General features: G+C 43.7%; 2 protein-coding genes across 4 annotated transcripts in view; both read left to right on the plus strand.

Annotated features, from left to right (window-relative positions):
- Nucleotides 1–5,585: 5,585 nt before the first annotated feature.
- On the plus strand, nucleotides 5,586–44,799 carry LOC135498871 (ralA-binding protein 1-like). Its single transcript, XM_064789370.1, has 14 exons — nucleotides 5,586–5,674; nucleotides 11,667–11,788; nucleotides 15,037–15,184; nucleotides 22,716–22,930; nucleotides 23,739–24,065; nucleotides 24,657–24,775; nucleotides 25,141–25,271; nucleotides 26,961–27,162; nucleotides 27,829–28,158; nucleotides 37,629–37,994; nucleotides 38,511–38,850; nucleotides 39,882–39,983; nucleotides 41,729–41,931; nucleotides 44,231–44,799. Exons 2-14 carry the CDS (start codon nucleotides 11,695–11,697, stop codon nucleotides 44,357–44,359), a joined length of 2,706 nt encoding a protein of 901 aa, XP_064645440.1. The 5' UTR covers nucleotides 5,586–5,674; nucleotides 11,667–11,694; the 3' UTR covers nucleotides 44,360–44,799.
- Nucleotides 44,800–69,394: 24,595 nt separating this feature from the next.
- Nucleotides 69,395–72,089, plus strand: part of LOC135498776 (uncharacterized) — a 30,232-nt gene continuing 27,537 nt past the window's right edge. Inside the window, exon 1 of one of the 3 annotated variants that reach the window (XM_064789220.1) lies at nucleotides 69,395–69,460. The gene's annotated coding sequence lies outside the window, so the exon portion shown is untranslated. Of the gene's footprint in view, nucleotides 69,461–70,519; nucleotides 70,617–70,760; nucleotides 70,781–72,089 lie in introns of those variants that run through there. The other 2 variants (XM_064789219.1, XM_064789221.1) reach the window with 2 other exon arrangements.

Below are 72,089 nucleotides of genomic sequence, written 5' to 3' on the forward strand. Positions count from 1 at the left end.
TTGACAGGTGGAGACGGACTGGTTGTTCATTTCACTATTGTCTGCCTTTTATGAAATCTGAGTATATCAATTTCTTCTATTATGTCCAGGTGTCATTAATGATTTAGACTCATCTTCTGTGCGACATGCGACTTATTTTGCCGTGGTGCGTCACATATTCTTTCCACCAAATACAGTCGTTACATCATTGTAAAGAAGATTTCATACTAAATACAGACATAACAGTAAGCATGTGAACCTTCTTTAGTTATAAATGGCCGTGGAGCGCACTGCTCGCCTGCTGCATACAATACGATTGCCTCGATGAGGTGACACTGAGCAAACGATGCAGTAGGCCGTTGGTTTATGTTTCTCTTTGGCGACCTTGTTCGCCAATTTGTGAGACTGTTATTTGTGTACCGTTATCATAGTATATTGGTCCTTGGAGCATCATGTGCGCACTCTCGTATCTCTTCAACATGGTTTTCATGAAGCAAAGTTGCGTCAAACCATCGTCCTATTGAGATTTCACTTGATAATGATACTTAACCAATGATGTGCAGCTGTTATACTACAATCAAGATGTACAGACCGGGGGAGCTGGCGGTACGTACCCATAAGTCTTTGCGGTAGTCTCGCGCGTACTGGATATAACCTATCAAGCTTTTCTCCTTCAGAGAAATAGTACTGCGTTGCGCTCAACTGCCAGTTATGCATTAGTCTGGTGGACACGAGGTTGGCCTTAAACTTGCTTGAAATCGAAAATTTGGACAACACACGTGTACTACAGCGCAAACGGCAACATTCTGACATATAGAAACATGTGGTCTGATTCTATTTTTACTTGTCATTTAGTGATCACGCGTCCAACCTCGTATGCAGGGTAATGTGGCTTTCTCATTGGTCGATCGTTAATTTTGTTCACAGCCTTATAAGGCACTTGAGCGCAACGCAGTATTTCTCTGAAGGAGAAAAGCTTGATGGGTTATATCCGGTACGCGCGAGACTACCGCAAAGACTTATGGGTACGTACCGCCAGCTCCCCCGGTCTGTACATCTTGATTGTAGTATTGTGACAAATCGTATCCAAGTTTTATTCAAAAATATCATGCAAGTCATGAGATAGGCCAGAATAACTCCTCGTATCCAAGTAAACCAACATTAGGATCATGGACGTTGATATTGTTACATCACGCCATCCCCTCTGTTGAGAGATACTAGTATGCCCGCGCAGTCAACGGTAATCATTTTGTAAACAAAGATATCCATCTCTTGCAAAAATAGTTACTGACTACTGTCTTTGGCCGTGGCGTAGCCGTAGGCCTAGCGTAGGTGGTAGCCTGCCCTCGGCTCCAACAGGCTGTAACAGGTGTATCTGGCAAATGGCCTTTTGACATAAAAATCGAGGTGGGCGCACTTCTGTAGAATAACCCACGCAATTTAATACAACAGGCCTTATTTGGCTATTGTCAACATGTTCATCCTGCGCCTGCATTTTGCACAGTGTATATGTTCCGCGCTAATTACCGATTAGCGCCATCTTAAGATTGCGCTGCGCATTCTTAGGATCGGTTAATTGCGCGGCAATCTCGAGATCGCGCAAGGGTGAGCGTGCGCTTTTTGCCGATTGCGCATTTTAGAGATGATGATACTTTTACATGTTCAGCTTTGCATTGCCATTGGTAGCTTTATTTTTCACCTAATTTTTTGCTACACCAACAGTCACATTACTGTCATGTGACTGTCTATGGGATGCTGAAAGTAAATTAATTTAATACCGGCCAAAGTTGACTGTTGAGTGGTTGATTTGTATTTTGTACCTCAGGCCATACCTCAGGCCATGGAGGTATTATTAAGATAACTGCAGGCCATGGAGGTATTATTAAGATACCTACATGCTCAGGCATTCGTTTGAGAAGGGAGACACTTAGGCCTACATGTAAGGTTTTATGTTATCTTCTCATTATAAATACTGTTTTATATTTCAGGTTATCCCCTAACACAGCTTGCTGATGGACATCCAACCTGAGAGCAATTCTTTTGAAAATTAATGATTGATCAAGTACATTTGGTTGTAATCTTGCATCCGGATTTACTTAATGAATAAAGAGATACATCTAATAACTAAGATTTTATTATACGTTTATAATTATTTTATTTATAATAACATCCCAATAGTATTTACATTTCCTTGATATATATGATTACACAATACAATGTTTATGATATTTACACTTACAGTCGCACAATATTGTCATGGAACATAGTTTATTCACCAATTAATGATAATTGATAATTGGTAATTGGTAATTATATGTAAATTAGCGTTCTGTCATAGTGATCATTTCACCAAAAATTATCAATGAATATTAATCATGATAATTAGTAAGTGCTAAAATTGGCTTGTGTCAAGTCAAATATGAACATATCATCATCTCAGAAGCCTAATTAGCAGTGGTAGGTAATTAATGCAGCCATGTCTTTGATAATGTGAACAGATCTCACTATGACACTTTGACCAATATTTTATACTGACCATCATCTCAGAAGCCGCTAAGGCGGCCATGCCTTTAATAATGTGAACAGATCTCACTACGACACTTTGACCAATATTTTATACTGACCTGTCAGCAATCTGACTTTCCTCTCAAAGGTACTTGAACGAGTGGTCGCTGCGCGCCTCAAAGCGTACATGGACATTCACGATCTCCATGACACTTTCCAGTCAGCATACAAGCAGGGTCACAGCACGGAGACTGCCCTGCTTAAGGTACAGAACGACATTCGATGCATGGTGGACGAACATGGAGCCGCGATTCTCGTTCTTCTTGATCTTAGTGCCGCGTTTGACACAGTTGACCACGAGATTCTCCTTGGTAGATTGGGTGATTTGTTGGGTGTATCTGGCACTGCCCTTGCATGGGTCCGCTCATACCTGACATGCCGTAGTCAGCGTGTGGTAATAAACGGGAACCTATCGACTGCGAAACCACTTTGCTTTGGTGTCCCTCAAGGATCGGTCCTTGGACCGATTCTTTTCCTCGTTTACATTCTACCACTCGGAGAACTGCTTAGAGGATGTGACATTCAAAGGCATGGATTTGCGGATGACACACAGGTCTACAGGGCCATTACTGCCTTGCGCGACAGATCTGCTATCCCTCATCAGGTGAAGGAGCTGAGTGAGAAACTGGCAATCATTCACCAGTGGCTTGCCGATAACAAGCTGAAAGGAAATCCAGATAAGACTGAAGTCCTCCTGTTTGGCACCCCGCAGTCGCTCAGGTCACTGGACATGCATTCAATCGATGTCGCGGGAACTGGGATTAGTGTGTCGAATGTTCCTATTAGGAATCTAGGTGTGCTTTTTGACTCATCCCTCTCTATGGACGCCCATGTGAGCAACATCGTCCGTGTGTGTTCTTATCACCTGCGCAACATTGGCAGAGTAAGAAAAGAGTTGACTGATGAAGCTGCTGGGTGCCTGACTCGGGCGATGGTCCTTTCTCGCCTCGACTACTGTAATAGCAGCCTTGCTGGCTGCAGTCAGTCATCCGTGGCCAGACTTCAACTTGTCCAAAACCGTGCAGCCAGACTTGTTACCAGAACTAGGCGCTCTGATCACATCACGCCTGTCCTGAAGGAATTGCACTGGCTGCCGGTGGAGCAAAGAATGATTTACAAGTTGTTGGTCCTGGTCTACGGAGCGATACATGGCACAGCCCCCGGGTACCTTTGCAGCCTCATCACTCCCTACGTGCCAACCCGGCCACTAAGATCAGGGTCGCAGGACATTATAACTCAGCCAACATATAGACTCAAAACGTTTGGTGGGAGAGCATTCGAGATTCTTGCTCCCCAAATGTGGAACACTTTGGACGCCACACTGCGACAAGAGACCTCATTGGCCACATTCAAAAGTTCTCTAAAGACATTTCTATTTCGAGACTATTTCGGGGTGTGATTCAAACTAGGTGGGGAGCGCCACAGAACATTGCGACAGTGATATGGGGCGCTATAGAAATGCTAATTCTATCTATCTATCTATCTACCATCATCTCAGAAGCCGCTAAGGCGGCCATGCCTTTAATAATGTGAACAGATCTCACTATGACACTTTGACCAATATTTACTGACCATCATCTCAGAAGCCTAATTAGCAGTGGTAATTAATGCGGCCATGCCTTTGATAATGTGAACAGATCTCACTATGACACTTTGACCAATATTTTATACTGACCATCATCTCAGAAGCCGCTAAGGCGGCCATGCCTTTAATAATGTGAACAGATCTCACTACGACACTTTGACCAATATTTTATACTGACCATCATCTCAGAAGCCGCTAAGGCGGCCATGCCTTTAATAATGTGAACAGATCTCACTATGACACTTTGACCAATATTTACTGACCATCATCTCAGAAGCCTAATTAGCAGTGGTAATTAATGCGGCCATGCCTTTGATAATGTGAACAGATCTTACTATGACACTTTTTGACGAATATGATATGACTTACTCTCCACAAGGGACGACATTTTCTTTGTCACCAAAGGTGGGATTATAGTCTAATGAATAACGTAGGGGACAACATTTTCTTTCGCACTAAGTGTCCTTTATTCACATTGATGATTATGAACGGCCCCTTACCCCGATGTATTGTTTTTGAGTGTTTCTGTTTTTGAGTGTTTCCCCTCATTGTTTGGGAACGCTCAAAAATAGATTGACGAGTTTTTCTGTGTATCCCTCCTATTGAAAAGTCATGGTCTCTCTAGCTGCCTATTGTTTGGAAACACTGAAACATGGGGAACAACCACAGATGTTACACCGGCCCTTACCATAAATCTAACAATCCCTGAACAATCATTGAACAATAGAACGAATTCTACTACTATAGTTTTACCTGTTGTTGTGGGACAAGGGAGACTAGTGTCTCGTGACAGTAGTACGTAGGGGACACCATTTTCTTTCACACCAAGTTTCCCGTCCTCGTTTTCTTGTAACATTGCAGAAGTTGATGGGACTTTTCACAAAATTCAAGCCCATGATCCGTGCGGAAGATTATTGTTGGAATGGCAACCCATAGTTCATATATTTCATCATAATTTATGCAGTCTGATGTTGCAAATTCTCGGAGAGAACACAATAAGTCAGTTATATTATTTGCAGGACAATCATTCATCATTCGTTCATTGGCTCGCAAGACCCCCCAACTCCCTTGCGCGATCTCGAGATTGCCGCGCAATTATAGGATCCTAAGAATGCGCAGCGCAATCTTAAGATAGCGCAGATCGGTAAAATGCGCGGAACATATACATGCATGCATGTACACAATTAATAGGGGGCCTAATGCATGAATTTATTGCAGGCTGCTCAAAACCATAACCGCAACCCATCTGACGCTCCAAAAGATAGTTCGAATAAATAATCAGGGTCTCAAAATACCAACCATTTGTTTCTTATCCTGTAAAGACGAATTAAGCTCCAAATTCTAAGCTTAGATGCGTCAAAAAGTGATAAAATTCGACAAAAACTAAACACGAACCGTTTGAAGCAGCCGCCATTTTTAGCTATCCCAGAATGCACCTGTCCCTATTTTGGCAAGATGGCGACTATGCCAAAAGAATTATAGTTCAGTCTTCTTCTGAGAAAAATGCCGGTATTTCAGCAACAGAAACTGCTTTTTCAAATCAGAGTACGTCATCACTTATATATATTTATGAAGTATACACAGAACTTCAGACACTGATTGATATGGTGTGGTTTTACGGTGTGCATATGTTTTTGTTAAGGAAGCCAACCCCACCCTCCCCTCCCCAGTCCCTGCATCACTGCCATCAGTCATCGTCAGTGCATGCCTGGGGGTCATACTAATATGAGGAAGGCCCAGGCCTTGATAGGGAGCTCTTCGTTAATAGGGCTGGTGAGCGAGAAGACTCGGTGGGGGGGGGCTATATAGTTAGGATGATGCCATCATGGCAGTTTACCGAAGAAGCAGTTGGCTAGCACACAATGTCAATGATTGATGGCGAGTAGTTGGTGGGTGGGAGAGGGGGGGATATAGTTAGGATGATGCCATCATGGCAGTTGACCCAATAGACGCTGTCGCAGTATAGAAAATAAGTGGGGAGAATGTGGGAAACTAAACACAACAGGAGAAGGATAGGTATTTTTGCCCGGAGATAAGCATAATGATCCCAAGACCCAAGTGTAATTAAGATTTATATTCTAATTCAAAAAGACCAACGTCGCCTAGACATACAGTCATGCATAGACTGATGTAGCACAATGCATGAGACACCCTGTATAACGCAAATTTGAAAAAAAATCACCTCTATGCCTTATAACTTCAAGATTAACACCTGATCACTTGGTCAAACTTGGTCAGATGTATTCTACAATACAAGAGACATGCTATTCAGAAATGTATTGGTTTGTGTGAGAGTAACGTACTGCCAAGTCTACAGCCGCTGGAACAGGGGTATGCATGAAATGACGTCGCGTCATTTTTGGAGGCAGGAAGGCCTGGCCTCCGCACCGGCTTGTGAGACCTGAGGGTAGCGCGTGCGTTTGAGTTAAGTGCGCATGCGCTTTCTACGGAAAATTAAAATGGCCAGTGTTGTGGACGAGTGGTTTCAGGTTTCACGGTAGGATTTTGACATGGAAACGGGGAAATAGACATTGAGACCAATGTACTTTCAAGATTATTGCATTATTAATGGAACCAGACCGTTGACATATTGTCACACCCCATGATATTGACGAAATCGTCGTCGAAACGGGTAGCCCCGGACCGATCATGTTGGTGCGCTTGAAACTACGGAAAAGTTAGCAGACGGAAAATCTTTTGCGGAATTTTGCCAGTTCAAAGCACGATTTCGTCGCGGAAAGAGAAAAGTAATCTCTGGCAGCGATGCAGCTTGTTGTTTAATGCATTTCGATTCGCCCCAGGGTATCGTTACACTTTGATTCGGCCCTGTTTTGACGAAATCTTCAACCGAACAGCGGCTTCTCTGCGTAAACATCGTAGCGTCCCGCTGAATTGTTTGGAAAAAGAAAATCTCTCCCCAGGTAAATTGCTGTGCATTAGCGTATACGATTCGCGTGCAAAAATGTCACCTGGGTGCAGAGGTTTTCTGGTTCCGGTCAACCGGGTCAAGTTTTTTTCGTTGACGGTATACACACACACATTCGACCCTTAACCATAAAGCTCGCTTAAGAGCTCCCTATAAAACAACTGCACCAGGTTTGAAGCATATATATTTAAAGTCATCAAAATAAAATATAATGTTCTTAAACGAATTAAGCAGGCCATTTTGCTGATGCCTTTAGCTTGGATAAGTCACTAATCGTGGTAAGGCCAGCCAAGGGAACCCACAAACATAGTAATATGAGGAAGGCTCAGGCCTTGATAGGGAGCTCTTCGTTAATAGGGCTGGTGAGCGAGAAGACTCAGTGGGGGGGGGGCACGGCCGTTAGCTAGGTAATTTTTACTTGTGGAGAAATCCCTCGGTCTTGTTACTATGAATAGCCTGCCGACCACCGCGCCAACGGCGGGTTGAGTAACCAAAGTGGCTTGGTATATAATAAGGAATACGACCAAGAGACCCGGGCTCGCGATTTTCAAAGTTTGTCAAGCAAATCTCCTGCTACACCATCGACGAGCCGTGTAGTTGGTTCCACATTGTAGCATACACCACCAAGATGAGAAATTACCATATAATTTTCCCTTTTCATCATTCTGTTTACGTTTATAAAGACTTGCTAGTTTCTATTCTTGGTTCATAAGAGTCCCTCGATATGGGTTCTTCGTTACCATGTACGAATTCTTGGCATATGAACCGATCTTACCTGTTTTAAACTGATTTTCCGGCGAAATATCGAAGAAACTCGCACGGGATTTGGCGCATCAGCAAATTTCTCCGCCAGTTGACGAAGTACCCAAAAATTGATTACGCAGTAACCATTCCTGGCACATGACCTAATTATTATTCACTTCCGATTTGGGTCCCTCCCTTTTATTATCATAATCGACGCGTTCAAAGTTGGTCAAGGGAAATTACTTCATAAATCATGCAAATTACCACGAAGGCGTCATGTTTGCAGATCAACCAATCAGATCGGAGATTCCACAGGAGTCATGTGATCAAATAAATTGTTAAGGCACATTGTTGTCTAACGGCCGTGGGGGGGGTTATATAGTTAGGATGATGCCATCATGGCAGTTTACCGAAGAAGCAGTTGGCTAGCACACAATGTCAATGATTGATGGCGAGTAGTTGGTGGGTGGGAGAGGGGGGATATAGTTAGGATGATGCCATCATGGCAGTTGACCCAATAGACGCTGTCGCAGTATAGAAAATAAGTGGGGAGAATGTGGGAAACTAAACACAACAGGAGAAGGATAGGTATTTTTGCCCGGAGATAAGCATAATGATCCCAAGACCCAAGTGTAATTAAGATTTATATTCTAATTCAAAAAGACCAACGTCGCCTAGACATACAGTCATGCATAGACTGATGTAGCACAATGCATGAGACACCCTGTATAACGCAAATTTGAAAAAATTTCACCTCTATGCCTTATAACTTCAAGATTAACACCTGATCACTTGGTCAAACTTGGTCAGATGTATTCTACAATACAAGAGACATGCTATTCAGAAATGTATTGGTTTGTGTGAGAGTAATGTACTGCCAAGTCTACAGCCGCTGGAACAGGGGTATGCATGAAATGACGTCGCGTCATTTTTGGAGGCAGGTAAGCCTGGCCTCCGCACCGGCTTGTGAGACCTGAGGGTAGCGCGTGCGTTTGAGTTAAGTGCGCATGCGCTTTCTACGGAAAATTAAAATGGCCAGTGTTGTGGACGAGTGGTTTCAGGTTTCACGGTAGGATTTTGACATGGAAACGGGGAAATAGACATTGAGACCAATGTACTTTCAAGATTATTGCATTATTAATGGAACCAGACCGTTGACATATTGTCACACCCCATGATATTGACGAAATCGTCGTCGAAACGGGCAGCCCCGGACCGATCATGTTGGTGCGCTTGAAACTACGGAAAAGTTAGCATACGGAAAATCTTTTGCGGAATTTTGCCAGTTCAAAGCACGATTTCGTCGCGGAAAGAGAAAAATAATCTCTGGCAGCGATGCAGCTTGTTGTTTAATGCATTTCGATTCGCCCCAGGGTATCGTTACACTTTGATTCGGCCCTGTTTTGACGAAATCTTCAACCGAACAGCGGCTTCTCTGCGTAAACATCGTAGCGTCCCGCTGAATTGTTTGGAAAAAGAAAATCTCTCCCCAGGTAAATTGCTGTGCATTAGCGTATGATACTAGGAGTAATAGTATACGATTCACGTGCAAAAATGTCACCTGGGTGCAGAGGTTTTCTGGTTCCGGTCAACCGGGTCAAGTTTTTTTCGTTGACGGTATACACACACACATTCGACCCTTAAACATAAAGCTCGCTTAAGAGCTCCCTATTAACCCCATCGAGCTCGATTGGGCTAATCGGGGGCTAATTTAGACCCGTGTTCAACACGGGTTTTTTGATAGGTGGAATCTGAATAGACACGGCAATTGCAAGTTCTAAGATCCGGCGACAGATGGCGCGGTGTAGTTGCCTCGGTATTGCGCATGCGAAATTCCCCTCCAACGGGAAAGAAACACTGGAGAGCTCCCTACCTACAGCGCACCTGTCGCCGGGGCTATTAACCATTATCTAACACCACTGATAGGTGTAAGTGCGCCCCGGGTTTTTTGACACTCGGCGAAGACACGGGTCTTAAAAAAACGCGGGGTTGTATGATAGGTGGAACTACGAGTACGACTATTATTACTGACTTCACAGACCATAGTTTGTTCGTTGTCCACTAGGGTGCAGAAATTCGGTGTTTGTTTACGATTATGATTATGATTTTGCTTATGAAACACTGCTAAATAGAACCAGTTAAATCGTTAAAAAGGTGTTGATTGTTCAGGCTTAGAAACAAGACAAAATTGAATTCCTAGTCATGATTAAGGTTTGTGTTCACTTGAAATTTTATATCGGTGGTGGTTAAAAAATTTTAATTAATTCAATAATTGAATAATTAGGGCCTACAGCCAACCAAGGGCAATCAAATATGCGACTTCGAGGGCGAGGAGCTACCTGGTGACAAGTGTGCGAGATGGTTGGTGACGAGATTAGTAACTACCCCGCAAAATCAGCACCATTTTGAAATCAGAAGTGCGACAAGAAAAATCCTTTCTTGGTATATAATGGATTTGATTGACCAAATAAGGAAAATATTTCCCCACGTGCATAGCTTACGTGCCCCGTCCTAAAGGGGGGCGTATAAATGTACCACTACAAGCGTCCACCACCCAGTCGGTGGCCATGTTGGATTTGAATTGGAGGAAATGATCTCGAGTATGAGTTCTACAGGAGCCTTGTGATTTTAGACAACATCTCCCTTATCTTACACCCAAATGTCATGAAATTTTCAGGGAATGTGCTTTATGTTTTATTGAGGCCAAAACAAAAAGAGGTAATCTCGCTTATTCGTGACTTGTTTTCGATAATATTTTATGGTAGGTACTCCAAGCAATGATACATCACATGTCATTCTGACTTTGGTTCGACCTATACATGTAGAATGTTTCTTAATCAGGATGAATTCCTAACCACCAAATTTCTATGCGGTGAGTACAATGGCCCCTGGCCGTTTCATGAGAGACTTGTTTTCGATGATATTTTTATGGTAGGTTCTCCTAGCAAGGATATATCCTACGAATTTTTGATTTGACCTAATTTTCAAGGTCACAGTGCTCAAATGTGTCAAATGCTTTAAATTGACTGTTTGAGTGTAACTATGGCGTGTTTCTTAACCGCCAAAACTGTGAAGTTGAAATTTGGTACACATGACTCCCTCTTGTCATGTTACCTCTGACACCAAATTTCGGTTCGATCTGATTCTTGACATGGCCACCAGAGGGAAACCTGTATTTTTTTTATTTGACCAACTTTTGAAGAGGTCAAAGTTCGCTGTCGGCATCGCCGTGAGGTAGCGGCACATTTCGTCAATTCACTGCCAGCCCTATTTTCAAGTTATTCCCCCATCTTGCCAGCATTTTTGCCATTTTTACCACTTTTTTGTAGCAGGAGCTGAGGGCCCTCTTTGGCCCTCGGCCACGTGCAGCTTTATTCCCACCTGCAGCAGGCTGCGCCCCTGCCCACCATCATCTGAGTCATTGTCACTACTACTTATATCATTACCCATAACTGACCGGTCATTATCACCATCAGAATCAGGCTGATCATGCAAATTGGTCTATCTTCGCCAATTCACCTGACTCGAAATACCCACTTCTTGGGGACGAGATTGAGCCGAATGCTTCCGAGAACACTTCCAAAGACATGGCGGGAGGTTTAAATCAACGTAGAGTCAATTGTTTGGTTTACTTTTGATGGGTAGATGGAAACACTGAGATAACGTTTTGAAACGTTATTGGCAATTTAGCGACCTGTTTTCAATAACGTTTTAAAACGTTATTGGCAGTGAAAGAGTTAAAAGGCGTTGGCCATTTTCAGAAAATTTTGCAAAATAAAAAAAAAATAACTGGGAGTGAATTTTGTAGTTTACACTACAGTAAATTCTGATGGTTATATGTATATTGGAATATTTGAATATTTTCAGCTCCTAGTTCTCCAGCTGCTCTGAAAAGATGTCACGCAGCTTGAGCTTCGAATCGCCGGATGTGGAGAAGGACTTTCCGGGGCTGTATGCCTCGGAACGACAGCCTCCGGATGCTACAATAGGTATGCAGGATTATTTTTTGCTTCTCCCTGAGGGCTTAGTTCAAGAGTGCCAGGCTCATAATCTGGCTGTGTCCACCCTGACTGTTTCAAAAGTTGTGCCGACAACATGGCCGACACGTTTTAAAAAACCCTTTTTATGCATGGAAAGTCAATGAAACTGTGAAAGTATGACCTGTCGTCGTCATCAGTCGGTCGTCTATATCCTGATTAAAAAGACAGTGGCACGTTTCTTAACCGATAGGGCTATGAATTTGAAACTTTTAACAAACAGCCAGTGCCAGAAGTAAGTGTCGTTTTTGAGCTGTATGGTTTGAGTAGGAACCGACACGGATCTGAGAACCATATCGTACTGTGCGTGTACCCTGCAATGAATTTTTGTGATACGGTCCAAGGGAAACCAGCACACGAGTCACGACCTGCAAAAAGTCATAGTACTGTCTGTGAAATACATAGTATGTAAGTTGCATGTATGTATGTCACCCTTGTGGCTGGAATCGACTGCGCTTGCGTTTGCGTTTACGTACGTCATCCACTGGGAAGAGGTTAATAGAGAGGTGTCCGCTAAGGGAGGTAATATCTCAAGTTTATAAATGTCTGTCAGTCAGGCCTAAAAATTCCTCGAGGCACTCCCGGCAAATGCCGCCGAATAGCTGATTATTACCGTCGATCGCATTGACCAACTGCAGCAACGTTTTGCCGTAGACTGAGCTGTAAACCAGGCAATGAGGCATGAGAATTTTCCGATAAAAATCGAAAAGAAAAATAAACAAAGAAGACTTTTCAACCCCTGAAAAGTTGGGTCATGTGCTTTGTGCAAATCTGCAATAAAAAATATTTGTATGGGGTCTCACTTTAGTTCGTGTTCAGCCCGATGCCTATCCCACCTTGCCACCCTGCACCAACTGCACGCTGCAAACCAGGGTAGCTCCTGAAACAGCTTCAGGCTATAGTGAAATACATTGTATCGATCTCGTTCCTAATGCTTTTGAAGTACGGCACACCAGTTGTCTACTATTGCGTATCAGTAGCGGGAACAAGGTTCTTTTCAGTGGGAGGCAAATAGAATGTCCAGTGTCGGGTGGTCGTTCTAGTTTACTGAATTTGCGGCAGATTTGCCTTGGGCAAGGGAGAAATTGCTGTGGAGAGGCCTCTACGTCCACACCACTTTTTGGCTTACCATAGGGGTGTCTATACAAGTTTATTTACATTTATTAGTGGCTTGTTTTTTTTCGATGATATTTGTATGTTAGGTACTCCAAGCAACAATACATCACAAGTCATACCGACTTTGGTTTGACCTATATACTACATGTAGCATGTTTCTCAACCACGATGAATTCCTGACCACCAAGTATCTATACGGTGAGCACAATGGCCCTGACCGTTTCATTTCCAGAAGTGCCGTGGATCTTGTTTTTTGAGGCCTGTCATACTTAATTTGGTTCGGGGTGGGTCAGCTGAGCAATGCTATCAATGAAATCATTAAAATGAGGCATCGACCGATTTTAAAGGCTTCACTAATTTAGAGATACAGATAGTGCTAGCACACAGACACACAGCTAATCAACACATGATTGTAAGCAAACATTATCATGCCTTGGTTACTCACAGTACTCCGTCACTGGAACCATGCATGAACTAGGAAATGGAAAGATTAAAACATTGATATTTTCACCAAAGTACCAGACAAAACCGTCAAGAGCAACATTAAATAGTCAACTGTAAGGGGATAAAAGGAATGAAAACATTGTGAAAACAGAAACCTACCCAAACTGACAGCTAATTTTTCGAACGCTATTAATTAGAAAAGTGCCCAGATGTTACGAAAATTAGACATGTGCCACCCCTCGGCCAAGCTGGAACTACAAAATGAATTCAAGATTCTTGATTCCGCACAAGATGTCAAATTATTTTCATCAAAACAGAGGTAAAATATCAAATCTAGAAGATTTCAGAAGGGATAATTAGGTGGTTTTTCGCTCAGCGTAGGGGAGTCTATACAACACTGCAGTGTCCGTCGTTTGTCGTCGTTGTCGTCGTATCCCGTTTCAAAAACAGTGGCACGTTTCCTAACTGCTGGGGCTATGAACTTGTAACTTTGTACACAGGTCCCCCCAGGTCAGGTGACCTCTGACAATGAATTTCGGTCCGATCTAATTCTTGACTTGGCCACCAGGGGCAAGAAGTGGAAACCTAAAAAGTGTGATGTCTCTCTTATGAGTGACTCGTTTTCGATAAAATTTTTATGGTAGGTTCTCCTAGTCAGGATACATCACATATCTTACGGGTTTTTGTTTTGACCTAATTTTCAAGGTCACAGAGGTCAAATGGCATAAATTGTCCGTTTGAGTGTTACTATGGCACGTTCCTTAACCGATAAAGCTATGAACTTGTAATTTGATACACATGACTCCCTACATCATATAACCTCTGACATCGAATTTTGTCTGATCTGATTCTCGACTTGGCCACCAGGGGGGCCAAAACTAAAAAAGATAAAAAGTGCAATATCTTGCTTAATAGTAACTTGTTTTCAATCAAATTTTTATCACATATCCTACGGGTTTTTGATTTGACCTAATTTTCAAGGTCACCGAGGTCAAATGGTGTGAATTGGCCATTTGTGTGTAACTATGGCACGTTTCTTAACCACTAAAGCTATGAACTTTGAACTTGGTACATATGACCCCCTAGGTCAGATGACCTGTGACACTGATTTTCGGTCAGGTCTGATTTTAAACTTGGCCACCAGGGGGCCAGAAGTTGAAATCTAAAAAGTGTGATATCTCTCTTATGAGTGACTCGTTTTCTATAAGATTTTTATGGTAGGTTCTCCTAGCAAGGATGACATATCATACGGGTTTTTGATTGAACCTAATTTTCAAGGTCACATATTAAGTCAAATGACATAAATTGGCCGTTTGATTGTAGGGCACGTATCTTAACCGCGAAAGCTGTGAACTTGAAATTTGGTACACATGACTCCCTATGTTATTTACCTCCTATCTGATTCTCGACTTGGCCACCAGGAGGCCAAAACTAAAATATGTAAAAAGTGCAATATCTCGCTTATTAGTGACTTGTTTTCGATGATATTTTGATGGTAGGTACTCAAAGCAACGATACATCACATGTCACTTTGTAGCGTATTCCTTAACCTGGATAAATTCCTAACCCATAATCTAAGAAGAACTTTCAGTAACTTTTTAATCTTTCTCAAACAAACTTGTTAACTGATTGTATTTTAGGTGAAGAGCCAGAGCGACCCAAGAAGCGGGAAGGGGGCCTCCTATCAAAGAAAAAGGAGAAGAAAAAGGACAAAGATAGAGGTTACAGCATGTTCGAGGCTGAAGAATCTGAGGAAGAACAGCTCATTCTGGTGGGAGATGACGTGAAGTAAGCAGTTGTTTCATCCCCTTTTCATCCTCTTAAGGATGGCCCTTTTTGGCCATTTTGATGTTGCCCTAGGGGCTGCTTTTTCTGCCTAGTGGTTTACGACTTTAAAATTTCACTGATAGTGAACGTTTTAAATGTATTACAGGATTACAAGATCACTTTAACCTTCTTCTCATGGTGGTATGATATTTGTAAGTATGTCGTCGTCGTCGTCGTATTCTGTTTCAAAAACAGCGCCACGTTTCTTAACCGCTAGGTCTATGAACTTTTTATCACTTTATTCCAGCACATAGAAGCTTGAAATAAAGTTGAAGTGTTACGTTTTTACTCGTTATCAATGTGGGCTAAGAAAATCATCCCTCTAGGTCCTCGCCTTGCACTTTGAAACTTTTGGTTGCCCCTAATGTAAAGCCGATGGTTATTACTGCATGTCTGTCCCGCCTTGGTCTGGACCATATTCACTGGACTAGTTTGTCGCAACCAACCTACACTTCAAAGGAATTTATATAAAGGTCCGAACTGTTACTGGTTGTAGCCATGCATCTACTGGGCTGGTTTGTCTCAACCTGCACTTCAAAGGATTTGATGTTAAGGTCCTTAACTATTTCCCCCTAGGTTGTGACCACGCATCGACTGGACTGGTTTTTCACAACCTGCACTTCGATGGAATTGATACAAAGGTCCAGACTACATTTACTACATGATGTAGTAAGTTGTCCCAGGTTGTGACCATGCATCTAATAGACTGGTTTTTGGGCCCAAGCTGAACTTCATTCAGCTGAGTGCCAGGTCCATTGACCTCTTGTTGATTGGGCCTAATTACAAAGTCACATAGGTCAAATGGCGTAAATTGGCTGTTTGAGTGTAACTACGACAGGTTTCTTAACCGCTAAAGCTATGAATTTGAAATTTGATACACATGACTCCTTACGTTATGTAACCTCGGACACCGAATTTTGATCTGAGGTAAAAGAGGTAAAAGGTGCAATATCTCACTTATCAATGACTTGTTTTCGATGATATTTTATGGTAGGTACTCCAAGCAACGATATATCACATGTCATACCGACTTTGGTTTGACCTTTATACTATACATGTAGAATGTTTTTCTTAACCAGGATAAATTCCTAACCACCAAATTTCTGTACGGTGAGCATGATTGCTCTTTGCCGTTTCGTTTTTTTATGATTCTTCACAAAATCCATCAAAATAAGGCACTGGGGAAAATTTAACAGTTTACAGTAGCAGGCTTTGGGGCTGTTTCTAAAACTAATCTTGATTAGACTGGTTCATAAAGTTGGCAATTTGTCTAGGTACTTCTAGCAAGGATACATCACAAGTTTTTGATATGACCTAATTTTCAAGGTCACAGGGGTCAAATGGTGAAAATTGGTCGTTTTACTATAGCATGTTTTTTAACCACCAAAGCTATGAACTTGAAACTTAGTGCACAATACCCCTTGGTTAGATAACCTCTGGCATCAAATTTTGGTCTGATCTGATTCTCGACTTGCCCACCAATGGGTCAAAACTGAAAATATTCGACATACAATATCTTGCTAATATCAGTAACATGTTGTTTTTAGCTGGAGTATTGAAGCTGAGGTAGTCTAATAGCTATTCGAGTGGTGTCTGTCCTTCCATCCATCCATCCATCCATCCATCCGTGGAGAAATTGGGCATTTTGTAACCGTAAGACCTAGGCACTTCAAATCTGGCCGTCGGGAAGAACAAATAAGGCACGAACAAATAAAAGTTGGTATTTCGATCGTCTTTGCTCGGTGTATTCATGCATAATTATCTCAATGTTATTCTCAGATGTATGCGCATGTGACCCTTCAACATGGTCAACACAGTCCCCATCCCCCTTAGAGGAACCACACTAAGTATGGTTACTCTAAGCATCCCCTAAGGCTAAAGCCCCTTGCTGCACATGTTAGTAAAATGAATATTACCAATTTCATCCCCATCCACAGTTCCTACCTTTCCCCCTTTAAAAAAACCTTTTCAAAACACCGGGAAAATCCAAGTCCGCAATGTGGACCGCCACCAACGTGCATTTGTTGACATTTGAACTGTGCACGTCCGTTTGTTTACAACTTCATTTCCCGCGAAATCTCAAAGATCAACTGACCTTCTATCGCGGATTGGATATAACATTGACTTTGTAGCAGCGTTTTCACCAGGCAGGTTTTTCCGGGCGGCACCGCGCTGTTATAACACAGAGGGTCATACATCGCCCTGTTATAAAATACAGCGCCCCATTATTAAAATATCGCCTGCCCTCTGAAAAAAACCTCTAATAACTCTCGTCAACACACACTGCTCAATTAAAACCTCAAAACTGCAGCCGCGAGTGATTGACAAGCGTAACCATAGCAATAATTTCTGTGGCGCGAGTCAACCATTCTTCAGCACAGCGGTCGTGTGATTGGAGAGTAGAGACTAGAGTAATGATACTCATTGATAGCTGGCACCTGTTCGCTTGGTCATTGTGCAGTTGTGAATGCGTTGTTTGGGCGGGCTGCCTGGAAGGGGTTGGCGGGAGGTTTAATACTTTCGTATCTCGGGCGATGAAATATTGTAGTAAAGCTTGAAATTGGATTCATCGTTCAGGATTATAGGCCTAAATCACAGTGCAGCCTAGAGAATCATGGGAGCTATCAATTCATTCACGATCATTCATAGACTGATGCATGCGTCATTGACATCAGTCATCATCGGACGGGAACGTACACTCCTTTGCGCCTGCTTCCGCTTGCACCTGCTTCTGCTTATGAATTATGACAAGTAATGCGCATAATATTTGATGAAAATAAATTTTCGCACACGAAAGCAGCCCTTTTCTCTTCGAGCCGAAATCCCTTCTCAGAGCATCTAGAGTTTCAAATTTTCTGGGTGAGGGCCCCTGGACCCGCCACCAGGCCACACCTGCGCGTATGACATGCATACAGCACGTACTGGCCTGCAGCCAGGCTTGCGCCCTGTTTAGATATAATCCTGGCTAGAACGCTGTGTAGTTATAGACTTGTGTAGCATCTAGGCTGAACACTGTGGGTGTGTCAAAGGTGAGTGAATTATTCTATTTTCGTGGTGTGAATAAAGCTCAGGCGAACAATATAATGATGATTTTTAGCAGAGTCTGTCAAAATTCATGCAGTATCCATCCCATATGATGATCTGAAAGTTCCGTGTCATTGCCATCAGCTAGTCAGAAACTTTCATCACAATTGTTACGATTTTGTGTTCAAAACACCTATGAATTACCCAAAATCACCCAGACTCCACTCAAGATATACCTCCACTGAAAATAATTTGCTGAAACCTCAGTAAACATGTCATGAGTGCTGAATTTGACCATTTTAAAGATCATTTTTCTCTCCCTTGATCAACCCTGGCCCTGTAGAAATGTACTGTATAGCACGTATAGATACAAGCGCAGTGTAAATGTACACACAAATGTATACAAACCTGCTAAATTATCATCAAAGGTATTGAATCTATATTCTCAATCATATCAATTAATTTCCTTGATCATAAGCACCTTATTAGTCTCTGGCTTTGAGCTGGAGACTTTTATATGAGTAGGGATTCTTCTCCCCAGAAAATTATTCCGGCACACTCTCGTCACAGGTGGACGTGGCGTATGCACGTACATAATGGAATGCACTGCAAATGGTAGCTAGATTCAACCTTGTCCGCGAACTGAACATACAGTCTAGGTTCCAGTGTGATGTCCCGTATGAAAATACACAGAGGTATGCATGTGAAACGGCATATATAACAAACCTCCCGGAACTCGCCGCTTACAGCAATACCAATAAAGGAAATTATTTTGAAAGTGTTCTTTCCCTTGCTTCTGATTGTCTCGTATTGTAATATTTCTGCGCCTAGGATTGAAATTCGATCAGCCCTTATTTTGATACCGCTATTTGATCAGTTGTTTCGCCACAAATCATAGCTGAAAATCATAGCCTAGTACCACTTGCCACCGTCAGATGGCAGGGTGTTGATACCCCGGGGAATTCCTTGATCAACATCGTTCCCGGTGGAAGATGCATTTGGAAATACACTGAGCAATACATGTAAAGAATTGAACGGCACGAGGATACCGCGTGTGTTTCATACATGGCATTCAGTTCACATCGGTCATGTCATTCTTCTTCGCTATATTCCTAGTTTCATGCAAATTTCTCACATTTCTAATAATGGCACCACCCCCCCCCCCTCAAAGCCGGAGACTCCAGAGTCTGGCAAGACTCTACTGACAATTCTATTTAGTATCTGTGGGTCTAACTTGGTAAGCAAAATTTAAATGTTTTCTCATTATGTTTTACAGGGATGATTGTCAGCTGCATTGCATTTTCAATATTTTCGCTGACCACATCACAGTCACAGATAACCGAGGACCGAGAGAGAGAGGAGCTTAGCAACACTTCTTCAACACTTACTTTTTCACTGTAATACTTAACTCAAATAGATTAAATAAATAAAACAATATGTGGCAGTTGATTTACAAAAAGGTTAAGTTTCAATCATACCCCTTGGACTTAGTCCTAACCTTGCATTTACTGGTTGGTTGTCCCTTGCTGATGTAAGGTGAAGACATTGCTCTTGCTGGTTGGCCTAGGCCAGACCATGTACACTGGACCAGTTAGTCACAACCTACACCTCAAAGGACTAGATGTAAAGGTCCTGACTGTTACTGGTTGTCCGAAGGTTGTGCCTTGTATCTACTGAGCTGGTTTGTCTCAACCTGCATTTCAAAGGAATTGATACAAAGTAAAGACTGCAATTACTGGTTGTCCTAGGTTGTGACCATGCATCTAATGGACTGGTTTGTCTCATGCTGAACTTCAAAGAATTTGATGTAAAGGTCCAGACTGCAGTTACTGGTTGTCTACTGGATTGAGACAGTCCAAGGAATAATCCTAAAATATCCTAACCTTGTCTATCATTCCCTATTCACGTCTAAAAATTGTCAGTCTGTCAGTTCCCTGGAAACGAATCTATGCCATCACCTGATGGTTCTAGTATTTTTGCACAGTTTGCTAGACCTAATTAAAACACATCCATATTTCCCAGGTTACAGTATACTTAAATGTCCATCAGGAGTCTTCCTGTGTGTCATCCCCACCTCCATTCCAGTACCGAAGATGCGCCTACCCTCAAAGATGTGAAACCCCTGATGGATTTTACAGTACCTTGGACCACACCCTTCCTAAATAACCCTTTCCAAACAGAAATATTGTTCTTTTCCATATCAATACAGATGGAACTTGCACACAAAAGCTACATGAACAATGCCATCACATGTTGCTAGTTAGATATGCTAGCCTGCAGCGATGACCATTTTGTAAGCCTGATAGCTTGTTTTATTATACTCTTGTGACCTCTGACTTTCTAATACATTCTCATGTATTGAGATGCTCCCTATGAGTTTCACATCGATCTTAATATCAATACCATTAGTACCGACCAAGTACTTCAGGCATATAATTGATGTACTCTGAAATATGCAGTCGTTTAAGCATGATTGACTGCAGGCCTAGGCAGCTTATTCACCAGAAGTCGATTATTCTCCCAACGTGAGATGAGCTATTGATATGGCCCACTTTCAATCGTTTGGGTAAGCTGCTTCATTTTTGCTGATTTTGATATTTTCCGCTGCCATTTCATAGGCTGAGCCACAGTTTGATTTAGACCTAGACTTGTTATCTGAGTGACTTTTGGAATGAATCGCTGAAAGATTGCAAATTGTTAGTTCCTTTACTGTCAATCATTATGACTATGAGATCTGTATAAATGTTGCAATACTAATTCATTAGTCGTGACCTCTGCAGCCAAACCATAGTTATGCAGCTCTTATCCTCATGAATAATTCTTGTCAGTGGATTCTTTCAGTAGGGAATTATGCGCTTTTCTTCTAGTTTGCCGATTTTACTCGAACTTTTTTTAGAATTTAGAAATTGATGCCACAGATGAAAAAAAGACAAAACTTAAGCCAGAAAAATTACTGACCAACCCCCCCCCCCCCCCCCCCAGGCAAAATACTTTTCGTCTTTTGGGGCATCAAATGAATTTTGAGATGGTCCCTTAAAGCAGATCTTGTTTTATGAATATAAGCGGATCTCCTTGAGATGAAAAATAAATTCTTCAACGATTCTGCAAGGCTGAATTGTGGGGCCATAAAGTGAACTCGCAAAATTGCATGGCTGGGCGCAAAAGGGTTAAACAACAAAAAATTGAGAAAAAAAATTTAGCATTTCTATTTTGGTGGATTATGAAATCTAAATGTTTTTCCGATAAAATAATTATTTTTGGTATTTTTTTGTGAATCTAGATTAATCGCTAAAAAATTAAACACCTGTGAAAACTTGGCAGTTTGCAGTAGCCAGTATTGAGTTGTTACTTCAGAGAAAATAGTGTCAGTGGTAAAAAATACCCTGAAAAATATGTTACTTCTCAGTCTATTAAAAAGTGTCCCTCAAACGAGCAATTTATATTGCTGCGTTATGTGGTCATGATTAGTAGATTCGCAAGCTGAAGCTGGTTTCCTGTTACCAGGACATGTTGTCCTTGATATTGAGACCGAGCGGCGACATGGTGCGCAGTCGATGGATCCATGTGGACTCTTTGGAGAGTCTAATGTTTTTTGAGTTATCCGCATCTGGAGGGGCGTGGATGAATTCTAGGACGAAGATGCGTACATCCTGCAGTCCATGGTGGTCGGTCTGATTGAAGTAATTGCCGATGATCTCAGCGTTGTTGTGCTTGGTGATGTTGTAGAAGTGTTTCTGGAAACGACCAATGATAGTTTGTTTCGTTTCACCCACATACTGTATGTTGCATGTTTCACATTGGATACAATAAATGACATTATTGCTCTGACAACAGATGTTGTTCTTTGTGTTGTAAGACCGGCCTGTGGTGCGGCTGGTGATCCTACCTGTGGTGTCCAGCCGTGGGCAGTATCGACACCTGTTGGGTGAGAGACAGATTAGTTGGTTTGTCTCCGTAGTTGTACTTGTCCTGTTGTCAAGTTTTGCTCTGACTAAAAGGTCTCTCAGGTTTGGTGGGCGCCTGAAGCCTTCAGTGATGGGGGATTCGAACAGATGTAATGTCGTTCGGTGCCTGGCAAGAATGTCTTTGTTTTCACTGATGATTATGTACGGTTCAGTTTGGGCTGGGTTGTACGTGGTGACAAAGAAGAAAGGTGGATTTGTCTCGTCCTTGGTCTGTGTATTTGGTTGTGCGCTGATGAGGGCTGAACTGTTTTGTGGTCATGATTGTATGCAACTAATGTGGGTCTTTTGGGGTGGTCAGCACCGGTGCCTGCAGCAAGAATCTGTGATTGCAGTGACCTGCGGTCAATACCAAACCCATTGATAACAAGTTTTACCCATAGATGAGATATCTTTTTGTCGAACTTTAATACAAGCGCTTATAATTGCAGGTTGCAGCAACAAATATCGCTTCAAGCTCACCATGCTCAAGAAAGTTCTCAAATAGTTGTGTTCTCTCCTTTCAGGAGTCCATCTCGAGGGTTGAAAAAACACAGCAAGCCGAGTTTCAAGTTTGCAAAAAAAGATAAATTTATCATCACAAAACGTGATAAGGATGAAAAGCGTGAAAAAGAAGGAAAGAAAGAAGAGAAGAAACGTGACGATGCGGCCAAGGATAAGAAGCGTCTGAAGAAAAAGACGAAGCTTGGTCTGGGGCTTCCTTTAGAGGCCACTACCACTGGTAGGTTATCCCCCTGGGATGTAAAAAACCACTTAATTTCATGATATACTTGTATGTAAGTCTGAAACTTCTCTCAATTTCATGGAGTTAAATGGATTTTAAACGGTTTTCGCTTGGTACGCGGCCATCTTGGAAACCATTTTTAGCTCAGTTTTGTCACAGAATATTTATATAAACTGCCTTAGGAAGGAAATCTGAGCACCTCCACATTCAGCTGAGTGCCAGGGCCATGGGCCTCTTGTTTTGCTGAGCTTAAATAGGGAGTAGGAAACGGCTGATCTTCAGTAGGTTTTTTACGACAGCTTCTATTCTGATTCTCTGTAGTTCTGTGAACGGGTAAGCTTTGTTTTAGCCAAAAAAAAATTTTTAAACCAAGGACTGTCCACCTGAAAAGAATTTTGAAATCAAAACGTTTAGACAGCTATTTTGTTTCTACATACCTGTTGCTGGGGATGAAGCACGTCGTCGCTGTTAACAATACCTCCTTTGAGTCTTTAAATATCTCGGTGTATTTGTGAAAAACTAATGTACGGTTGTTCTCAGACTACTTCTAGCCACTGAATGTAATGGTTCATTCAATTTGACATCGCATTATTGGCAGCTGGGAGTAACACCTTTCCAACAACTTGATAGTTGCAATCATTCCTTTCGCTCTAATCATAGTGTCGAACCACCTAGCTTCGTCTTCATTGATTGCAACACTTGAATTTGGAGAGGCTGTGATAAAAAAAGTATAATTTGCATGAAATATGAATTTTAGCTGTAAGCCAATGATTTGTCGCTATAAGTTGTGCATCTTCTATTTCAGTTGTTGATTGCAAGCCGATCTTCGGAGTTCCACTCCAGGTCGCCGTTGAGAGGAGTCGCTGTCATGACGGAATACAGCTGCCCTCTATATTCAGGGAATGTATCGACTACATCGAAGAGCATGGTTTATCATGTGAAGGCATTTACAGAATCTCTGGCGTAAAATCAAAGATCCAGGCGTTAAAGGACAGTTATAACAAAGGGCGACCAGTTTATCTTTACGAACATGAACCAAATATTGTGGCCAGTCTTCTTAAGCAGTATCTACGTGAGCTTCCCGAACCCGTGCTGACCACTGCCCTCATGCCAAAGTTTGAGGAAGCTTCAAGTGAGTAAAGGGGCACAAAATTTGTGTTAAATGTATTTACTGGTGCCTCGGGAAAAGCGGAAATTCACAATGTTGTTGTGTAGTTACAATACATGCAAATTTACAGAAAATGGATGTTTATAGTATTAGTATTATATTCATTGCTTATTTACACAATTAGAAATTTTCAAATTTGAGCGAGATTTTTGAACGAAGAGAGTAGGTCTTTATATATTTGGATATACTACAGATGTACCTACATGTATAAACATGTATAAACTGCCAGATATTCGTGCTGCTTTATTTTTGCGTAATAATGCAAAATTTATAAAAAATGAAACATAATTATTGACTTTGGCAGATTAAGAAATAACAAAACTTTGTGCAAATCAGTGTTTTTGACAAAATTGCAAAAAATAAAATGCCTACGAAGATTTTGTGGTTAACAGTAGGCATCATTTGTTCTCCGCACCTGTTTTAAAAGTATTTTTATTATTGCGTTTTAATCTTTTCACTGCGAATGACGTGCATGTCACATCTTGTCATCAGCGGTGGGCATGATCACTAGTTGCTCATTAGCAGGGCGTTTATACATTCCCTTTTCTATTTCAGCGATCAAAGACCCTCGGCGGAAGGTGGATGAGTTCAGTAAACTGGTGAAGGAACTGCCCATACCCAATCAGCTTCTCCTCTCATGGATGATTGTCCACATGTCACATATCATAGCAAGGGTGAGTTGATGAGATTGGGAGCAATTTCCAGACTTTTCCTAAAATGCTTTTTTCCCACCGAAGGAGTTTGCTGGAGATATCAGTTTACCCTCATCTGTGCATTCATGTGGTCGATCAATGCAATTACTAGGTAAAGTGCCGTCTGATTTTCAGCCCGATGAGATGTCTAGTAGTAGTATGGTTGCAGGAAACCCACCATTGATTTCACATTCCTTACTATAACTGATGAACAAGTCACCCTGTGGGTTTTAATTTTCTGTGGTATGATGGGGTGGCGTGGGAGAGGTGCCCTATCGATTTTGGGGTACTCGCGGATCTGGGAAGTGCGATCAAAATCAGATGTTAATACAAATTTTTAATTTCAGGCAAAGGAGAACAAGATGTCGTTACAAAACGTATCAATCGTGTTGTCCCCAACAATGCAGATAAGTCATCGTGTGCTCAATGTGCTCTTCACCTACTGCCTGGAGCTGTTCGCCAGTAACTGTATCAAAAGGTAAGTAAATGAAGTACTATTAAATTCATTAGTGATTTTAGGAATCAAGTCAAAAATTGTACCATTAGAAAGTCAGGCATTTCCACCCTTTCAAAGCAAACTCTAAAGGCTAAAAAGCGCTTGCTTTGACTTGTAGCAAAGACTTAAATTTCCAAGCATTTGCTACAGTTTTATTCATACGAGTACAAGCAAATGCTTCAATAGCGGTGGAGAAAGCATATTCTAGTTTTTATTCATATGGCCCATTGATATGAGAGAAGAGGATGATGTAAGAGGTGGCATCAAAATCTGACGTCACAATCAAGAGCCTGCATTGTAGCCTGATTGATATAAGAGAAGAGGGTGATGTAAGAGATGGCATCATGCCTCATGTCACAATCAAGTAAGAGACCGCATTGTAGCCTGATTGATATAAGAGAAGAGGGTGATGTAAGAGATGGCATTGAGCCTGAATGATATAAGAGAAGGAGGTGATGTAAGAGATGGCATCATGCCTCATGTCACAGTCAAGTAAGAGACCGCATTGTAGCCTGATTGATATAAGAGAAGAGGGTGATGTAAGAGATGGCATCATGCCTCATGTCACAGTCAAGTAAGAGACTGCATTGTAGCCTGATTGATATAAGAGAAGAGGGTGATGTAAGAGATGGCATCGTGCCTCATGTCACAGTCAAGTAAGAGACTGCATTGTAGCCTGAATGATATAAGAGAAGAGGGTGATGTAAGAGAAGTCATCATGCCTCATGTCACAATCAAGAGACTGCATTGTAGCCTTATGGGAGGGAATAGGGCAGTGTCACAAGAACTAATCTAAACTCAAGGTAATGAAGGAGCGATTTGCACTGACCTACTTTTATGACCTTCTGCCCTTCTTTAAGACTGTTATAGCTAAAGTAGTTGTGTTTGGTATCGAACTAAAGATAATGAACAGTAGGTTTGTGCTAACCTATTTTCATTACCAACCGACCTACTTGGAGACGGTTAAAGCTAAAGGTGTCGTCCGTGTTTTATATCAAAATAAAAGTGTTGAAGAGTAGGTTTGCCCTGATCTACTTTTATGACCTAAAAAACAACTTAAACACCGATAGAGGAAGGCAGTCGCGTTAATGGTATCAAACTAAGGGTATTGAAAGAGCAGTTTTGTGCTTACCTGCTTAAACACAGTTGAAGCAAAGGCAGTCATGTTTGTCATTACACTGAAGGTATTGAAGAGCGGATGTGACAAAAGAACCCCTCAACTACTTCATTCACTGCAGTTCAAACCTTCACAACTGTCATCCACCCCAGGGGCCAAATTCAAAAAAGGGCGTTTAAGGGTTAGATGTGTGTAACTTCTCCCTAATTACTTTCAGGGCCTATTCATATTCTGTGAAGATTATGAAGGACCTGAATCAGTCTATTCAGTAGTTAAACGCTGTTTTAAGTTAAACACCCTTTATGAATTTGTCCCATTTGTCTAAGCTTGATTCCATCAAGTCTATGCACATCTTGGTATCTATCATATACCTACATTCTGGTACATGCATATATACTACTAGTTCCATTCTCTTGTCATTCATCTCATTCCTTGCTATTCAATTCTGCCAGCTATTCAGGCCACCAGGCCTCTAGTTAATGAATGGTCGTGGGTACTGGGTTTACCTAGACAACTGCTGAAGGTTATTGACCATCTGTTCCTTATGACTTCAGATATGTCCCGCCCCTGAAGCCTGCCACGTCCAAATGGTCGCTTGAACTCCCCGACAGCCCTAATGCCATTGAAGAGGAGCTAACTAAACAAGAGTCTCTCCTGAACCAACTCCATGATGAGATGTCGCGGGGTTTTCACGACCCTGAGAAAGAGGAGCAGCTGTGGGAGGTACAGAGGGTGGTCACACAGTTAAAGAGAAAGGTAATATTAGACAAGATTAGCAAGATTAGCAGCTGAGTACCAGTCTGAATCCTAGTGGGAACCGTATTGGAATCTTCAGTTCATCCGGTCAGCAGCGTCAATACTCCAGTTGGAGTTGATGTACATGAATGTGTGCGCACCAGCTTTCAAAATTTGGCGAAATTTGCACCTGACGTCCATTTTAAAGATGATTCTTACCTTTATTGAAAAGTACATAACTGGCAATAAGCGCTTCGCAGCGATCCTATAAATCTAGATACAATAAGGAAATGCCCTGAATCTAGGATGAGAAAAGAGAAATTGGTAGTAGTAGATGCAACACTATCCGTGTTTTACGTGTACAAAATATTAACTTATGGAAAAACCTTTCCCAGTTAGTGACTTAGAACTCGGGAGTGGGGCGGCTGCTAATCCTGTCCATAGTTTTGACCCCCCGGTGCCCCTTATTGCTAGGAGGGGGTTATTGTTGTTGCATGCAGGGATTTCAAATTGCAGAGTCTAGGTAGATATCAAGTCTCCTCTGCAAATTAGATATACTAAATACAGCTGTCATCAGAATTGAAGCATGCAACTGTTATGACTGGATATATCGCAGACAGGATGTTGTTATGAAAAGGTTAAACCGTAATCTAACTTGCCACTAAAGTTTTTGTTGGGTTTTTTCAGTTAAAATTTGCGAGAAAGAAAACTCTAGATTCCGGAAAAGTCACCCGTCAGGGTCAAGGTCAAAGGTTACCGTCTGCTGGGGATGAAGACATTGTATTGAACTTTGACCTCCAGAAACCTGAAGAAATCCAGGACAAGGATGTTGGGGATGCTAAGGCCAAGGACAGTGGTGCTCGGGTCAAGGTTGTGGAGGACGTCAAGGTCACAGATGGTGCTAAGGACAGAATAGAAATAACAGAAGAGACGGAACCTGTTGAAGCCAAAGAAGAGTCTAGTCCAGTTGTCGCCACGGAAACTGTCGCCAAGAATACAGAAAGTGGGGAGAAGCAGGTTGGTGGTTTCATATTTAATCTTGAACTATTTGAATCCAGAGCACCTGATCAGAGTTCAAGTATTGAGGGTAGTTGGCTGCAAATCTAAATATGTGCACAACCATTCTATACCCTACTATTTGTGTATACTTGTGCATGCACAGTGCCAACTATACAAGGAGACTAAACTAATTTATATGTGCTCGCCAACAAAATATTGTTGTGGTCGAAACTTTTATGTACTATTCTGTACAAGCAAAAAATATGATTACAAGCAAGCACACTTGAGTATTTCTGGTACCAATGTGGAAAATTTCCATACTCTCCTTAGAAAGTTCCCCAAAAAGCATGGCGCTACACCAAGGCTCTCAATGAATCTCTGTGCTTCCACGGTTCCTGCGTTCTTACGCAGAAAGTGAGCCTGGAATTCCAAGGAAAGTGTATGGAGAACAGAATTGTGGGTTATTCATATAGCTCAGGTTTGAACCCCCCCCCCCCCCCCCCCTCCTGCCTCCTACATTATTTCTTGGCGTGTTTCCAGTAATTATTTTTAATATTAGAAAATTAAGAACATTTTCAAAACATATTGACATGACAATTTATTGGGAAGCTCCTGATCGGAGGATGGTCCCATTTGAATCTTGATCAAATATTTTTAATTTTCATATATGATTTTTCCCCTAAATCTTTATTTTCTGTACTTTTGTAGGTGAAGAAACTGAGTCTTTTCCTTAGTATAATAGTTCTCATCCCCGCTATAATGCTGTACAGTATTTTCCGGGATGGGGGCCTTCGTAAGTTTTTTAACAGTAATGTAGCATGTGCGACGAGTTAGCTACTAACAGGGCAATGAAAATGTAAGATTTTCTTTGAAATTTAGACTTTGGACATTTTTGTTCTAAATACACATGTTTGAGAGTTCTGTTGATTTTAAATTTTAGGCTTTGGAAAATGCAACATTTTTGAAAAGCACATCCTGATTTACACAGTTTTTTGCTGGGATGAGGACCATCGTAGGTTTTGCTGTGTTAATGTCGCATACACCAAGAGTAAGATCACACAAATTCAATAAGATAGTTTGATGGGATGCTAGGTGACATGATTTTCTTAGTCGGAGGAAGGGAAATAAATCAAGACAAAAACTCATAGGATTTCAAAATATACAACCCATTGTGAACAACACCATGTCAACAAACACTGCTTTGGTTGACATTACCAATCTGCTCTATAACAGTTGTGACCTAATGATAATGGCTAGGTTACACCTTAGATGATTTAGAGCTACTGCTATTGTGATCACCAATGTGAGTAGTGAAACCTATTAAGCAAGGAAGGGTTTTCAATATTTAGTTTTCATCTATGTCAGCAGGTGACTTTTGGTGCTGGTTGATGGTTGTTTAATCATTATTAAGAGAAAATAATTCATTTTCCAAGGTATTAAATTGGTGTGGCCTTATAGTTACATTTGAAGAATCATGAGTGTTTTAGGTACAGTACGGTATGTGCCAGTAAATGTTTGCTCTAGAAGAATGGCTTTTCACTACTAACACTTTTTAGTCGCAAGGTCTAATTATGAAATAATTTCCAATCAAAGTGAGCATCTGTCATGATGATACATGTAGTTGTTACTTCAAGTATACTGCTTTGTGGCCTTTCCTGTATCTGAGTGGTTCATACCAGTAAAAACCTAATTTATTCTTATCTCATATGTGACCTGCTATGATAAAATGAGTCGCATGTCGCTCTGAGCTTGACAAGTTGAGACGGACTGGTTGTTCATTTCACTATTGTCTGCCTTTTGTGAAATCTGAGCATATCAATTTCTTCTGTTATGTTCTGGTGTCATTTTAGGCTCATCTTCTGTGCGACATGCGACTCATTTTGCCATGGTGGGTCACGTATTTGCATGTGAGTGATATCACATTTTATAATCAAGAACTAGACTTGCCTGACAGACTTACTCCACTCTGCCTAGAAAAGTTTGCCTGTCATATCCTTGTATCATATATTGATGGATGATGGACATGTATTGGACCAATTATTTTTAGCTCAGCTGACAAGGTCAGTGGATTTCGTCAAATAGCTATTCGAATGGTGTCCGTCCTTCCATCCATACTTCCATTCATTCATCCGTTCCATTCATTGGGCATTTTGTAACCGTAAGACCTTGGCACTTCAAATCAGGCCGTCAGGAACAACAGCCCAAGATATGCTGCGGACACAAAATTCAGCGCGATTCGACTGAAATTCAGCTCACCAGGGGGCAAAAAGTGTAAATTCCAGCAGATAGAAGTTTAAAATAAAGTTGAAGAGGTCTGCATTATATTGAGGTTTTGATGTAAAATAGATCAGTTTCCATTTATGTCACCAGTTGGCTGTGTTGGGCAAAAGTGTAAGTTGGCACATTGCCAGCCGTGTTTGAATTTCGAGGTTTGAGGCAATACCTCCGCATCCCTAGCAACGTCACAGTTGCGCAGTTATGTTCTGCGTGCCTGAAGATGCATGTAGACAACAGCCATTTTATGTCGTTCATACTCTACCCAGGTCAGACTTTTGCATGTGTACTCCATTCGGACACACCCGAGGAAGAAATAGTCTATTTATAATAGAAATCTCTCTGACATCGTTATTACCGTCCTTTCTTTCTTCTTTGGGTGTTCCACCCTTTGTTTTGGACCTCCTGCCCTTCAGGGCGGGTTTCCGAGGTCCGTTTACGGGTGTATCGGGGATTCATAGTCCCCGGCCCGGTTCTTCCCGACACGGGTAGTTCCGCCCCCATTGGGCCGGACCCTTTCGCCCCCGGGATGCCTTCCTCTTCTCCCGGCACCGCCGGCAAGAAGATGAAGAAGGTGAGGAGAGGAGCACGGCCCTCAAAGGGAAGGGGGTCTTTGACTCCCTCTCCCTCGCCCTCCTCACGGACCCCCGCTAAGCGGCGAGGTCCACGGGGCTCTGGGGGGTTTCGACCCCTCCCGACCCCTCCCCCCAGGCCAGGCACCCCTCTTTTGGGGGTGTGCCCCCTGGGGAGGCCTTGGGTTTGAGTGTTGGTGACCCTGATTCAGGGACACTCCCCAAGGTTAGCCCTGCCCCCTTTCCAGGGGTGGGATTCTGGACATTTTACGTCCCGATCCCCCCGCCGACGCCCCCTCCTGTCATGGGTTGGTGAGCAGCGTCGCCCCCGGTGAGCCGCCTGTTATTTCAGGTGTGCTCCCCGTCCCCCTCCGGGGTTTGCGACGGGGTTGCGGCCGCTGCCCTTGCCGGCGGCAGCTGGCTCTGCCAGCGCCACGGTTGAGTCCACGGCCACTCCGGGGATCCGCCACCCCTTCGCTTTGGGGCGGGCTCGTCCGTCCGACCCTCACTCTGTGAGTCGGTCGTCTCTGCGGACGCCCCCTGGCGGGGCAAGACCGGTTTTCACCTTCCCGTCTTTGCCGTCGTTCACCGCACCCGGAGGTGTCCTGCCCGGTGTGGGCAGGGGGTCGGTGATCGACCACTATTCACGGGCATGGGCCTTGGTGCCCCCCCCCCCCCGTTATGGGTGCCGTCAGACCGACTATTTCCCCGGTCCGACCCCACCCTGCTCTGTCGGGTATGTCGGGGTTGACGGGTGTGGCTGCCGGTCAGGCATGCCCCCCTCCCCCCCCTCCCGTGTCTGCCCCACGGGAGTCCGATTTGAGCTCTGAGCCTCTGCCTCTTGCTTCCTCTCTCACGGAGGATCAACGGCAGTTGCTTAGGAGCCTGACGGACCGCATGGAGGCTTCCAACCTCCATGACAAGTCCTCGGCTTGCCCGGCCAAGAGGCCGGTGGCTTTTGATTTGAGTCATCAGCCAATGGACTGTGAGTTTAGCGACTCACAGTCTTTTTCGGCCTCTCAGGCTGACCCCCCCTCTGGGGGTGAGGACTCCGCCATTGTCGCGGGTATGCGCGACTTGCGCGCTCTTGTTCGGCAATTTGTGCCGCAAGACACATGTCCTCTCCCGACGGTCAACCCCGCCCTCGGTAAGGTGCCGTTCGACTTGTTCGGCGACGCCTCCAAGCAGGAGTCGGATGCGGTCCCTGACCGGGCTTTCCAAGAATTGCCCGCGTCTCCGGCCCTGATTAGAGCCTCCACATGGTTGGATACGGCTCTCAGGGATACAGCACCTTCTTGCGGGGGTCACCAGCCCGCCCTGGTCTCGACGCTCCCGTCTACGGGACCGGGTGCCTGGACTCAGGCTGGGAAGTGATTCACGACCGCTTCCCCTCCAAGCCTGTCCTATAGATCCGATTATTATCAGGTCTCACCGTCGGGAACCGACCTGGTTTCACTGTCGCCCCTCAAGGACGACATCCAACTTTCGGGTTTGGTACCCCCTAAAGTCCTCTCTTCTTCGGCCTTAAAGGATGCGAAGAATGACGAGGCCCTGGCTAAGGAGACCCAGGCGGTGTTATCCTACGCCGACCTGACTCTGTGTGCCCTTACCAGGTCTCTAGCCGCGGATGCCTCGGAGGAACAGCGTATTCTCGCGATGTCCCTCCAGCAGTCCCTGCAGCATGCCAGTGATCTGACTGCTAAGCAGGCGGCTAACGGCGTGCTAAAACGCCGCGACCTGCTCATCGGGGGGTTGAGCACGGTCAGGTCACAGTTTCTGCGGGGGGGCATTAAGGACCGCTCCATTGAGCGGCCCTTTCTTGTTTCATGACTCCCTGCCTGACACCATGGGTGCTCAGGCACAGTCTGATCGCATGATGGAGTCAGTCTCGACTCCCCAGGCCGCCCCCGTCCGCGTTCCTATTCACAGGCCGCGGGCAGGGGACAACAGGTGGGGTCTCGACGCCCCCGAGGTTCGTCGGCTCCTCGTGGGCCTTCGTCCTCGCGTGGCTCCTCCTCCTTTCGTCCCCAAGGGCAGGCAGAAGCTGCGGCTCCCTCTCGCCGCTCCAATAAGCGTCACCGCTCCTCAGGCAGGGGCGGGGGCAGCGGGCAGCCCAAGCGTCCCTTCCAAGAGAAGGGTCGCGGGGGCAAGCGCAAGTGACTCTTTAGTCCTTCCTCCTGCGCCTCCAGGTGGCGCCCCCACAGTTGGCGTCGTGGGTGGCAGACTGCGACACTTCGCAGACTTTTGGGACCGGTGGTGTCAAAAAGACTCCCCCGTGCCGGATATGCTCCGACACGGTGTCCGATTGGACTTTTCCCGTCCCCCCCCTATGACGTCGACCCCCACCCCGGTGTCCCCGCCAGTAGACCCCGTCAGGGCGCTTGCCCTTCGATCGGAGGTCCTGTCTCTTCTCAAGAAGCAGGCAGTGAGGCTGGTGGACAACCATTCCTCCCCGGGCTTTTACAGCCACGTCTTCTTGGTCCCCAAGAAGTCGGGGAAGTGGAGACTGGTCATCGACCTGTCCACCTTGAATCGGTTCCTCCGGGTCCCCAGCTTCAAGATGGAGACAACCAGGTCAGTAGCGGTCGCGGTGCAGCCCAACGATTGGGCTATCTCTCTGGACCTTCAGGACGCGTATTTACACGTCCCGGTCCATCCAGAGTTTCAGCCCTTCCTTCGTTTTTCTTCGAAGGAAAGGTTTATCAGTTTCAGGCCCTTCCTTTCGGCCTGGCTTCTGCTCCGCTGATTTTCACAACAGTCGTCAAGGCGTTTGCCGCGCCTTTTCACGCCATGGGCTTAAAGCTCCATTGCTATCTCGACGACTGGCTGCTACGGCACCAGGCTCATCGCCGTCTGGGAAAGCAGGCAAAGTTTCTGCTCGTCACAACCGGACAGGCAGGGTGGTTGATAAATTGGGACAAATCCGAGCTGGACGCAGCTCAGGATTATGTCTTCGTGGGGGTGCGATTTCGCACACGAGAGGGCCTGATGTCCCCCCCCTCCGGACCGAATTCGCAAGATTCGGTCCTTGGTCGGGATTTTTCGCCGTCAGGACAGCGCCACAGCCCGACAGTTTCTGTCGCTGCTGGGGCTGCTCAATTCGGCAGCGGACCAGGTTCCTTTCGGCCGCCTGTATATGCGCCCACTCCAGCTCCTCCTGCTGTCGAGTTGGCGTCCATTCACGGACTCCCTCGACCAGCGTATATTTATCCCGGGGTCTCTCCTGGGGGAGGTGTGGAGTTTCTGGGGTTCGGAGACGGAGCTTCTCCGCGGAGTGCAGCTAAGCCCTCCGTCGCCCCAGATGTCCCTATTCACGGACGCCTCCCTTTATGGTTGGGGCGCCCATTTGAACGAAGGGGATCTGACCACCAAGGGCACGTGGTCAGAGGAGGATGCGCGTCTCTCGATCAATATCCTCGAGATGCAGGCTGTCATCCTGGCCGTGAGGGCCTTCACGTCTCATCTGAGGGGTCACAGGGTTTCTCTTTTCTCCGACAATTCGACGGTGGTCGCTTATATTCGGAGACAGGGGGGGACGAGATCCGACACATTGTGCCGTCTCACTTGGGAGCTCCTGCAGCTTTGTCGCCGCTTGGATATCCAGCTCCTCCCCCGTCACATCCCCGGCAAGAGAAATATCTTGGCCGATGCCCTTTCCAGGTCGGACCGTCTGGTCCAGACAGAGTGGACCCTCCATCGCGAGGTGGTCTCTCGTCTGGGGGCCCTGTGGGATGCTCCGGTCGTGGACTTGTTTGCGACTCTGTTGAACAAGAGGTTCCCCCTGTACTACTCACCCCTCCCGGACGGGGAGGCCTTGGGAGTGGACAGCCTGTCGGCCTCCTGGGACGGCCTCAATGCTTATGCATACCCGCCAACCCCTCTGTTGCTACCGGTACTCAACAAGGTGGCCAGTTCACGGGTCAGACTTTGTCTGATAGCACCGTGCTGGCCGAACCAGGCCTGGTTCCCGGTTCTGCTGGAGCTGCTGACGGATCACCCCCGCCGCCTGCCGGCGTGGGACCGTCTGCTTTATCACCCGATCGGCCGGGTCTATCATCAAGACCCTTCTTTTTACAGGCTTCACGCCTGGAGGCTGTCGGGTATTTCCTCCGAGAGAGAGGCTTTTCGGAAGACGTTATCCGTAAAGTCGCCCAACCTCAGAGACAGTCTACCCTTGATTCATACGATAGCAAGTGGGCTGTCTTTCGAGACTGGTGTCGGGAGCACGGAGTTTCTCCGGTCGCTCCCTCTCTTCCCAACTTCCTCGACTTTTTGAATTTTCTATTCTCGGTCCGGAAGTTTTCGGTTCAGGGAGTGAAAGGTTATCGCTCCGCCGTTTCGGTCACCTTAAAGCTGACTGAATCATGGCAACCGTCTTGGGATGACGCTGTTTCATCGTTGCTTCGCAATATGTCTTTGGAGCGTCCTCGCTCCATTCAGCTCTCTCCCAAGTGGGACCTCTCGGTGTTCTTAAGGGCTCTCATGAAATTTCCATTTGAACCCATGCATCAGGCAGATTTTAAACATCTGACCTTTAAGACCGTTTTCCTGGTGGCTTTGGCCACGGCACAGCGGCGGTCTGAGCTCCATGCTTTAGCCTTTGATAAATTGGCTTTCACTGAGAGGGGCGCGGTCCTAGAATTTGTCCTAGGCTTTCTGGCTAAAAACCAGGCGCCGCACACCTCCAGGCGCCCGGTTTTTATCCCCTCGTTATCCGCTACGGTCTCTAGAGACCTCCCGGACAGAACTCTCTGTCCTGTTCGGGCATTGAAGTTCTATTCTACTGAGACTAAGGAGCCTGCTGTTCGCCTAGGCAGGAAGCGCCTCTTTTTGTCTTATAGAGAGGAGTTTACTAGGGAGATAGCTGCAGCCACGGTCGCCAGATGGTTAGTGGCCACCATCCGGATGGCTTATTCTATGACACTCGGTTCTCCAGAGCTTCGTCGCCTTGGCGCCATTACGGCCCACGAGATTCGGGCCATTTCTACTTCGTGGGCCGAGTATAAGGGAGTGGCGCTGAATGAGGTTTTAGATGCGGCTACGTGGAGTTCTCACTCTACATTCTCCCAGTATTATATGCGCGATTGTTCCAGGTTAACAGACGGTATGCTGTCTCTTGGTCCAGTTGTCGCTGCTCAGCACGTGGTCTAGGTGTTTCCCTGCCTAGACCACTCGTCGATTTTCTCTCCTGCTGGCTGTCTTGTCCTCCCTCCTTTTTAAGCGGGGGGGGGGGGTTGTTCTATAGACTGTCGCCGGGTCTTCGGGCCTGCGCGTTCGCCCCGTCCAGCTGTCCTAGGGTTCAGCCGCCTAGGACTTTTGGGAGTTAGTCAGTGAGGCCGCTCCATGTTATTCTGGGGCGTGCTCTCCTTGTAAAAAAAAAAAATAATAAATAATAAATTTTTTTTTCCACATTGTGTCTCTTGACGATATGTGCTGAGCTTATACCGTGTTGAGGTGGTTTTGTCCCTGTCTAGGAGGGGATGGGTTTTCCCAGTTATGCTTCCCTTTGTTCTGAAAGGGCCTGTTGACCTCTAGCCCGGGTTTTCCCCAAGCATTCTTTCTCTGGGTCCCCTGGTCTCACCCGTTGGGTTCTGCTGCGCAGCTTGGAGACAGTTCACTTTACTACATGGTAAGTCACCGTTTACCCTCCTTCCTTTGGTTGTTGGTATTCGATGCAAAAGTCTGACCTGGGTAGAGTATGAACGACATAAAATTTCCATTTCTTGTAAGGAAATGGGCATTTTATTAGTTCATACCTACCCAGGTCAGACTACCCGCCCTGCCTGTCCCCACAGCAACGGGACTTACTCTTGCGCTCGAGTAATAAGTACTGATTATGGCGGCTCACACGAGGCAGAGGCTGTATAGGGGTGCCTCCTAGGTGTAGCTAAGCGAACTAGCTAAGAGATTTCTATTATAAATAGATTATTTCTTCCTCGGGTGTGTCCGAATGGAGTACACATGCAAAAGTCTGACCTGGGTAGGTATGAACTAATAAAATGACATTTCCACAGGAAATGGAAATTTTGTTAAGTCTGAAGCCGTGATGAATTAAGAATGAGGATGCAGAGGGATGCTAGGGATGCGGAGGTATTGCCTCGAACCACGAAATTCAAACACGGCTGATAATGTGCCAACTTACACTTTTGCCCAACACAGCCAACTGGTGACATAAAACGAAACTGATCTATTTTACAACAAAACCTCAATATAATACAGACCTCTTCAACTTTATTTTAAACTTCTATCTGCTGGAATTTACGCTTTTTGCGTAATACTCTGGAATGTATATTTGACCCGTCAGCTGATGGCCTAAGCCGTTCATGTTCATTGCATCATTTTTCTTGTGCCCAGGAAATAAATATTTTTAATGCTGATGTTATTATAAATTCTCTTAAACTCAGCATTTTTAGTATTATTTATATCAGTCTACACAATGGCATTGTAAAAATATACACTCGGTATGTATATTATAACTGAATTGAAAATTATCAAATTCAAAGTTCAATTTTTGAAACTTTTGATGAATGGAGAAAGCCTTTAAACTTGTTTGAAAGGTTTCTTCATTTGGTTGTTCCCTGAAGATAGCAATTGTGGTCTGGGTCTTACCCTTAATGTTGTTCTTTCTTTCATATTTTGCAGGTTGCTGATGAACAGAAGGCAGTTGGGGAGGAGGGGGAGGGGGTGGGGCATGATCAAGTTGAGGGGGAAAATGCAAAAGTTGAAGAAGATGACGAGGCAGTAGAAAGAGACGGTGGTGATGAAAGAGACGGAGGTGATGATGGAGACGGTGGTGAAAGAGGTGATGATGGAGCTGTAGAAAGTTCTGAAATGCGGGATGTGAGCAGACCGGAAGATGTTGTAACAGCTGCAGGAGATGTACTGGCAGATGCTGGGGCAGAGGAGGGTGAAGCAACTGAGGCTATTGAGGGGGAGATGAGGCAGGCTGAGATTTCAATTGAGCGAGACATTGAGGATGATGAGGATGAAGATGATGTGGATGAGGAGGTGAGTTAAACTTTTGGGGAGGTCAACCAGGTTTAAGTTGAATTTGGGTGTTGTTCATAGTCTGATACATCCAACCTCACTCATATTCATGACCAGCTCTTACCATCAGAGAGAGCTTGTTGCCCAAACAAACTATTTCTCCCTTCACACCTGCCGATTTGACTACTGCCGAGTCTAGGATTTTGCCCTTACTCTTGCTATAGGGGAGACCATATAACACCGCTGTGTCTGTCGTCGTCTGTATCCTGTTTCAGAAACAGTGGCACGTTTCTTAACCCCATGAGCTATGAACTTGAAACTTAATACACAGTACCCCCAGGTCAGGTGACCTCTGACAATGAATTACGGTCTGATCTGATTCTTGACTTGGCCAACAGGGCGCCAGAAGTGGAACCCTAAAGAGTGTGATATCTCTCTTATGAGTGACTTGCTTTCGATAACTTTTATGGTCTTGGCCGTTTCATTTATATGTTTAAAATGCTGTACACATTCTTAAGTATGGTTTGTCTTGTCCAGGTTGCTGCAGTAACTGCCGAAGCAGTAGAACAGCAGGAGAAGAAGGAGGAGGCATCACCGGTGCCAGTTCAACAGAAACGCGTCAAAATCATCGAACCACCAAAAGAGGAGACACCCGAGGAGGAACCACGTGCCGATACTGCCACTCCACCGCACACTCTCCCAGTTCATAAACACCGCCCAGGGTTCGGGCTACAGTCGCCTCTGAAACCAGAGATCCTCCATAAGACGGGCCCTCGCAAGCTGAAGCATCAGGGCCGTATCGACGAGGAGAATGCGTCCGGCAGTTTGTCTAAGGATTCACCTGATGGCGAAGAGGAGGTGGAAGCAGAAGAAAATGGTATGTTAACAAGGTCATGAAGACAGAGCAAAATGTCTTGTTTGCAATCACAGTGTCCTCCTCTTTGAATTTCTTTGGGTGCTGTAACTGTGATTAGATAAAATTTTGACACCGTGTCAGTTTTGTCCAGGGCCGGGTTCAAAGTTCTGCTATCTGCTTATGGCAAATTGGCTGTCGCCTAACCACCGTTCTCTTATCGTGCCGCCAAGTTTGGACCGTTGCCGCCTCAAGGCCAACGCTAAGTTAGCTGGCATTCTCAATGGTTCTGTCATGTGCCGCTTTGCATATTGGGGATTCCCTGAATGGTTACTTCATCCAGAAAAAGTAAGTACATTGAATGCATGGGGTTAGATACATGCTGAGGAATTCCGATTGTTCATTCTATGGCAGTGATTGGCGGCCGCATTCCATTTGCCCCATTTTCAAGCTTTGTCGTTGTTATTATTATTGGCCTATTTGACCAATATGTTAAAAGGGAGAGGGAAAGGAATGAAAACCTCTCTGGCCAACTGAAATCCCCATTTGGTACACATTTATTTCGAAATCCATCTGATCACTTGAACTAGAACTTTGCTAAAGTATGCTGCAGACAATTTCTTTCCCGACTTCAACATTTCATCTACCTAGAGATCGTTTTAATATGCAGCTCATATTTCTAAAATCTGCCGCGTATTTTACATCATTTGTAGCCATCTTGGTCATAGACCGATAGGGTTTATGCTGTGCTCGGGATGGTTAACCCATTCAGGACTGAATTTTTTTTCCCAAACCTCCGCTCTGGACTGGATATTTTTCAAGTTTTTTTGTCCAAAATCGAAAGTTTTTGAAAGCAGAATATCGGCTTTGCAAGAATTGCTATGAATTTGACATGAATAGAAAAGGCATTCCCAGGATGTCGGGAATTCCCTCCGAGCAGTTAATTTTTTTTTGCGAGACTCGTCCTGAAAGGGTTAATGGTGGTCTGTCATGCGTCCATCCATGGGTATATGTTGATTTCTGTTGATGTTAACCTTTAGATATGTTGATTTCAGGTGACCGTGGCTCCAACACGGACGAGCCAGACGAGGAGATGCAGCAGATACAACTCGAATATCAAACACTCTTGCTTGAGGAGGAGGAGTATGTTGCTGTTGGTAAGGAGACCTTCGTTATTGCCCATTTTAATCCAAATCTTGTTTTGTTGTGTGGCATTTCTTTATCCTAATGTTGAGTCCTTTTGTTTGCTTGAGTTGGCCAAATTTTGGTGATGACTACAAAAATATATAAGGACAAGGTTAGGTATCGGCGGCCGGGTGACTTATTGAATTTAGACCAAAAGGAGCTGGTGTGCATGAGTGATGGAGCCAGTTAGGTTCTATGATGAATGTCTTTTGCAGGGCTTCCTGAGAGTTCAGTGGAAGACGCATGAACGCCAGCACATGCACTAAGACGCCATCCAAACCCTTGTGTCCTGGGGCGTTGAGGTGTCTACCCACAGTGTCATCTTTATTGTTTTTGTGATGTTTCTGAAGTACTCGCAAAGTCGTTCACAGTAGTTTCTTTTTGTTTGAACAATTTAATATACCGTCTTTCAAGTTTTACATGTGGACTACAATATGTGGGACATCTGTGGGACTAGTTAGTCACTTGGCCGGCAATACCTAAACTCGTCCTTTTATATTCTTTATAAACCATATCACTCTCCAGACTAGATCAGGCTGTACCTGAGTGGACAGCTCACTTTATCTGTCACTGCTAACTCACCCCACTGGGGGTCCTGTGTGACATATTTTGTCACGCTTCTTATTTCCAAAACAAAACAATGTATTTGTGGAGCAAACCGTTCATCCACCCACTCAGGGTAAGTACGACACCCCCACCAGGGCTTGGTCTCAAGTTATACACCATTTGTTGCTTAGATTGTCTGTCTCCACTGGAGGACAGCTAGTCGCAGTAGCCTCATTTGCCACTGTCCAGACCTTTGACCCCGTGTCACATACATCACTTTCCTGATATCTGACGAGGCTCAATGAGACGCCAAAACGTGTATTTTCTTTTGTGGGTGCAGGTCAGCAACCAGTGACCACGTGCAGCACCTCCCAACAACCACATTTTGGTGGGACAACAAGTCGCACCCTAGTGACGTCACAACCATGTCGCATCCCACAAAGACGTCATGTCCGGAACAGAGTAACGCCAGCTCTCTAACAAACACTGTAGCTAGCAGATCCTGCTATGACGACAATGTTCACGGTCCTAGTCAAGAGCAGACATGTTCTTGTTCCTTCTTTTATTATGCCCCCCGCTGGGGCATTATGTACTCGGCTGGTTACGGTGTCCGCTGCCGCACCCTATTCCAGACTATAACTCAAGAACCGGTGGCCAGATTGATCTGTAATTTCTATAGTGAATTGGGGTGGATGGGGCAAGGGTCCCTATTGATTTTGGTCTTGCTCCAAAATTCAATATGGCGGCCAGGAGGCCATCTTGGATTTTCCATTCCGGACTATAACTCAAGAACAGGTTGCCCGATTGATTTCTTATTTTTTTTGTGCAATCGGGTGGATAGGAAGAGGTTCCCTATCGATTTTGGTCATGCTCAAAATTCAATATGGCCACCAGGAGGCCATCTTGGATTTCACATTCAAAAATGATATGGAATCAAAATCAAGTTTAGAACTTTAAAAGTCATGTTCTGGCCATGACTAAATTGGACAAGGTCATTGGCATAGTAGTTAGAGAGCTGGACTCATGATCTGGAGGTCATTGGTTCGACTTTCAGAAGGTTTTGGTCTGTGCTCTTGAGCAGGGCACCTAACCTCACATTTATGTGTCTCTTGGATGAAATGTAAAACCAAGAAGAAAAAAGGAAATTGACATCGTGTCTGACTCGCTTCAGGTGATGAACTGAAGAAAAAGATCACAGCTGAAAGAGATGAGATCGAACGTCTTCAGATGGAGATAGAGGAGGTACGCTCCATCCGCGGCGACTCATTCGATGCAGATGATTGGTCTGATTCTGACAGCAGCTACGAGAGTGGTGATGAAGATGAACTGCAAGAGATTCTGCAGCAGTTGATGAAGGAGAATGCTAAACTCGAGGTGAGCAAATATGATGTGCAAACTAGAAATAATTTTAACATGAAAAGGTAAGGGATCATCTCCAAATTATTCGCAGAAATTCGCAATTCGATTCATGATCAAAAACGATTTTCTAGTGAATAGCAATAAAAATCATTGTTGACACTTTTTTAAGTAATGGATTTTCGTTTCTCGTCAATAAATTTGCTACAGCATTGTTTCGCTTTTAGCGCTGAACTTGAAACGAGATTTCGTTGCGCATATTCAGAGCTACAAAATTTTTGCAAAATCGCTACCGTTCAAAAAAAATTTGGCAGCGAATTCAGTGACGCAACACATCCAAAACTTACAATATATCATTTCGTAGCGCAACAGAATGATGTGATGTTCACGGAAAAAAACAGATGAAAATTACGGTTGGCTGATTATTTTAATTCTCCTACACTAGGCCCTAATCCTACCGTTTTAAGAAGATAAACCCCTATGTAATCCCCTGCCAGTATCTTTCCAAAACAGCCCATCCAAAAGGATCGAAAATAATCCTCTAGTCTAACCACAACCTGATAGTCCTGGCCACGCTGCTGTCCAAACAAAATACGGGGACACAAAACAAACTCATATCACTGCTTGCGTACATTTGAGTGAACTCTGAAGACTAACTTCACACACAGAAACTGCACCACATTTACTATGATGCCTTCCATCATACGCACTGGCGCACATCACTCAAAGACAAACCACCCAAAAAATGTGCAGCGTAAAGCATCATAATCAATTATAAAGATAGGAAACAGGTGGTGATTTGCATAATAATTGGTTCCTTGCATGGCCATCGGCTGTCCAGTCTCTGTTCGTAGAGTACGCGCCCACCTTGTTGCAGTCTTTGTGGCTTGCGGCTCGCTTATTATACTATTTAGTAGGCCTACTAAAAAATTATTTTATCTCAGATGACTGTTTTTAGCTTTGAACAGAAACGTGTATGGTTAATTTCTTCCCGTTTTTTTGCCGTCAAAGCATGGAAGTTGAAAATCAGGCGATTGCAAGCGGCCTTTCATTAATTGACAGGTGTCTACTGATGTTGTGACCACCAGCGAAAGCTGATTGGTCAAAGCAGCAGACAGCTAAATCGCTTTCCATGACGTTTCAGCGTCAAGTCTGAATATCAAAGCCGGGATCAGAGAAAGTTTTGAAATGGATAAATAGTCTTACATCGTTATATAGCGGCGGGTCTTTTGATGTGTCGAAATTGGATCTCGCCGAATCCGTCTGATTCTAAAGATAATAGAATGCAGGTTGTCGACCCCAATGCCAGGTCAAAACAAATGATAGTGTGGTAAAAGCATAGGGAGAGGTGTAGATTGAACTGGATGCGAGGATGCAGAAGTTTTTTGCGGAGGCCACCATTGTTGGGAAGTTGGCAGGTTGAGTTTGCAAGTTTTCTAGCACTAAATTTGCGCTTTAGATTTTGAAATATCTTGATATCTGGAAGGTTAAATGTTGTTGGGAGCTTTGGATATTATCTTCTGTGTTGTTAACTGCTGCTACTCAAGTAGGTTGGCCAAAATATACCTGTGTTCTGAATTAAATAAACTTCCACTCCGTACACCCGACATTGTGTCATTATTGGTGACACGGCCCGTTAACAACAATGTACAATGTAATATTTTTCATTGCCAACAAACGATATTCGTTTTCAATCGTTGTAAGTTCACTACATCTATCGAAATAATTTTTGTTTTCACTTGAAACGATATTCGTTTTTGTTGCTATTGGCGAAGCGAATTTCTGCGATGGAGATAACCCCTAAATGCTAGAGGGGGCATGTTGTGAGTGCCTACGTTCCATTTCAAGCCAATATTGTTAACCCCTTCATTTTTGCAGGCCAATTAGTTTTGCAAGCCACTTAATTTCATGAGTTTCCAGGAAGAGAGACAGGAGGGCAAACAAGTTTATCTTAATGATTTTGCTATCAGAAAATCCCCCAATTTCTGGAAATGAATGGTCGCAAAATGATGTTTTCATGAACATTATATACCACCACCAAAAAATAAAGGGGTTTACAGTAACTGACCAAGGCCATTTGGATTTAGTTCCTGCAACTAACATCGGGACCAACGACACACTGTCTATCTGGCCCGTAGATCGTAGATCTGCATATCTTAGTGCTAAATTGCTAACATTTTACAGATTTTGGAAAACGTCTGAAAGCTGGCAATTTAGGGTTAAATTATGAAATCACCTTGAGCAGTGAATGAGTTAACAATCGGTCAGAGGGCTGTATGACACAAGTTGTGTTGCTTTTGATACCTTTTTTTTTTAGGTCCAAAATATGGAACTGTGTCGCAGTATACATCAAGAACGAAAGATTTGCTTGGATGTGAAAGTCCAAATCAGGATCATCCAGCAACAGGCAGAGCAGTATGCTGCAGGATCAGACAGCCTTCTCTAAATTAACTTGGTCCAGATATCTGTACCCATTTTTCGAGGTTCATCCTTTTCTTAACTGGACTACAATACAGCAACTGTCGGAGCAATATGGTCGAACAATTTTCTCTTATTACTCGGTCTGGAAGAGTTGGACACCTTATTCGATATGAGGTTCTGCTGATTGGGCCAGATGACTTGTCCTGGGAAATCCTTTCAACTGCCTTGGCAGAAATAAGGAGAGTGGTTGCAAAACGAGATACCATTAGCACTTTTCCAAAATTTCTTATTCAAAAGGTAAATTCCATAAGCCATCTTGATTTTTTGGACCAAAACAAGTGTTTTGGGTCTGTTTAAAATCACTAAAAAATTTAATCAACTCGTTTTAAGACCAAACATTTGAGGTAAAAGTATGGGATAATGGGCAAATGCAATGTATTTCTTAAATAAACTGATGTACAAAGAAAAAAATGACCAGTTTCTTAAATCTTTCTGTCCAAGTGCCTTTGTGGTGCAGTTGACCTCAACACCTTGTTTCCACTGTAGTTGTCGTTTCATCCTCTGGTAGTTGTGCAGCTGTACTGTAACCCGGAAAATGTTGGCAGACGTTTTAATTATGCATTTTGTGTCATTCAAACTTACCTATGGAACACTTTTGCATGTTACTCCATTTGGGCTCAAACACAAGAGTATCCCTTTAATTTTCTAAAGGGAGAACTGAGTTAACAGCTCGGCCGCCAGGCGGCGCCCTGACCGATCCCGCGAGATCGCGCCGGTCTCATGCCGCCATATTCAGTCTTTACTCTTGTGCTTCTACGAAGCACATCGTTTTTTCAAAGCTGCCGTGAATTCGATTTAAAACCAAATTCAACCAGCCAAGTCTAGACGATTTTTGGGTTCATTCACCTACGGAGTAGACCGCCAAACTAATCTTGGCATTAGTATTGTCCAGTCTATTTAATTATAGACATTTTCTTAGCTAGCTTAGTCGACCCGGCTCCATTATTTTGATCTTGGTAGGGTAGAGTTAAGTAGGCTATTCTCCGCTCTATTGTAATAAACAAGACTCAGATCTATTGCAATAGTGTTTAATTCAAGTAGGCATGTTTTCCTTTCCATTAATTATTGCGTCCTTTCTGGCCTACTTGGGGTTCCCAGTGTTTTTATTGTCATTGGTACCATTTTTTATATGGCGTACCCCTCCGACGGCATCCTTTGTCTCACCACAAAGGAATGCGTCTGGTGGCGGGAAACGGGCCGCGAAGACGCCTAAACCCTCTTCCGGTTCCGTTTCCGGGCATATAACCCGGAGGTCTAGCAAACCTCCCGCCACCACCCCTTCCGTCAGCCGAGTTCCGGTTCCGGCCGCGGCTGCGAAGGATGCGGGATCTGACATTATTAATGTATGTGGTCCCAAGGGAGACTTACATCCAATAAGTCTCCAAGGGTTTAATATACCCCGGACCTCAGGGAACCTTCCGGTTCCCCTGTCGTCCGCTCCCCCGAGTACAAGCCCTTTGTACCCGCGGGAGCACCCTGCTTCCGGTCCGCCGATTGCAGTTCCGGTTACTGACGCGGGTTCCCGTTTTTCAGTAACCGAAGACTCTACTGGGGGTTTTTCTCAGTCTTTACTGCGAAATAACCCCAGTCCTCACGGACACAGTAGAGTAGGGCCGGACCTTATAACGCCACCTCCGAAACGCCATGCGTCTTCGGTAACAGCGTTTCCGCCCTCCGTACCTCCTTCTAAAAGGGCTTCCGGTAGCTCCATACCGGCGAAGGAGTTACGGGCATTTCCGGTTTCGGACTTCGTCCTACCGGAAATGCAGGCACCTTCCTACGTTGGCCAACCTCTTGGGTGGAACCAACCGGAAGTGCCACCCCCTCCTCGTAGCAGAGGCGTCGTTCCCATGGAACGAGCTACGCAGAGAGGACATCTGAACTCTAGTTCAGAATATGGGCAACTTCCGCTTCCGGAAGACCCATTCGCCCGCACATACGGCTTCCAGGGTTCGCTTATGCGCTCACCCTCGCCTCAACCGCCCGTCGTTGAGAGAAGCCGCACGTCGGGTCCGGAACCCGAGTCGGGACAGCAACTGTCCCAGCTCATCCAGATGGTAGCAGGCCTTTCTGATAGACTCAGCCATCTGGAGCAGGGTTCCGGTTCCTCTGGTGCGCCTGGTCCCATCGGATACCCACCATCCGACTCCTCTATTTTAGAGGAATATTCTGAGAACGAGAGTTCTCAGCCAGGCTACCGCTCCCCCAATCAGGAGGAGCTGTCACCAGAGGAGGCCAGTATCCTGTCGGATATGAGGACACTCAGATCCTTGATCAGAGCGTACCTCCCGCAGGATCTGTGCCCTACCCCGCCGGAACTGCCAGCCTTGTCAACACCGACCTTTTCACTCTGGGGACAGGAAGTGGATCCCAATCCACAGGTTTCTCAAGGCTCCACTCGGGCACTTGAATTCCTTCCTCCCTCCCCGTCGGTGTTAGCAGTCTCTGAACTTTTGGAGCGTACAATCAGAGACTCACAAGGCGCCCACCAACGTACTTCCATCCCTGTCCTTCCGGCAGTCGGACCGGAAGCTTGGTGTAAACCGGGGAAGTTGTTCACGGCACAACTTCCTCCCGTTAGGCAGTACCGCGCTGACTATTATCGAGTCAGCTCGGCCGGCTGTCCAGCTGCAGCATCGACTTCCATATTAAAGGACGATGTACAGCTGGACCAACTCGTGCCTAGGGTGACCTCCTCCTCGGCTTACCGAGACCTTAGAGCACAAGAGGGTCTGGCCAAAAACACGTTAGCGGTGCTCTCCTACGCAGAGCACACTAACCTGGCCCTAGCCAGATCCCTAAAAGATAATGAGTCACTATCTGATGACACAAAATCGCTTGTGACATCCTTGTCACATTCGATTAGGCACGCTATTGCGCTGTCCGCCAAGACCGCAGCAAATAGCGTCCTACTCCGTAGAGACGCCGCACTGGGCTCTCTCAATGTCATCAGATCCCTCCAGCTGGAAGGGGCCTTAAGAACCGCTCCTATGGACGGTTCTTTCCTGTTCGCAGATTCTGTACAAGAGGCGGCTCAAGCACAGAAAGATTGGGACAAATTATATGCCCCCACTGCGACACAGAGGGCCAAGACCTCTCTACCTAACGCTAGAAAGATAGAGAGGCCCCAGCAGGCATCGGGTTCAATCCCGTACGCCAGGCAGGTCCTGCCTAGGCCTACCCCGCCTAGTCAGCCTGCTCCTGCTGGATCCTTCCGACGGGAAGCGGAGGGTCGCCGGACTGGAAAGAGGAAAAATACTTCCTCTAACCAGGGTGGATCCGGTCCGACTAAGCACTCCTTTCGCCCAAGGGGTGCTGGCCGGAAGAGGTGACTCCCCCCTCCTTTCTCCTCCCGGACGCAAAAAGGAGCCGACTCCGGTAGTCGGGGGCCGTCTGCAAAAATTTGCAGACATTTGGGACGATTGGTGCCCAAAGGGGTCCCCAGTCCCAAACATGTTGAGGTACGGAGTGAAACTAGATTTCAACCGTACCCCCCCCGACTACCATATATCCAACCCCAGTTCAGCCACCGAAGGACCCAGTCAAGACCTCTGCCCTCCAAGCAGAGGTCGCGACATTACTGGAGAAGCAAGCTATCCAGGTCCTTCAAGATCCATGCTCCCCCGGCTTTTACAGCCACGTTTTCTTGGTTCCCAAGAAAGCAGGGACATGGAGGCTGATCATAGACCTTTCCAGGTTAAACACCTTCTTGAATGTTCCTCATTTCAAGATGGAAACCACCAGGTCTATAGCAACGGCGATACAGCCCAACGATTGGGCGGTATCGATGGATTTAATGGATGCGTACTTACATGTACCGATCCATCCAGACTATCAACACTTCCTTCGATTCCATTACGAAGGAAAGACGTATCAATTCAGGGCCCTGCCGTTCGGTCTGGCATCGGCACCCCTAATTTTTACGATGATAGTCACAGCCTTCGTCGCTCCCTTTCACGTGATGGGGTTCAAGCTCCATCACTACCTAGACGATTGGCTACTCCGTTGCAAATCGCGGGAACTACTACTGCAACAACTTCAGGTTCTAAAGCAAAAAGTAGTTTCCGCAGGTTGGATTATCAACGAAACAAAGTCAGAATTCATACCATCCCAAGACTTCGTTTACGTTGGAGTTCGGTTCCTTACGGCCATAGGGAAAATGCTGCCCCCCCTAGACAGGATAAAGAAAATTCTTCATCTCGTCGCAGAATTCAGAGGAAGGACTCAAGCTCCCGCAAGGCGATGCTTGAGCCTTTTGGGACTTCTGAATTCGGCAGCAGACCAAATCCCCCTTGGCCGTCTATATATGCGTCCCATCCAGATGTTTCTAATGTCTCTATGGAAACCCCACAGGGACCCATTAGACAAGTTGGTATTGATACCTCAATACCTACTCAAGAACGTCTGGAACTTCTGGGAGTCGGAGACTCGTCTCCAAAGCGGTGTAGATCTTGCTCCACCGCCCCCAGAAGTGTCCCTGTTCACAGATGCTTCCCTACTAGGGTGGGGAGCACATCTGAACAACGGGGACATGTCCATAAGAGGTCTATGGACAAGGGAGGAGACCATTCTTCCAATAAATATATTGGAAATGAAGGCTGTCCTTCTTGCCGTGAGGGCTCTTTCCCTTCGCCTGAAGAATCGGAGAGTAACCCTGTTCTCCGACAATTCTACAGTAGTAGCATATGTCAGGAGACAGGGAGGCACAAAGTCCGGCATTCTTTGCCAGCTAACTTGGGAGCTTTACCATCTTTGTGCCGACCTTGGAGTATCGATATGTGCCAGACACATACCGGGCAATCGCAACATCCTTGCCGACGCCCTGTCCCGTCAGAACAAGCTAGTTCAGACAGAGTGGACACTCCATCAGGAGATTGTAGACGACCTTTGTCGCCTTTGGCAATCTCCGAAGGTAGATCTGTTCGCCACCAGGCTGAACAATCGCCTTCCCATCTATTACTCTCCACTTCCGGACGAAGAGGCCCTGGAAGTCGACAGCCTTACAGCCTCTTGGGTCGGGCTGAACGCATATGCGTTTCCACCCCTCCCTCTCATCCAACCAGTCCTGAACAAGATCTTGACCAGCCATCCGGTGAGAATAACTCTCATCGCACCTTGCTGGCCAAATCAGGCCTGGTTCCCAGCCTTGCTGGAGCTCCTGATAGATCACCCCAGGAGTCTTCCTACTTGGAAGCACCTCCTGTGGCACCCCCTGGGGAGATGCTACCACCAGAACCCTGGATTTTTCAAGTTTCACGCCTGGAACTTATCCAGTTGCATCTCCACCAGAGAGGCTTTTCGGACATCGCTGTCAAGCGCATGTCCGCACCTCAAAGGGGGTCTACCCTTGATGTGTATCAAGGAAAGTGGTCTACCTTCACTTCCTGGTGCAGGGAGAACGGAGTTAATCCGATCTCTCCCTCTATATACAGATTAGTTGATTTCCTTATTGAATTATTCACGGAAAGACAACTATCTGTCACGGCTATAAAAGGGTACAAGTCCGCCATCGCTTCTACCCTCCGTGTTTTAAGCACCTGGGATCTTCGTTGGGAGGACCAAATAACCCCTCTTTTCAGAGGAATGTTATTAGAGCGTCCTAGACCGGTTCACAACACCCCTAAATGGGACCTCTCTGTTGTCCTTAAGGTGCTCATGAGGCATCCTTTTGAACCCATGTCTATTTCATCCATGAAATATCTGACACTCAAAACGGTCTTTCTAGTAGCCTTGGCTACCGCCCAACGGAGATCAGAGCTCCATGCACTTTCTTTTAAGAAGCTGGCTTTTAGAGAGGGAGGGGAGGTTATCCTGGCTTTTATACCAGGATTTCTGGCGAAGAACCAGGGACCGGCCGCCTCTCGGCCCCCGGTTACTATTCCCTCTCTGTCAAGAACGATCTCTTATGATCTTCCTGACAGAACTTTATGTCCCGTCAGGGCCCTAAAGTTCTACATAAATAGGACAAAACCTCCCGGTATCCGCCAGGGGAGAGAGCGTTTGTTTTTGTCCTATAAGGAGGGAAATAAACGAGAGATAGCGGCCGCCACTATTTCAAGGTGGATTGTGGAGACTATTCGTCTTTCCTACAACACCTTGAAGACTTCCTCTGATCTTCGTGCGCTAGCTAACATCTCAGCGCACGAAGTTAGAGCACTAGCCACCTCCTGGGCTAACTACCGAGGAGTTGCTCTTCAAGAAGTCGTTTCCGCTGCATGTTGGAGTAATCACTCCACATTCTCTCGTTTCTACCTACGAGACGTTTCTTCCCTCGTAGATGGCATGCACACAATCGGCCCGATTGTGTCTGCGGGGCATGTTGTTTGATCCTGGCTAGATCAAAAAAGGGGGGGGAAGCCCGATTGAAGAGTCAAACGCGCATCTTGCGCCATTTTTGATATGCCCTATCTTCAACATCCAGGCAACCCCTAGTAGACTAGAAAGGACGCAATTTCTTATTGTTGTTTAGCAATAACTCATTCTACACCCTTCAACATGCCTTACTTGCTCTAAGCTCTGTTGCCGGAAAGAAGATGGTTTTATTACGCAATTCTAGCGCTTTCCGGAGAATGGGTCTATTACTCTCTATAATATGATTGTAATACCGAGATCAAAATACCGGTCCTCCGGTTCTCCCCATTTCTTTCCCCTGGCGGTCCTCCTTAGCTAATATGCCGGTGGTGCCTCCTGGATGGAACAACAGCTCAGCCTTAGGTAAGTCCTCGTTTCCCACCTCCAATAGGTTGCTGGGATTCGATGCAAAAGTGTTCCATAGGTAAGTTTGAATGACACAAAATGCCCATTTCCTTACAAGAAATGGCCATTTTGTTAGTTCATACTTACCTATGGAACACGGCCCTCCCGCCGTCCCCACAAACGGGACATACTCTTTATTAACGCTCAAGAGTAAAGACTAAATATGGCGGCATGAGATCGGCGCGATCTCGCGGGATCGGTCAGGGCGCCGCCTGGCGGCCGAGCTGTTAACTCAGTTCTCCCTTTAGAAAATTAAAGGGATACTCTTGTGTTTGAGCCCAAATGGAGTAACATGCAAAAGTGTTCCATAGGTAAGTATGAACTAACAAAATGGCCATTTCTTGTAAGGAAATGGGCAATTTGACTTGATCCACAAAATTAACAAGTTAGTGCAAAATTTCACCTCCACACAATGCATTACAGTTCATGAAGTTCTGTAAATATGCATGTGCAAAATGTAAAGTTCTGCAGTTAGGCAATGTAGTCTAACAATGGCAAGTTTCTTAACTGCCAAAGCTAACAACTTGAAAAGAAGAAGTATTGATCGAAATTATTATAACTCACACAACATGTGTGAGTCTAATGGTTACATGTATGTATACAAATGTAAACAAAATTCATTTCTGGTCCATATGTCCAGGAATCTGAAAATTTTTGCGGTTCCCTACTAGAAATTGTTTACCCTTGGCTAAGGTACTTTAAGGTATTTGTTGGGAATTGTAGGGTAAAGGAGGCAGTAATTTGGCCGGGCCAAATTATCTCCCTCATCTTCCTTAGAATACCCTACAGATACCTTTGGGTTCTTAACACTTCAAGGGTTGCTCCATAGGAATTATAGTTCCGGTATTTTCGTGATTTCGTGCACTACTACCGTCCCTCACACCCTTCTTAACACTTCAAGGAAGGATTGCACCGAAGTACTGGCAGCGTCTGGAGCAGGTTGCGGCGTTGGCGGCGACGGAGAGGGAAATATCAGCGATCAGCAGATACCATCTCGCTAGTGCTCCCGCGCACAAAGACTAGATTTGGCGAGCGTACATTCCAGTGTGCCGCAGCAGCACTCTGGAATGACCTCCCTAGTAATATTCGAAACGCGGACTCAATCACAACTTTTTAGACACTCCTGAAGACCCACCTTTTTCAACAACATTACGAACATTAGAATTGTTTATTGTTGTCAAAGACTATATACTTCTCATAGAGACTCTGTTTTTGTTAAGCGCCTTTGAACGGCCCAATATAGGACTGATAAGGGCGCTATATAAATGTGATACATAGATAGATAGATAGATAGAAATACAAAAAAGGGGGAAGAAAAACTTCGACACAAGACGAGACGAAAAAGGTCAATGTTGGTCTATTTGCCCTGAAGTTTACATTTGTTTTATTGTTGGATTGATCCTTATAGAAAATAGACCAATCAAAAGTCAAATTATTGAAATGATAATCTCTTTTATTGACAATATTTCATGTTTTTTTTGGTTCTTTACGAACTCGTTCTGGTCCAAAAAAAACTTTTCTGCTACATGACGCTGACCGTTTCGGCTACAAATGCGATGAGTGCGCAGTGTTACAACTTGCGTAAACATGCCTACAGACCCCTCCTTCCACACCCACAACCAAAGCCACACCCTACATGTCCCAGTCACCGCCAGGCTTGTTTTTATCTCGCTGCCACGTCGGCAGCAGACACGTCCCCAGTTACGCACAACTTGGTCCTATCGTCCCCTGGTTTCATTACACCACATCTTGACCCGGACACCATCCCACCACGAGACAAGATCTCTAGGCCCCAAACGTCTTCAAACGTACCCAGCAGCAGGATTTCATCATCAGACGAAACAAACGATACGTATCATCCTCGACTAGACCATATTAGTACTCGGAGCCCCACACCATCTCGCAATGATCCCCCTCTCTCGTTCTAATGCATCGGAGGATCCCCAAGTTCATTTCACAGCGAATATGACACTGACTTGAAAGATTGGCAACCCACCCCAGTGATCCGCACAATGGCATCTAAGGAAGCCAATCTTATCACTCTTGAGGTGAAGGGTAAGAAATTCAGTAGTCTTGTTGACAGTGGAGCCAGGTTGAGCCTAATTCATTACGACCCCCTCAAAACTTGGGACCCCAATTTTGACCTCAGTTTGGCATCGCCTGGAGGGTATCACTGCGGGCAATCGCTAAACGGTCAGAACGTACCGCTCTTGGGCACCGTACCGGTAACGCTCCCATTTTCCAATTCAGTGGTCAAGTTCGATTTTTACATATGCAGAGATTTCGGATTGCCCATAATACTTTGGGTTTACTTCCTTGAACACACTAAATCGTCGATACGCTGGAAGAGCATGCAACTGCGAATCGGCAACGAAGACCCCATCTCTCTTCCTCGGCAGGTGAATACCATCTGTACCGGTTCTCTCATCAATGCTAAAAAGTCACTCAGTCTACCTCACACAGAATGTAATTCTTGACCCCGACTCCCAGACCAGTCTGTCAGGTACACTGGTAACGGATGTTGATCCCACGCTCACAGGTTATGTTCGGATCACAGGTGTCCTACAGAACAAGTACGGGTACACCATTCCCACGACGCTATGCGCCCCCAGCGAAGACTGTAACATCCAGTTCCCGGTCGTCAATAAGCGAAACGTACCCCTTAGGTTATTCAGAAGTATGAAGGTCGGAGAATTCGTACCCATGCAACATCAAGTGCCACATATCTGCCCGGTTTTTACTGACATCAGTGACCACCCCGCCTGATCCACCAAAACCTGCCCCACCTGTTTTAGACTTTGACACAGACCCAGACATTAACTAAGGAGGATAACTGGAGCCCAGGACCCATACCCCCAGAGTATGTAACGGATGACTACCCCACTGTGTCCCAACATGCCTCAACCTTCACTGCAACACAAAAGGAAGAAATGATGGGATTCCTTAAAGAGAACAGGGATTGTTTTGCCGATTCTTCCGATGAGTTGACCACAACCAATCTGCTTTACCACCACAAAGATACAGACGGCTCAACGCCAATACCTAAGCCGCCGTATAAGTGTTCGATGTATCAGAGGCAAGAAATTGAAAAGCACGTAAAGATCTATTGCGACGGCAGTTGATAGAACTTCCCTCCGGCCCATGGGCCTCTCCAATTCTTGTAGTCCCCAAAAAGGACGGTACGACTCGTTTAGTGGTAGACTTTCGAGCCATCAACAAGGTCGTTGTTAAATCAGGTTATCCCCTAAAAAACGTTGATTTCCAGCATATACGAGGAATGAAAAAACCGACCACATTTTCATCTCTTGACCTCCTCCAGGGCTTCCTCTCTATTCCAGTAGAGAAAGACTCTCGTGACATACTCTCGTTTGTCTGTCACCTGGGACAGTATAGGTACACACAACTCATTCAATGCCTCCTGGCAGGCTATTTACACAAATTTTGCTGGAGTTACATAGACGATGTCCTCGCGGCAAGTCGCTTGCTTGAAGAACACATAGAACACCTCCGCTTGATCTTTGCTCATCTGCGCAAGGCCAATCTGAAGCTCAGGGCCAGTAATTGCCAGATGTTCACATCAAAGCTCGAATATCTGGGCTATATAGTAAGCGTGGATGGGCTCCAACCAACCCCACAGAAGTGTGAGATCATAGCCCGGACGGTCAAGAAAATTAGACGCTTCATTGGCATGGCATCATTCTTCAGACGTTTCATATATCAGTTTGCCAAAATATCTTGCCCGATGGTTGAGTTGACAAAGAAGGGCCGCCCCTTCCAGTGGAATGAGGATTGCGAGGCGAGCTTTAAAGCGCTCACGTCTTCTCCGGTCTTGCTCGCATTTCCAGATTGTGAAGAGCCGTTCATTCTTCACACTGATGCGTCGAACGACGCCATTTCAGCGATATTGTCCCAGAGCGATGATGAAGGAAGAGAGTAGGTCAATTGTTACGCTGCCAGACACCTATCTGAAGTAAGACACAAACGGGGCATCAGCGACAAAGAGCTGAACGCAATATTGTTTTGCATAGAGTATTACGGTCATTACTTAGACGGGGGGGGGCACAGGCTTTTCCGAATCTGCACTGAGCATTTGGCGTGGAAGTACTTGAAGGGCATCCTGGCACCTAGGTCGGTATGCCATGATACTGGCTTCGCAGGACTAGAGGTAGTATACCGCAAGCCGCACCACATCCTACACGCGGACGCATTGTCACGCATTGATTTTGACCGTATTGAAAATGTCAACACCGACTCCCAACACCAACCATCCGGAAATGACCGAACCGACAAGGTAGTTCCTAGAGATGCGTCCATCTCAGTAATAGGATAATGCCATCTACGAATATCTACGATTTGTCGTAGAAAAAAGGGCCAAAACCAAATTAATTCCAAGACAAAACCGAATAATCTTGCATGCATACTCAAATAGCACCAAATATCGCTGATATCGATGTGGGATTTTACACGCTATACGTATACACCGATATAATCGAGCCACAGTTGGTCGGTGATAGTATTGTACCCTTACTCCGTGTTGTTGACTTTTCAAGGAGAAATTCAGGAAATGCTGCCGTCATTTACAAGAATCCCTACTATATGTACCAGTAATGAGGAATACGTTTGAAAATATCGTAATCAATATAAGGCGAGATGATGGTCGACGTGCGAGCTTTCGTAGAGGAAAGACAGTGGTTGTATTACATTTTAGAAAAGATGAGGTGTGATTTCAAACCTGATTTGCAGTCTTTTTGCAACTATTACCAGACACAGGCTGGTGGCGGTGTGCCCTATTACTCGGGTGTAACTACACACAGAGGCGGGGGTATTGGATCAATCTTTCAAGGATTGTTTAGAACGGCTATACCCTTTATAAAATCTATAGGTCGAAAAGTCCTACCCAGATTAGCAAGAGCCGGTGTACGTACGATTGGAGATGTTGTGGTTAATAAAATGTCAGCAAAGAAAGCCTTCATGAATAGAGCTGGAGCAGAAGTAGAGGGATTGGTCAACGGTGCTATAAAAGGCAATAAAAAGCGCAAAGCACCCAAAAAAAACATAAAGTTAAGCACGAAAAAAGACCAAGGCTTCAAGAACAATTTTAATCATGTCATTGGTGCATGAATCATCGCAACCCGGTACATTGAGTAATTTGGATGTGTTTAAACTTAAGACGACTCAGGTTGCCGTAGACTACATTCGAGTGGATGAACAGAGACCACTGAACCATGTTAAATCAGAAGGCCCCATCGAATTTACTATCATTCCGAGTGAAGCCGACAGTTACATTGATTTGGCGCAGGCTCAATTTTATGTCACGCTTAAAGTTGTGAAACGTGATGACACAAACCTAACGGCTCATACAGATGAGGACAATCCAGGCTCTCCAGTGGCACCTGTAAACTTGCTACTTCACTCGTTATGGTCTCAAGTTGACGTCCATCTCAATGATCGTTTGATTACACCGAGCAGCAACAGCTATGGATACAAAGCTTACTTGGAAACATTACTGACCTATGGTCCCGATGCAAAGAAGACGCACTTGGAACAATCAATGTTCATTAAGGATGAGGGTGGTAAACTATGGGCCGTGAAAACCGCAAAAAATCTGTACATGTTTTTGTAAGCGGTCGTCGCTCGCGCAAACTTGTCTTGCATGTTTTTGTGAAAGAGGACGTCGGCGAAGGCGGTCGTATATCAAAACAGACGTTGGGTGGCGCTCGCGCAAACTTCCCTCACATGTTTTTGTGAAAGAGGACGTCGGCGAACGCGGTCGTATAAAAAAACAGACGTTGGGTGGCGCTCGAGACAGGTCATCCTGTTTAGCGTCCAGTGGCGACCAGTGGCGTCCAACGCGAAATAATAGGGTGTATATGGTTAAAAATGTTTTCAAGCTCCTAAAACACTTTCAATAAACAAGATTTAGAAGTTTGGTGGAGTTTGCAAACCTAGTTTTTGAATAATCATCACCAGAAAACGATCTTAGTATGCCAACCTGATCCCGATTCCGCTTTTTCTATAAACCCAAGGAACGGCAGCTAAAACAAACATGGCGTCCAGTACTTTTGCTGGACGCATACTAAGATCGTTTTCTGGTGATAATTATTCAAAAACAAAGATTATGCAAGTTAATACCGGTCAAGTACAAACAGGCTAAAATTGATTAAGCCGATTACAAACATTACAAAAAATAATATATGCCAGAAGAATTACGATGAAATATTCAATAACCATACGGAAGTGTATGGTATGTCCCGGGGATTATTACCCGTTTGTTATAGACGATACCATACTCCTTCCGTTCATTTTTAGAATGGATTTTCATGTCCTTTCCCCTCTTGATGCGTGAGGGGTTAAGGACGGCGATACGCTGATCCCTGTTGGTAGTTACCAAATCCACCATACTCTTGAAGGTTATCTTCTGCGAAGTACGGTGGTTTAAGGTAAACCCCTTCACCTTGCAGCAGGTTTTACCTGAATTTGTACACTCGTAAGCGTAGTTCTTAGGCCCTCCTGACACGAAGGTTTTAATGGTGTCACCATCTAGTTCATCCGTGAGGTCCCCCAGGTAATTGCCTGTGGGTGGATTCCACTGATCGGATCTATGCCTATATATCACCGAATCAGTATTGTAGTACAAGACCCTGTCTTGCAATGGCTGCAATATAGAATGTAGTTTTAAACGCGCATGCGCCGTTGTATACGCCGCTATGACTACATTGGTCTTAGATTCCTGTCTAAAAGCCCGCTCTTCAACGTAATGCACACGCACCGCGTGTTCGTTAATGACACTTATGTCTTTTACTTTTACCTCAGGGTCGGTTAGCAAGGTAAAATACCGTTCAGGATCCATAAAATACTTTATCTGCCCCATACCATCCCTTTTCTAAAAAAAAACCCACATCGAGTTAGCCATGAGTTTGGCTAAGGCTCGCCGTCCTGGATTGTAGCCTACTTCCCCGAGTTTTATGCCCTCATACTGCTCGTATTCATCACGGAACCGTTGGACATCCTCCGGTGACTGACACCAGTCGGGCAATTTGCTACTCTCCTGTTTTAATTTGAGGAACGTGTCTATGTAGTCACTGAAGAGGTTGGTGCTTGTTTTTTCAAAGTGCCACACTTCGTATACTTCGATGATGTGGTAACCAAGTTCGCAGGCCTTTTGTAGTTCGACGGATACCCATGTACCCACAATCGGCACAACACCAGAGCCACCTGTAATGGAATGGGTGTCAAATTGTTGAATATCAAAAACATAATTTAGACACTGGAATAGAAGGGGTTAATGATTAGCTGAAGTAGAAAAATAGGGATTTGAAATATTAAACTGGATTCAAGCTTTAGAATAAAAATCATTTTGGGCAGGGGTTTCGTCCAACTAATGCCAGGGGGCAGCACAGAGGAGAGCTTCTGTACCAGTAGACAGTTTGACTGAGCGTGTGAAATCTGAGGGTACATTTTTAAAAATCAATATTTCTCAAAATTTCCGTGGTGAACCCTACGCAAAATTTTCAGGGTAAGTGGCCCGGATGATGTATATTGACCCTCTAAAGCGGTTTGGTTTGAAACCCGGATTTGATATTTTTCGCTGATTTTTGAAACAACTGGAAAATGACTTAAAAAACGATACCGGTGTTGTGCCAATCGCGCGATCTTCATCTGTGTGTTCACACGATGTCTGGGCCATGGTGTCAGCACAAGTGCCACACAGAGGGAAAGCAGCTTGTTATTGGTCCGATATGGCAGTACTGGGTGAAGCAGTTTTCGCGGGGAGCTACTTTACATTTTATCAGTCCTTCGTATTGACTGATATCGTTGTCAATGTTTTCAGTCAATATCTTTGGATGGCCTAAGGGGTACCGACAATATTTATTGACCCAGGGATACAGAGAACAGACATCCACGCCACCTGATGCTCTCTTCCTGATCTGCTGGTTCGGCATACAAGCAGGCCGCGTTGGTACGTCCACCATAGAATGCATCTCGGGGTTCCAGTGGGGTCACGTGCCTGAGCTGCTTGACAAATTCCCTCATCGCTGTGTCATTTTTCAGCATTTGGTCATACTAACACTCCCATATGGAGATCACTCTGTAACCCTGAGCCTTGTAACACTGTTCTTTTCGCCGCCACGCTTCATGAAGGTCACCCATGGTCGTGCTGGTTACCGGATTCCGCACAGCTTTGTCCTTGTAGCAAATTTCACAGGCATGCCAAAAACATCCTAAATATTCATAAATGGTGTTACCATGGAAACCGTCAGCTTGGTAAGGACCGATCTGACGTTCGCCCATGTTCTCTGCATGTTGTATTTCAATACCGTCCCATTCAGCTACCCACTTCAGCCACGCGATTGCCTTCTGAGAATAGTTGGCTTATATAGGTGGGATAACGCTTATGGTCTCTGGTTCCAAGAACTTGGTCTGTAAACAAGATTGCATGTTGACGCGATCGTGATGCAGCTCTGAAACGGGTCGAGGTCGCAAATTTCTAAGAATAGACCTTGAAATCTAGCGCAGCATCGTCGCAGAACTTCCACATCGCTGCGGCAGTAGACGTAGAGTTCCTCCAGTAGATTAAAGAGCTGATTCTTCTGACCATCGTACCATTGATAGAATCTGTCCTTTGCTTGGGAGCCATTGAATCAGGGTCGAAATGATGAGCCTCAGGAAATTGACCGTTGTAGTCCTGGGTGGTTGTGGTGCTCAGCAGATGCGGGAAGAAACCCTGCCTCACTTCGTTTTCAAGGCCAAAGGTAGCGGGCAATTGACGCAGGGCCATCGGTAGAAAGTTCAAAGAATCGATAAATTTTACACTGTTGACAGTCATGGTAAGAATTTTCATTCCGTTCATGATAATGTCCGGCAGTACGGCTCTGTCATGAAGATATTGCATCAAGAAGTAACTATCGTAACCTTTGAAATTGTGGTAAATTACGATACTCCCTTCCTGAGCCAATACCCACTGACAGAACTTTTTACTGCACTCATCACCACTAAATTCAACTGAGTAACACTTGGCGCAGAAGTCCTTCAGCTCAAGTCCGAAACATTTTCGGCATGTTCGGTGTGCGACCACGGCATTTGCTCACTAGTGCAGGCATCTAGCATGGTTTCATAATCAAAGGTAATGTACACTTGCCCTTCTTCTTGCTGTGGATCCTCATTTGCCTCCTCATTCATCACCGCATCTGCCGCACCCGCCCTTTTCTTCCTTCTCGTCGACCTCCTCTTCGTTGCTGGTTTCGCCTTCTGTATGTAGCATTGGTGATCTGCTGGCACAAACTTGTTACATATGAAGCAAAGCCGTTCGCCACATCTGTGTTCATCGTCACGAATCGACTTGTCGACGACCCGCTTACATTTCAAGCATTTGTATTTTCTCTCGCAGATGGATGCATATCGATCGTCCTTGCGAAGAATTGCTTCATATTTACCACCTTCATAAAACTTTATGGCTGCCATTTTATCTGCAAAGATAACAAAATAAAACTGATAAGTTTCAGTATTGCAACGGAATGATATGTATCACAAATTAGGCAAAAAAGAAAAAACTATTTCAGAAATATATGAATGTCAAGAAACTTACCTTAATAGTAAGGGTTATTTAACGTATTCTCAAAGTAGTGCGTGTTACTCCGATGTTAGCAAATTCGTAAATGAGAAGTTCAAACGGCATCACTTAACAATATTACATCGTACATGTTCGGGCTAGCATAATGACGTCATGATCTATCAAACAGGTTGAAACAAGCTTTCTATACATAATAGAACACCTGTTCGAAGACAAGTGAGAACACAGGTAAACAATAACCCACTCACAGAACATTACACGCGCTAAATAATAAATCACCTTGATCACCAATAAAAACACACTAATTAACAACATTCATAACCTATTAAACAACAATACCCACTAAACAATGACCCACTCTATGCGAACCAGACAGGTGCAATAATAAAATTATTCACTGGGCATAATATTTACACCATTGTTTGGATGGCCGCCATGTTTTCAGCACGAAAAAGGGTCCACATTTAAATTAAATTAATTTTTTTTTAAAATATCGACCAGACTACCTGGACTACTACTCAGCTTTAGTGTTAAATGGTAATCTGATGCAATGACCACCTTTAAACATCTTGTAAGAACATATTGTCATGTCACAGGACTCTATTATGTTAAGAGACAAGCCGGGGTCCATATTTACGAAAGGCACGCAATGTTTGCGGGCAGGAAAAGACCTCGCAACGCAATATTTCTTATTTATGAAGGCTACGCATCGCAACTTAGACGCTAATTTAGCGATCACGCAAGAGGATCGCAATCGCAACGTAAAGTTTGCACAGTATTTTCGAAAGACACGCAACCCTTCCGATCTCGCAAACCGTTTGCGACTACCTCGCGAAGTGCAGATTTTTTGCGGGAGGTCCATACCCTCCCGCAAACTGTAACAAGGGTGGCAAAATCCGGTTGAGTTTTTCTATACGTACTCGAAATACATTCTTTGCATGTCACCGATTCCACTTCGATTTATTAGCACATTTTGAGACTCGGTGAGGGCCATGCAGGTATTTTAACCCTTTCAGGCTGAAAACCAGTTTTGGTTTTAAATTATTCTTCAAGGCAACCACATCTATTTAAGAACGACTACCCTCGATAGGCCTATTAATAGCCTATTGTGTCATTATTTAAATGTAAAGGGGTGATCAAAAGATGCTTTTGTTTATCGAAATTTTGTCATCATAGCCCTCTATTAAGGGCATTAGATATTGACAACCCGCGGAAAGTAATCGAACAGAAACAAATTGGACTTTTAAGAAGGATTCTCTCCATCGATTGTAAAGCACGAGACGTCGTCATTGGCACGAGAAAAATTAAGGGTACCCTGTGTTACCGAGTGTTTAGTTCGTCGGGCCTCTCTGCCGCCAATGTCCTGTTTGTAAATCCAACATGAAGGCCTAGACGTATCACCAGGGAGGAAAATGGAATTGTCGATTCGGTAAAAACCTTATGTGCCAATCTAAACCGGAAAAGCCATAAACTATTGAAGCTTTTACTTTCACCCTTTTGATCGCTTTTTTATTCGTTCTCTGTGTATGATTTTTATTGCATATTTGTGTTGTCTACTCCTTATTTGGAGGTTTTTTACAATAAATTATTATTATAAATGCTTCAATCGCCGTAGAGGCTTATTATGTAATGATGTACACTACATAAAGGCCAAGGCCAATAGTCTAGGTCACAATCCTACATTTGGGCACAGGTAGGCCTTAAGAGTCTATATATACATGTACATGTACAGTGTCGAGAATGGCTCTTCTACACCTGCTAGCAGAGGAACAGCGACGCCATTTACGTCGGGAGCCAAGGGTGTTTCTAGATAGAACTAACCCACTGGATTCATACAGCGATGCCAAACTCATAAGGAGGTTTAGACTTCCACGACACGTGCTTTTCGAAGTAATAGATATCATAAAGGACGACCTAGAACCACCAACTAAAAGGTCTCAGTCGGTACCGGCCTCTCTACAATGCCTATGTGCCATTAGGTACTTCGCATCCGAGCAGTTACAGTTTGATTCTGCAGACCTAGGCGGATTAAGTCAGCCAACTGTTTCGAAAATAGTCAAAAACGAGTCTCACTTTGTCCTATCTATAGGCCTACAGGGGCAATACAAATGCAACAAGACTGTCAAAGCATTCACTTATAATATGTTGCATGCCGTATGGCCAAATTACGACTAAATAAAGAACTACCTTCAAAATTGGCGCTAAATGCAATTCTCCTGTTATTTGCGACTTTTCGCAAACTTAGCGACCACGTTTTTTTCCGTCTGTTTACGATTTCCTTGCGAGGCCCTAGCGAGGTCTTCGTCAATACCACGCTTCGCAAATTTAGCGTGCCCGCAAAGCACACGCAACGCAATCGCAAAGCAGAATATTGCGTGCCTTTCGTAAATATGGACACCCTTGAAAGTACATTGTACCTCTTTTCAATCTGTGTATTAATGAAGTTAAGCTGGTTGGTTACTGCATAGATTGCCTGATTCCTTGAAATTATGCTTTTCATTTGAGATTGAATTGGGTGGGTAACTTTTTTCATAAACTTGTTTAGCTTCTCTGTCAATTTTAACCCTATTAGTAACCACAGGCTTGCCAAACTCCTTTACTACTTCAATTCCTTCCACTTTCTTTATGCCATCAAGCTTCTCGGTCTCAAAGGCAAGCTTCTTATCTACACCTTTAGGGATTAGTGGTGGAAGAGGAGGTTGTACTTCTAACTTATTGATCTGTTTATCTAATAGGATAATGCATGCTAGTTTATTCGGTTTTGTATTGGAATTAAGGCAACTTTAATGGGAAAACACTGTTTTCCCCCATTGATTTTGGCCCTTTTTTTCAAAGGACAAATCGTAGATATTCGTAGATTGCATTGTCCTATTACTGAGATGGACGCATCTCTAGGAACTACCTTTGCCTCAAAGCATAGGACCCAATTTTGACCTCAGTACCGTCGTGGAATTTGGGGATTCCCCGACAAGCCAAAAATAGATTTGCTAGAAGAACAACGGATTTCCCCTCTTAAAACCACCCCACAAACTATACAGTAACGCATAAACATAAGATATAACCATTCTTCAATTAAAACAATTATGTGATTCTATTTAAAACGAACTATCGTTGACGAAAGGAACTAGGTCACAGATTTTCGGACCGGTTATAATGGACACTTACGTGATCCAATAATCATCTGCTTCGAAAGACTAGCTGCCCGGCAAGTGTGGAAATGAACGAGTTATTGGGTTTTTTGGACCAAAACGAGTGTGTAAAAACAAAAAAAAACATGAAATATTGTCAGTAAAAGAGATTATCATTTCAATAATTTGACTTTTGATTAGTCTATTTTCTATAAGGATCAATCTAACAATAAAACAAATGTAAACGTCTATGGCAAGCCAGAGTGGACACAATTCGTATTTTATATCCTTATATATTGTTATTTTATGTGGATATATATTCATATTTTATGTCCATATATATTCCGACCAATCAGAATGAATTTCTTTATATGCACAATAATTCATTTTATATACACATAAATTCCATTTGATGTCCACATAAATTCAATTTTATGTCCACATAAAATCCGATTTTATGTCCATATAAATTAGATTATATCTACACATAAATTAGACCGGACGAATTTATCACCACATAAATTCCCATTTTATATGGACATAAAATCAGCCAATCAGAATGCCGCTTTATATGTCATTATATATTCCACTTCCGTATTGAAAACGTCTACTTCCGTATTAGAATCGGTCACTTCCGTATTAAAATACTTTTGGCCAATGGGAACCATCGTTTCATTGGCGTGCGCAACTGAAACGATGGTTCCCATTGGCCAAAAGTATTTTAATACGGAAGTGACCGATTCTAATACGGAAGTAGAAGTTTTCAATACGGAAGTGGAATATATAAGCACATATAAAGCGGCATTCTGATTGGCTGATTTTATGTCCATATAAAATGGGAATTTATGTGGTGATTAATTCGTCCGGTCTAATTTATGTGAAGATATAATCTAATTTATATGGACATAAAATCGGATTTTATGTGGACATAAAATTGAATTTATGTGGACATAAAATGGAATTTATGTGTATATAAAATGAATTATTGTGCATATAAAGAAATTCATTCTGATTGGTCGGAATATATATGGACATAAAATATGAATATATATCCACATAAAATAACAATATATAAGGATATAAAATACGAATTGTGTCCACTCTGGCTTGCCATACACGTCGGGGCAAATAGACCAACATTGACCTTTTTCGTCTCGTCTTGTGTCGAAGTTTTAGTTCCCCCTTTTTTTGTATTTCCCTCTCCGTCGCCGCCGCAACTTGCTCCAGACGCTGCCGGTACTTCGGTGCAATTCTTCCTTGAAGTGTTAAGAAGGGTGTGATGGACGGTAGCAGTGCACGAAATCACGAAAATACCGGAACTATAATTCCTATGGAGCAACCGCAAAATTTTTCAGAGTCCTGGACATATGGACTAGAAATGAATTTTGTTTACATTTGTATACATACATGTAACCATTTGACTCACACATGTTGTGTGGGTTATAATAATTTTGATCAATACTTCTTCTTTTCATCAGTTTAATTCATAATCGTCTGAATCTGATATATAGCGTGTAAACATGTGCTTTCTCATTCTGACGAACATTATTTTGACCACCACAATTGTCATATATGACTATTGTGGTGGTCGAAATAATGTTAGGGTATCACACTCTCCTCCACTTTATAGTGGGCCACATAAAAAGATGAGCCACAAGACAGATTCGCAAGCACAGGCACAGTGAAAACAACACTGACCAAATGTTCAAGTCCTGATAATACACCCATGTCTCATGGTCAAGATGGTGTAACGCAAGCACATTCCAAGCTACCCATTGGAGTGCAACATAATAAATCATAATTACCTAGGCTCTGTTCGCCGATTTTAGGCAGAGTCAGCGCTCGAGGAACTTTTATTGATGCCTAACTGCAACCCTGAATGTGACAGCAATTATAGGCCTTGGTTTTCAATGGTCCGCTGATTTGCGCATAATATTTCGAAACGCACTCTAGTGGGCTCGTGTTGTAAATGGTAAACAAACCGACGTGAATGATAATTTTCAAAATTTCAAAGCAGTTTTTTTCTCCACTTTTGTAAAACATTTTTCGACGAATTTTGAAAATGGAATTGTGCTGTTAACCAGCATGAGCTTGTCCGTATAACCGCGGATTTTGGGTTTTTTAAGTATAGATTTTCGCGAAATTTCCGAAATAGAGAAATTATGCGGAGTAAAAGCTATACTTTGTTAATTATATGCATACTTAGAATTTGTTTTCAGAATCGGCACGCGGTAATACGGACATGTGCTCGGAATAGCTGCGTCCTTTCCAACAGAGTATGCTTCGATGCGACATAGCATGTTGACATAAAATTGATCAAGGTGATTTTTTGACCTTCCCAACAAAGTCATTTTTCTGGGTTATCCAGAAATACGATCCAGTTATGTAGGGGGAAGTTCACTTAGATGCTTCATAGTAACGAACCGTACCATAATTTTAAAAAAATCATTGTTCAAGGAATTATCACGAGTTGAAGTTGGGCAGTTTTGCGCCACACATGAGATTGACCTTAACAACAACGCGTTTAACTTCATGTTACCACGGCTTCCTCTACCAAAATCACTACCAAAACAACTATTACAATAAAAGAAGTTATAATCCGCTATTTTAACAATGAATGCCTAATTACCCCCCTTGCTTCGCAGCAATTTGGCCAGCAAACCATGTCACAGAACTGCATCACCTGTGAAAAGAATGTTAATTAATTCTTTTCCACTTCAGCTCATGAGGCCGAACAAAATTGTAAAACCTTTGAAGGCCGATTTGCGCAGCCTAATTCTTAACCGATGTAGACCTCTCCATGTGCTATGTAAGGGAGAGCTGGCTTCAAAACGTTCACCATGATTATTATTATTTTATATTTTGTTACAATAATGAGAAAATGACATGTGATAGCGAGTGACGTCGTCGATATTCATGTTAATTGTCAGTAAATAATCACAGAGCTTTTATTTTTGGATGTGTCCAGGGGTTAACGAGAGGACCACTGGAAGTGGGGAGCGCATTGACCCCTGGAAATAGAGGTTGCTTGTTCACAGTAATGTGCGGTTTGTTTTTCCACACCAGGCGACGCCATTTTGTTTACAATATTTATTTGGCGCACTGCTCCATAATTATTTATTCATACGAACGACGTTATGGGAATTCCCACCCTATGTGTAGCATGTCTCGCATGTATGGCATGTTTTTTGTAGCAAAATTCGATTTGAGCAACATTGCAATTAAAATTCGATTTTTGTGCCTATCTATTCGATTTTAATCAACTTTGTTCGATTCTTCCCTCAATCATTTGATTTTTTTGCATATTCATTCGATTTTTTTCAAACATTTATCAACAAAAAATACTGTTCTTGTTGTATATCAAATCAAACACTATAAATTCATAATCGAATATAACTTAGAAAAAATCAAAAGGTGAAAGAAATAGATCAAAATCAGATTCAAATATATCGCATTAACTGGTCAAAAAACGAAGCATTTTCGATTTTAATTACACCAAATCTTTCAATTTAATCAAAGTATATTCAATTTCAGAATCAAATAAGAAGTATATACGATTTTGAAATCGAATAGCTATCCGATTTCAAAATCGAATGCACTATTCGATTTGATATTTAAATCGAATGTAAATTCGATTTCAAATCGAATATATGAATTAGATTTTAGTATTATTCGATTTGAAATCGAATGGGTCTTTCGATTTTAAAATCGAATTATCATCAGATTTTATTCGATTTAAAACCGAATAGGTCATTCGATTTTGTGTAGATTTCTATTCGATTTTGATTGGTCAATCATAGTCACGTGACAAACTAGCAACCAATTAGAATCGAATGGAATAGGAGCAGAATCGAATGAGACCATTTGATTTAGAAATCGAATACTCATTCGATTTAAATCGAATAGGTCATTCGATTTAAAATCGAATAGACCATTCGATTTAAAATTGAATATGTCATTCGATTTTTGTAGATTTCTATTCGATTTTGATTGGTCAATCGTAGTCACGTGACAAACTAGCAACCAATTAGAATCGAATGGAATAGGAGCAGAATCGAATGAGACATCATTCGATTTAAATCGAATAGACCATTCGATTTAAATCGAATAGACCATTCGATTTTGAAATCAAATATAGCCTATGTAATACATTTTAGAACAGAATCGAATGGTAATTCGATTTTAATCAAATAGATAATTTGATTTTTAAATCGAATAATCATTTGATTTAAATCGAATAGACCATTCGATTTAAAATTGAATATGTCATTCGATTTTTGTAGATTTCTATTCGATTTTGATTGGTCAATCGTAGTCATGTGACAAACTAGCAACCAATTAGAATCGAATGGAATAGGAGCAGAATCGAATGAGACATCATTCGATTTAAATCGAATAGACCATTCGATTTAAATCGAATAGACCATTCGATTTTGAAATCAAATATAGCCTATGTAATACATTTTAGAACAGAATCGAATGGTAATTCGATTTTAATCAAATAGATAATTTGATTTTTAAATCGAATAATCATTTGATTTAAATCGAATAGACCATTCGATTTTGAAATCAAATATACATATATTTTTTTATTCGATTTAAATCAAATAGACCATTTGATTTTTAAATCGAATAATCATTTGATTTAAATCGAATAGACCATTCGATTTTGAAATCAAATATATATATTTTTTATTCGATTTAAATCAAATAGACCATTTGATTTTTAAATCGAATATTGCTTTTCATTTGATATGGAATCGAATGAACATTCATTCTTAAAATCAAATTATCATTCAATTTTTTGTAAGAACTATTTGATTATATCGAAATGTACTTTAATCTATATGACGAATTATGCGATTAATATTGAATAGGTGATTTGTAAGAATCGAATGAGATTGTTTGATCTCGGTCTTGATATTTTAAACTCTTTCCAATGCATTTTTGATAAAACAACCTATCATTCGATTCGATTGACAATTTATTTGATTTATTTTTCACTAAAGAAACTATTCATTCGATTTCTGACTGAAATATTGAATGAATCAGTGAATCGCATAGTGCTACACATAACAGGCCATACACGCATGCCTAAGGTCCCAAACGCCAGTGCAGAGAATGTCTCCAGCTGAACCAATGTGTAGGCCCAGGTATGGGATGCGAGGTATGTTCTGGAATCCTTCTGAGGTCCATCATTTGTCCAAAACAACTACTGTAATGTATGGGCTTTCGCCCTCTAAGTTCCAACTCAATGACAAAGTGATATATATCCTTTATATTCTTTATTTCCTCTTGCTTCCTTGCAAGGTCTATACTCGACCAGCGACAAGGCTTAACTCCCTCTCTACAGAAAGTACCCCTTGGTTCACCTGGTAGCATTACATAACAGAGCCTGGCATGAGATGGAACAGTATGTTCCTATTGGCTGCTACCAGTGAACCTAATACATATTCATATGTTACACTACAGCCTATACATTTTTCGATTTGTAGAGACCCAGGGGAGACGTTTAGAGCACTTTCGAAGGATGCTACTAGGTGGGGCCACCTTTTGTACCCCACGGCCGGGTCCTAGAAATGGTGTGAAATTAGTCAAAAATAGGCCTGATGTGAGTAAAGTTCGCCTAGTCATAGATTTATTTCTCCGTAAAGCAACAACCCTGTGATAGATAGCCAGGGGAATACTATTCTTAAATCAAATTTTAAAAAAAAATGGTGTTGCGGCTTTTCATTGATCAAATTTGACTTGAAGTGAAACGACAGGAGGTGACTATCGCGCAACTATCGCCAGACTCACCCGGCACATTGAAGGTATGTTGCATGTGTGGGCGAGGTATTTGTTATAACTGCCACACCCTACACATTTTTAAGTGCGTAGAGACCCAGCGATGCATTTTGGAGCAATTTGGACGGATTTAAGTTGATGCAAAACCAATAGATGGCGCCACCTTTGATACCCCAAGATATCCTCCAACAGTCAAAAATTGGAGAAAAAAGTTCCCGCTGTGATGCTGAACTGTGTCTGGTCAAAGACTCAAGGAAGAAATATTCATTTTTCATCTGAAAGGACCACCCAGTGATAGCAAGGAGAATACCTTTTCGAAATTCGATCAAAAAATGCAGGGTCGTTACGGCTCTTCCTTACTCAAATGTAGCTTGAAGTGAACCCATATGGATTAGCACGCATTGAACTATGCCAAATCTCGCCCCGCGGCTTGGACGTATGTAACCGCATGACCGCCAACTTAGGGTAGTGAACCAGTCATCTCACACAAGATGGCCTCAGAAAGTCGCCAAAGCATCCTCTGTACAAGGAAAGTAAGATCATTGCGTTAAATAAAGTAGTATTTTGGAACACGATGGACCCACTCATATCCAATAAAACGGTCGGCGTCTGAAGAACTACATGTAGTTTTTTTTGGGGGGGGGGGAGGGGGGTACAAAGTGGCCAAAGTGGCGATCTTGTATCTGTCTCAACTGGCTAGTGAGACCGAAACATATTTCGTGAACCGATGAATTTCGAGGTACTTTTTTTGGAAATTAGGAGCTGAGAGTATTGCGAAATTTCATCAATTTTGTACACACAGTTCCCAATTTCCTTACGAGATATGTTCAAACAAAACTCGCTCAGTTACGCATGTACGACAGTTTACCCCATATTAGTAAAGCATGAAAAGGTGCTTTTGAATCTGAGCAGTCAAGAGTGGAAGTGAATTAGTTTTGATCCAAAGAATTTGTCAAGACAAAAGCCAAGGCAAGGCCAAGGTGACCTCCGTTAGACTCAGACGATATGCACAGTAATGAGTGCAGGAAAAAGCTAGATCGACCCAACCAGCGGCAACCAGCAAAAATTAACTTGGGCCTAGGCTAGGCTATAGGCCTAACGGCCATTTTGGGAATACCCTTTTCACAGGCAAATTCAAGATAGGGTAGAGGAGTGTTTACAGTACCCTCTGTCATGTACTGTGTATAACATAGGCTTAGGCTACTCTAAGCGCTAGCCGCTCGGCACGTTGTCAAGTCAAGTGGTCTGGTGATGAAAAAATTTTTGAAGCACGCCACACTGCCACTGGCGAAGGACCCAATTTTTGCAAGTGGTGAAGCGAAATTGCCACCATCTTTTATATCTTGCCAAAGCAAGAGGGGAGTCTATACAACACCGCAGTGTCCGGTGTCGTTGTCCTCTGTTACAAAAACAGCGGCACTTTTTTTAACCACTAGGGCTATCCACTTTGTAAACGGGACCCTCCAGGTCAGGTGACCTCTGACAATTAATTTCGGTCCGATCTGTTGACCTGGCCACCCGCAATTAAGTCAGAAGTGGAAACCTAAAATATGTGATATCTCTCTTATGAGTGACTCGTTTTCAATAATATTTTTATGGTAGGTTCTCCTAGCAAGGATTCATCACATATCGTACAGGTTTTTGATTTGACCTGAATTTCAAGGTCACAGAGGTCAAATGGTGTAAATTGGCCATTTGAGTGCAACTATGGCACGTTTCTCAATCGCTAAAGCTATGAACTTGAAACTCCCTACGTCATATAACCGCTGACACCGAATTTCAGTCTGATCTGATTCTTGACTTGGCCACCAGGGGGCCAAAACTAAAAAAGGTAAAAAGTGCGATATCTTGCTTCATTTTCAATGATATTTTGATGGTAGGTTCTCCGAGCAAGCATACATCACATAATATCCTACGGGTTTTCGACTTGACCTAATTTTCAAGGTCACATTGGTCAAATGGTGTAAATTGGCTGTTTGAGCCATGGTTCATGGGAAGTCTCAGTCATATCAGTGTGAAGACAACTTGCACAGGAGAGAAGACAGGAAGCATACCGTTCAAGTTTGACCCCACTTTGGCTCTTTCACCCTGGCAATTTGAAATTGGATCTGGCGACTGCTGACGATCTGCCCGAGCCGTTATTTATACAAACCCAATGAAAGCTCTATATGGCTCATAAAATATTCTACTATTGTACTGCCAGAAACCATTGTATATCATAATTGAAATATTTGTATTCGAATCTAGGGAAGATTTGGAATGCACTAGTTCCTTTTTCATTTGCTTTCCTTATTCATTTTCTAAATTGGAGCCAGTTAAATGACCGTGGTTTGTGCCAATCCAAAAAGTAAACAAAGCAGTCTGTCAATCGTTGAATGCGAGCATGCTTTTTGCCTAAATCTACCTTATTACTGAATCAAATGTTATGTACAAGATATCAATCTCTTGTTTGA

This window comes from Lineus longissimus, chromosome 14, assembly GCF_910592395.1.
Source record: "Lineus longissimus chromosome 14, tnLinLong1.2, whole genome shotgun sequence".
NCBI classification, from domain to species: domain Eukaryota; kingdom Metazoa; phylum Nemertea; class Pilidiophora; order Heteronemertea; family Lineidae; genus Lineus; species Lineus longissimus.

Coding starts and splice junctions, on each gene's coding strand:
- LOC135498871 (XM_064789370.1), top strand. CDS start 11,695: ATGTCACGCAGCTTGAGCTTCGAATCGCCGGATGTGGAGAAGGACTTT. Junction 15,185..22,715: donor CTGGTGGGAGATGACGTGAA/GTAAGCAGTTGT, acceptor CTCTCCTTTCAG/GAGTCCATCTCGAGGGTTGA. Junction 24,776..25,140: donor TGTCACATATCATAGCAAGG/GTGAGTTGATGA, acceptor TTTTAATTTCAG/GCAAAGGAGAACAAGATGTC.